The sequence below is a fragment of the Oreochromis aureus genome, linkage group 23 (assembly GCF_013358895.1).
Source record: "Oreochromis aureus strain Israel breed Guangdong linkage group 23, ZZ_aureus, whole genome shotgun sequence".
Classification (NCBI taxonomy): Eukaryota; Metazoa; Chordata; class Actinopteri; order Cichliformes; family Cichlidae; genus Oreochromis; species Oreochromis aureus.
In genome coordinates this window covers 18966151-19038239 of record NC_052963.1, presented here as the reverse complement: position 1 = coordinate 19038239, position 72089 = coordinate 18966151, and positions in this window count along the sequence as shown.

Genomic DNA, 72089 nt, shown 5'->3' with positions numbered 1-72089 from the left:
TCTTTGTTGTCTCCTGTGGACAAAACACTGGTTCTTTTTTTATGCATGAATGAGTCATAGTTGAGTATTAAGTGGATTAACAAATAAAAACATTCCTCTGAAAATTGTCAGGTACAAGGACTGGATGAAAATGAGTGAAAAAGCAGCAAATGTTCAAAGAAGAACTTTGAAAGACACCCAGAAGGCCTGGAAAACAATTGTTCAAGGCCACTAAAAAAAAATGTGGGGTAGTGCAAAACTTTTGCACAACACTGCACATCTTAGGTCCATAAAGGTCTTTATCTAACTACCAATGGAGTGAAATGTCAATTTTTTTTTAAAGATTTATGCAGTTATAACACAGTAATATTGACAGGCAATAGCATGGATATGTACTTAGCCAACAGTATGGATAAGTTAAATGGGAATGTTAAACTGTTAGCTAAATGTAGTGAATAAATAACTGAAATAGGTAGATAACATGTAAAAACTGCTAGCAAATAGTATAAAATAAGGAAACTCTGCTGAAAGTATAAATAAGCATTGAAATGGTTAGCAAACAGTTTGGATCAACACATTAAACTGTTAACAATGGATAATAAATTAGTTAAAAACTGTTACCTGAAAAGTAAACATTGTTGATAAGGCCTGGCTCTTCCTAAGGGGTCACATGAAGAACTGGGACTGTTGTGGAGGGCTGCACCAATAAGCTTATTACCAAATAAAATCAATACTGGGCAAAAGTTCAGTTTATTGGTGTGGCCCTCCACAACAGTCCCAGTTTCTCATCTGGCCCCTTGGGAAAATTAATTGCCTACCCCTATCGCATATAAACAAGCACAGTTCACAGCTAAACATAAACATTTAAGCTTGGCCAATAAACATAACGAACAGCTGTTAACGAAGCAGTTGATAACAGCTGTGGATGAATGGTTGAAATATTAAATCGAGCTGTGGATAAGTGACTGGGAAAGCTCTCTAATCATAGGAGATGATCAGCTTACCATGGTGAGCTGAAAGTCTAGCTTCAAGTTAAGAGGACTTCAGAAAGGGTGTGGAGCATTGCTAATGCATTGAATGAACACATTAAAAGTTGTTTTGTCAGATGTGTCAGACATGAAGAGATGAATGCTCAAGAAGGAGTAAGTATGTTTCTACCTATAGCACCTGTCTGTAGGCGAGAAGTGTTTTTATAAAGTCTGGTAATCAATACAAGTGTCTCAGCAGTGACTTGACAGCATCCCTAGATTTCTTCATTGTTTCATTACACATAGGCTATATTTGCTGTGTAGCTCAACAGGTGATGCACTGCTCACAGCACTCGGAGGCACTCTGGATAAAGGTGTCGACAGGAGGACATATGCTTTGGTGAAAACACGAAAAAAGCGACTCGGGCGACCACTTCCAGGTAGGCACGTCTTATCGCTGGAAAAGGCCCGACAGGTTAAGTGATGTGTGATTTGTTGTGAGTGGAGTAGTTTCTCAGAGGGCAAATGCTTTGTTGTTTTGCTGCTCCTATTTCTGTCAGATCCAGGTAGAGGGATCAGGGAGAGGGTGAAGACCCAGAGAGACAAACAAATCTGGGTTAACCTCTGTAGATGCTGTCCCTCGAGGCTGGATCTGAACTGTAGAGCTTGTAAATGGAGTCTGTGCATGCTGCCCTTTACTAGAAATGATAGCACATGAGTACTTGTATCCATCACAGGATTATGATGCTGCTGACACAAACAATACATAAATGGAGATGCAAGCTCACATTCAAAGAGAGCACCTCTCTGCCCATTAAAGACAGGAAACAATCAAGTTGGCTTTCGCTAAACCTTCATCCTAAAAGAGCTTCCTTTATTAGCTGTAGCTTGCATACACACTGATGTGGGCACCTGTGCAGCTTTGTGGACTCGTGAGCATCTATTTATTGTGAACATGTGCTCACATTTTATTGCTAATTCGCTTTGACGCTGCCAAAATCAGAGTTTAACATTTATGAGGTAGAAGACACAAACAGTAACCACAATGTCAAGTGGTTGTTGCCATGTGTCATCTTGCTTGAAGGTTGTGGATTTTACATGTGGGGGGGAGGTTTGTATGCAAAAGGTCAATGATATCTGCTGCTGTGAATTCTTAAAATCCACCAGATCAACAGTAGTAATCTATGGTTGGCGTAATGTGCACTCCCTTTTATATAATTATTACTTGTGCAGGTGAGGAAAAAGAAAACTGTGATACCAAAATGTACGAGACTTTATACGACATAGCATCTTCTACTTTCTGAAAATGTGCACAGTCTGCTGTGGATAAAACTGAGCACTGGGTCGGCTTTTATCAAAATCACTAATGATTCTCATTGCCGCTGACTCTGACCACATCAGCATCCTAATCCTCCAGGACCTTTCTGCAAACTTTAACAACGTTTCTCACACAATCCTTCTTTCACATCTGTCCAACTATCTTGGCCTCTCTGGTACAGCACCAAACACACCGTAGGAGGCTCCCCTGCCACCTCTGCCCCAGTTGAGTAGTGTCCCAAGTGTGCAGTCAACCATAGTGTGCTGTGGTTGACCACAGGTTTTGTGGTTGGACCCCTTTTCATCAGATCATTGCCATGGTCTCTTCTTCCATTTCTATACTGATGACTCACAATTCTATCTCAGTACCAAACTTACTTTTGCATTTTTAATAGACAATGAGCTTGGTTGGATTTAAAAAAGATCATAATTTGAGTTAAAAGCATAGACAATATAAAAGATGGACATCGCTACTGTGACATCAGTCATTGGTTTGCGACTAAATGTCTTCTTTTTTGAAGCCTCCATGAGCGTTTTCGACATCGCCATCTTGGTATTTGAAACCAGATGTGATGAGGCAAGGGGAAGATCTGACCGTGAAACTTCATGCTCATTGGCTTGTCAGTCATAAGCTAATGGGCATATCTTTGACAATCCTGCCCATAGAATAACATCGTTTACTAAATGATATTAATTAACACTCCCACTGGGTTTAAATCTGGGACTCTCGGCCATTTGACCTTAGAACTGAAGAAGCTTCTCGGATGAGAGGTGAAACGTCTTCAAGCAACTTAAAGAAGTCCAGACGCTTTTCTTTGCAAACTCCTTTGACTACGATGACCTGGATGACTGAGAACCTTCACAGACATAAATGATATTAATGTTTTATTCAGTGTAAATGAATACCTTCCATAAACCAGTCAAGGGGTGGTCTGTTTTCCCATAAACTTCTGTTTGACCGAAAGTCTTTTTGCAAAGTCTGGATTTGCATCAGACTGAGATGCTTTGGTGTGACCTTAAACAGGTGTTTATTCTGGAAACCCAAAATATGGCTGAATTTAAAAAAAAAAAAATCCTTGATTTCAGTTCTTGCTGTCAGGGGTGGCACAATCAATTTAGGGAGCAATTATTTTTCACACAGGTAGGTTTGGATAAAGCTTTTACCTTAATAAATAAAATCATCATTTAAAAACTGCATTTTGTATTTAATTGAGTTACCTTTGTCTAATATTAAAACTTAGTGTGACAAGACATCTTGAATGGGGCAAATATTTTTCCATAGAACTGTATTTTCTCATGTTGTTGCAAAACAAAACGTGCCGCAGTTCAGCTAGCCTGGGACATTAATTAATATGCGACATAAATGCCAAAAGCTAATTAAAAATAGATAAACATATAGATCCTACAGATTGTTTTGAGGCTTTAAGTTGCAACCTAAGAAAAAGATTATTCAGCAGGTCTTAATTTTCATGTTTTTGCTAAGACAATTAAGAGTTTTAATTAGAATAATAAAGAACAATGAAGACTTTTTAATGAATAAAAAAACAACTTGTTTTTGGGGGGGAAGATTTTTCTTGTCCTACCTGGAATTTGGATGAAAATGAGGAAGAGGAAGAGGATGCTGTTAACAAAGACATCAGTAGCTAAAAACAGCCTAGGCTCATGAAGTCTTGGCATCTCAAAAAACAGAAGAAAAAAATACCCCCTTCTATATTACACCAGTTTTCTTTTTCTTTTCTTTAAAGCCAGTGCTTTTAAGTTCTGTGGTCAGCATCTCTGCGCTCCTTCACAGCCAGGATGAAAAGTTAGAGGGGAAGAAAGATGAAGAGCGAGCGGGAGAGGAAGAGAAGAGAGAAATCTTCCAACTGGCAGCAGTATGGACTAGGGGAAGCTCAAGCATGACTAAAAAGTACATTCACCGCTAGTCAGTGAATTTTGCTCCCTATTTGTCACTGCCACCTTGGAGAGCAGTAAGCATTAATAATACATGGGAGTTGGGGGAATCTATTAGAGGCTACCCTTGCGGAGAGGAATCAGACGTAGGCTGAGCACTGGAGCTGTTAGGAAGGGAGAGTTTGAAGACAGAGAGAGAGAAGAACAGAAAGCCTGAGTGCTCCGACCATGCCCCTCTTATTTATTAGAGAGATTTTTAGGGAGGGGGTGGTGGAGGTGTCAGGTGTGGCTCATGTGATGCATCATCGGAAAGGAGAGAGAGAGTAGGAAAGGAAAAGAAGACGAGAGAGTGTCGTGGCGAGAGGAACCTCAGGACATGGCTGTAATTGAGTTCATTGATCAAACAGAGAAGGAGGAGGGAAGTAGAAAAAATAAATATATATATACGGGACATACTGTTACCTAACGGTGCATTCAAGCAGCTCAACAAACTCAAGGAAGTGTGCTTGTGTTGTTTGACCTGAGATAAGTTGGCTGATTTGAATCAAACGACAGCTTCTGGGGCTGAAAAGTAAACATGGCTTTGCCCAACGACTGCATTTCCCTTTAGTCACTACCTGAGGCTGGCTCCAAAACCGAGTCAATCTCCAAATACTCCCGTGTTTAAATGTCAAAATGTACAGCAGAATTAAACAATTTTATAAGACCTGTTGAATAATTAGGGCAACCAATGTAGCCAGCTGAGTGCTAAGCTTCATCTCAGCTAATTCATAACACAGAGCTGTATCTCTTGCCCCTGTTTGTGGTGTTTGTGCCTTTTTGAGCTTCAGGAATAGTTCTCCAGGCTTCTTGAAGGACATTCAAAGCTCTTCTTTGGATGTTTCTGCCTTTTGTTCTGTTCTCTGTCAGCATGATCCCACACTGCTTCAATAATGTTGAGATCGAGGATCTGGGGAGGCCGATCCATGACTGATAGTGTTCCATTGTCTGTTTTTCTATCCACGTATGATTTTACTGCATTGGCAGTGTGTTTGGGATCATTGTCATGCTGACAAATGAAGGTCTTGGCAATCAGATGTGTCTTCCAGATGGTATGTGATGGTACATTTCTGCTTTCATAATTCCAGCAATTTTTACAAGATCTCCACACCACTGGCTGAAATGGAGCCGCAAACCATGACAGAGCCTCCGTCGTTTCTTACAGATGCTCGTAGAAACTCACTGTTGTACATCTCTCCTGACCTCTTCCATACATTTCTGATGATTATTTGCACAAAAATTTCAAATGTGGATCATAGGTCATATGTAAAAAACAAGAAGTTATGACCATTAGCCGTGTCAGAATGTAGATTCTGCATGCAGATTGACAGAAGGATCCAAACCTCTGCACTGCACCAGATGCAGTTTCAAATTAGCAAAAGGGCGATGGTGTAAACGCTCAACTCCAGTCTTTAAACAGGTTCACAAACCAGTGGTTGATGTCATAGTGACCAACTCCTCTTTTTGTTCTGTCTACGGTCTGAGACAACATGATCAGTTTACTATTAGGCAATCCTCTCTCTTTGTTTTTGGAAGTTTACTAGTAGCACCCATTCTTACCATATCATAGCCACAAGCTTGTTGGGTCACTGTTGTAGGTAGGCTTGGTATTCATGCAGCTTTCTCGAGTCTTGAGTGTGATAATCAGACGTACTTCAGCTCCACTGTGCTGGACTTCAGCTGGTCAAAGCAGTTCTTGATCTGTTACTTGAACCAGAACCTGATGCAGGTGTAGAGCTGGAGAAGAACTGCTCAGTTCATGGTGGTGGAGTTATTGTTTGTCTATCAAATCAGGAACTTGTCAAGTAGTGCTGATTACTGCTATAGTATATATATATATATATATATATATATATATATATATATATATATATATATATATATATAGCTAGCTAAGTATATGTGTGCCACTTTTCACGCACACACAACCCTCACTTCTGCCACAAATGCATAATCCTGTGGAAATCACTGTATTGCATTTTAATATCAAATTATTGATATAAAGCTAAATTTGAATCAGCTAGTACTGTCTATGAAGCAATTTTTATCATTTAAGAACACATTAGCTCCCAGATTATGTTGTTCTTTGTCACTCTGACTGAATTCTGACTGGATTCAGACATTTTTCTCTAAACAAAGAGACCCCAGTCCCTCTCTTTGTTGCCACACACTCTTACCCCCTCTCCTACATTTTGGCCAGGTCTAAGCACTTTGTGGAGGTGGGAGGGTGCAAAAAGAGAAAAAAAAAGAAGAAGAAGAAAAAAGTGGACCATTTGTTGCTTCAGATGTGCTGCTAATCCTTTGATCGAACCTCTTATGCTCTTCAAACTTGCGACCGGGGCCAAGCTACTAATGAAATTCTGAGGCCGGCAGATAGGCCTCGAGCCGGAGCGTGACAGAGTCCATCTGGTGTGCTAAAGTCCCCCTCTGCTCTCAAACACACACTGCTCAATGCAACTCTATGGGAACACTTTGAAGTGTTTTTGCAGTATTTAAGCTGCTACACTGGGGCCAAATCCACTCTGCCCCTACCTGAAATTAGAAGCCACATTAACTGCACTCTGTATATTTTAATAGTAATCAGCCATTTATGAATACATTTTGGTACATTAGAATTTAAATAAGAACATTATGATGAAACTGTCAGCTTGTCCAACAGTCTCTACGCTACATTTTTCACTGTGAGCCACCTGTTCGGTTTTGGAGGGAAACCTGCTGGACTGCTTTATGGCACGAAACAGGAGGAGGGCGCTGTTCTTCCAGAGCGAGCGGACACAAAGATTTTAGAGCTTCTGGTGACAGCAGATGGTGGAAGGAGTGAAAGACTTCCAACATGGCTGTCCTATTCAGGAAAAAGGGAGCAAAAGCAACAAAACTAGTGGGAAATGTGTTAAAGTGATACTTCAGACGAAGCACATGAATCAAACCGTCACTTCCTGTCAGCTTTGAAGGTGGAAGCTTTGTGGTTCATTCGCTGGTGCAGAAGGCAGACTCACAGAAGTTTTATCACAGGCGAATGTTAATCAGTTGCTTTACCTTGTTTTCTATTTTACTGCACTGCATATAGCTGAAATGAATAGCCAGCCCTTCTGATGACAGAACCTCCAAATGTAACAGTGTTACTAGTTTACTTTACATTATGTGATACCAAATCAAATATCTTTGCATTTTGAGTCACGTCTTTGACAAAACAGGTAATTTGAAGATACTATCCTGAGCACAGGGAAGTTATACTGGACACGTCTATACTTCCATTTTTCCACTTGGTTTTTTCGGGGTCCCCCTGGTTACCCTTTCGCTGTTTCTTCATTTCAGTCTCGTCCTTTTTCTTTCAATTCAATTTTTATAATATAGCAGCAATTTAAAACAATAACCTCAAGGTGTTTTATATTGTAAGGTAGCACCGTACAATATAAGTGAAAAAACCCCAACAATCAGACAACCCCGTATGAATGACCGCTTGGCGACAGTGGCAAGGAAAAACTCTCTTTTAACACTAAAAGGAAGGGAATGCCATCTTCTTTTACCACAATATGCTATAAAATGATATTTTGAAGGTTATTTTCATTGTGTGGTTTACTGCATTTAACTTCTTGTCTTTGCCCCCCCCCGATTGCTATTGTCCACCTGATTACATCCATGGTGTTCCTAAGAGCTCAGATAATCAGATTTCTTGAGTTATCCCTTCAAAGTAAATGTGTTTTATTTAATTGCTCAACTTTGCAGCTGTTTCCATTATGGGTCTTTTGTCTAGTCATCCTCCCCTCACCCCAACCGGTCACGGCACATGGCCGCCCCTCCCTGAGCGTGGTTCTTCCAGCAGTTTCTTCCTGTTAAAAGGGAGTTTTTCCTTCCCACTGTTGCCAAGTGCTTACTCAAAGGGGAGCATTTAAATTAAAGCTTTTTTACATACTTTCTTAATTATTAAATAAATTATTTGTTAGTCTTTTTATTCTTATTGTTAATACCATTAACTGTATCAAAATTCATCAATCATTCATCAAAATTTTAAAAATCATCGACGTATATATATGTTTTTGTACAAACCTTACACAAATACAAATCCCCCTGAGCGCCACGTTAAACTCTATTATATTTCTATGCTGTAATTTATATACACTTTACAATATATTATATATTATAATACTATAATTAATAATTCCCAGTCTTATGGGATAAATAAAGTATATCTTAGCTCTACTGTCTATGCTTAAGTGGTTAAAGTAATTAATTCAAATCATTAGCATCACCCCACCCCGAGTTTTTTTTTCTCAAAATAAGGATACAAAAACATATTTTTTGACATCTTAGAAACAGAATGATGTTTATACTACAAAACCATTTTCTCACTTGAGAAAAGAAGCCAAACCGGGCCAGCATTTGATGCCAGCTTTCAGTGTTTGTTCCTGTCAACACATTTTGGTCGGTACCCAAAAAAAAGAGAGAGGCTCAATATCAAGCTACCTGTGATGTTTTGGCAGCTTCTTAGACAAACCTGAAGAACCTGCATGTAGAGGTGTTGTTTGCTCCAAGTAATCCTCTTTATCTCACGCCAAAATTAAGAATAACTCCTAGAGAAAGCAACCCTGATGACCACTAGCATGTTTGAAAGAGCAAATCACAGTAAAAGCTGCCGTCCTTTCACCCGGTTTTTGAACCGTTTCTGTGAAATATCCAAACCTATCAAGCCTTAGATAGAACCAGTTTTTTTGGGGGGTTTTTTCATACATTTCCACACTTGACAGACCTGTGTAGGAACCCTGATCTGTCTTGTAGCTTGTGTTTGAAAACATGCCTGGTTGCACTGACCCAATCCATACTACACAAACACACACACATCCACAAACACACATGCCTCAGCGCCTGAGAGGATGAAGCATGCACACACAGACACACCAGAGCCTTACATGCAAGGATGCACGTTGATGCTAACACATAGGGAAAGTAATGCAGAGGAACAACACGCACACACACACTTAACCATACACTTTCTTATGCCTGTAGGAAAAAAGACGAGAAACAGCGAACCACCTGCTGTGAACTACACATTCATTCTGTTTGTATTTTCTTCAGTGTGCTGAACTCGCTCTATTGATGTGCTGTTTGTCTACTTTTTCACTTCTCAAACTTACTTCAAAAGTGAGGCTCTGTCTGCTCCATCTTAACAAAGCTGGTTTCATCATGAGGGCCAAAAAGAAATCGAGTTTCATTGCATGTTGTCGAAGTGTCGGTGTTGTTATTTTTACATATGTTTCAGTTAAATTTGGTCATACAGGCACAAGAATTTCCACAAGAATAACTGGATTTTTTAGTTTTCAGTGCTAATAGTAACCAAGAAGAACTTCTGAGCATTAAAATAGGGCAGAAAGGTCATTTAAGTGGCTTTGAACTTGGTATGGTTTGCCTGAGTATCTCAGAAACTCCTACACAGGCATCTCTATGATTTACAGAGAATGATTCAAAAGAGACAAGATATTCAGAGAGTGGCAGTTCTCTCTGTGAAATTACCTTGTTGATGCCAGGCGCAAGATTAATTCAAATAATCGGCTGTTGCAACCAAGGTATGCAGAAGAGCATTTCTGGACACATTGAAGCGGATAGGCTACAGCTGCAGAACACCACAGAAAATCAGTAAAATGTTATCTAACCAGTCTTGATTTCTGCTCCAACATTCAGATAGTACAGTCTGAATTTGGTGTAAATGACATGAAAGCATGGATCTATTCTTCCTCGTATCTACAGTTCTAGCTGTTGGTGGTGTAATTGTGAGGGGCATATTTTCTTGGCACACTTGCCATTTAAACACCACAGCCTATCTGAGTATTGTTGCAGATCATGTACGTCCCTTTATGACCACAGTGCACCATCTTGTGTGGCAGCTTCCAGCAGGAAAACACACCATGTAACAAAGCTGAGATCATCTCATACTGGTTTCTTTCGGTTCTCAGTCCAATAGAGCACCTTTGAGATATGGCGGATTGGGAGATCCTCATCATGGATGCGCAGCCAACAAATCTGCAGCAACTGTGTGATGCTGTCATGTCAACAAGGACCAAAATCTCTGAGGAGTGTTTCCAGCACCTTGTTGAATCTGTACCATGAAGAATTAATGTAGTTCTGAAGGCAGCAGAAGCAAGCTGTACCTCATAAAGTGTCCAGTGAGTGTAGCTACATCAAAACAAATCTTTTTAAAATTTTTAATCAGACAAATAAGAAGCTTAATGTGACAACTGGCCTGCGTGCCTTGTAAGTTTATTCATTACATGAAAATAAAGGTATGATATCTTCGTTATAAACTTCTAAAGTGACTGCTTTAGAAGTTTAAAAATATATATATTGTTAAACAGTACAACTCTAGCGTGGAATAAAGTGGATCAATCCAGCACCAAAAACCAAAACAACAATTTTCCTGCAGATAGCGCTGACAAAAAGACCGTATCATATGGACACAATCACATCAAATGGACTGAAGATGATGCAGTGTTCAGTGATATGGAGCCCCGAGGCTCACAGTAAATCTGACCTCTCACTGCTGGAAATTACAACAATAGATTCACAGCTTGCTGGTTTCACATCTCATCTTTAGTGTGAGTCTGTGTGTGTCCTGAACGTCAGCATCAAGCATCGACACGAGAAGTTCCTGCAGAAGAAAGTCTCGGAACTTTGCCCAAATACTTGTTTGTTTGTTACGCTTTGTATAAATTAACCTACATGTCAGTGATCACCACGACCTAAAATCGCCTCTGTAAAATAAATAATCACATTTAAATACTAATTTTACAAACGCTTGCTGATTTCGTCTCATAAGGTAAAATAAATCAATAAATCCATAAAAATATATTATTGAAATTACTATTAGTATATAATAATGATCAAAAAATACTCATTATTATGACTATATACTGTTATAACAAATGTTCTGTATTCATTTACTGTTTATGGGGGGGCAAGCAAACAAAAATAAAATAGATAATGTACTACCACATTTTCTGTTTTTTTTTTAATAATAATTTTTTAAATAATAATTTTAATAATTAATAATTTATAAAGAACAACTTTGTTATTTTTTTCTTCTTGAGATTATTTAATGATTGCAAAATTAAACTGAAAATTATTCAGATTTCAATTCAGGATTATTCGTGCTTCTCTCTCTTTTATAAAGTCTCTGTTAGGTCAGAATTTAAAATGTATGTTACATAATCTGAAAATTTGTTTGTTTGTTTTTTATTCCCTTGTGTATTTTCCTGAAAATGAGGATAATAGAGAAGTATCAAAGGAGGTGGGTAGTGTGTCCCAGGAGGCGGCAAGAAGGAGTTCACCCAGGGCAGGAATTTAACGAAAAGAGACGACTGTCTGGAGTTAAGGTTTAAGGAAATAACTTTAAGGTGGGCTGTGTTTTTTTTGTGCTTTGTTTTGTTTTATTTGTGTGTCTGTGTAAGGCAGGAAGGGGATGTCTGTCTTTAACCACCTGGAAGTATTTATAGAAACAGGAAGTGAAGGAGGTTCATAATTCAGTTTCTGAGCCAGGTCACGGGTGAAGATTAGAAGGCAGATAGAGGTTCAGATTATGGTTAAGATTACAATGAAAAACAAGCTGAGAATTAAAAAAAAAAATAACCCGTATGTAGGTTAAATTAAAAACATGGAGCTATAACCACTTTATTTACCGAAACAAATTATCAAAAAATGTAAGTAAAGTGGAAAGAATGAAGTAAATATATGTGAAACTACGGGCGACGCAAAAACACAGACAATCGGAAGAAATCTGAGGGTATGGAGGACCAAAACTGCAAAACTACCAAAATAAAAATAACTAAATTGCCCAAAAATATAAGCTGTGAATTAATATTTTTACTTATGTTAATTTAGATGTATTTATTTATATTTTAGAATAATTTCAAGTCAAACGGATTATTAAAAGTGCTATCTATCTATCCATCTATCAGTTTTTATACTGAGTAGAATAGAAACTTTAAAAAAAAGAATATCTTACAGCTGCCAAATGTAGAAAATGACTACATTAAACATAGTGATGCAGGAGGGATCCTGATGTTTAATTGTCTGGTAAAACATCACACTGATCACTAAATATTATTTTTTAGAAACATGCAAATCAGGTTCAAAAACTCACATATGTGACTGTGTATTGTAGTGTTCCCAGTTCATGTTTTTTGTTAAATGTACAAATAATGCTTCTGTTGTTGTATTTATTTTGCAGACAGACTGCACAAAGTGCTTCACAGGCTTTCCTGGAAGACAGTCACATGTTGGGGGGGATAAACCTGCCATTTTACTCACAGAATACCATATTTTAGCAACAAGCAGAGTGTTGTGAGGGGATTACTGAAAGAGCAGAGCAAATTAAAACTGTGAAAGTAAATGTGATGGAGGCATGCTGCTGTAGATTTCTTGCAATGGCACAAAAAACACCCCGAAACTAAAATATATCAACCTTTATTAACCTGAGATGAGTTCTAGAGACTAATATCTCACAGGAAGACCAAATGAAATCAAAACTGTTTTGTCTGCGCAGCATTATTAAGATAAGAGAGAAAATATGTTATGCTTTTATTTGTAATCTAGGTGAACCAACGCCTGAGGCAACAGCAATTCTTAAGGGGTAAATAGAAGCTTAAAGCATAATCCACACACTGATGCTTGTTTAAGTGATTATTACTGGCTGGATTTACCCACCTTCTGATTCACCACTGCATCGCTGATTACCACCGATTTATATCTGCTGAGAAAAAGGTGGGAGAAATCTTTATTTTTGTGACAAACAAAAGACGAAGCGAGCTGAAACTGGAGTGGGGTTTCTTAAAAAGGTAATTGTCTGGAAATGTAAAAAGTGTGGCTTTTTATCCCCTTAATCCTGTTAGATTTGGGTGGAGATATGAATGAGGCGCTCTAATCTGTTCTAAGGTGTGGAAGAAGGGATAATGGAGATTGAAGAAGATAGGGGTGTTAAGGAAGTGTGCTGCAGCTTTCGATGAGCAAGAGAAATGCGAGACACGGCCTATAATGTGCTCGAGTGTCCTTAAAAATAAAATTTGCTTTCAGAGCTTTCAGAAAATTGGCGTTCTACAATAGGTGATGCAAAAGGAAAAGGGATTAATGTAGTGAGACATAAAGACAAAGACTACACAAGAAGGGATAACGATGAAATCAAAGCAGAAACCAAAACTCGTTAACTTTGCAAAAACCTGAGACGGTCATGGTGTTAAATTTAGGAGAAATCTTCGATATACTCTGACACTGAGGTAACCACAAGAACAACATACATTTCACATTCTCAGAGAGTGTAAATGAAATTTTGGATTGACCTTACAGACTGGTGTACATTACACCCAGAGAGGGAAAACAAATCATTCTTTGCAGTTAGACTTATCAATAAGGAAATAGTTTTGATTTTAACCCAAAATATATCATCAGTATAATCAGAAGCGTCTCGGCTCATGTGGAAGAAATTATCTTCCAGAGTTGAATCATTTGATATCTGTTGATTCCACATAACCCTGAAATTTTGGGCTTCCAGTGAAATTTGGAGTTCATTTTAAAATGTTGCTGCGTATAGACACATGAGCCACTAGTGTCAGGCTGGACCCTGCTTTACCATCAGAGCTGCTTTAATCCTTCATTGCATAGATCCAACAAGGTGATGGAAACATTGCTCAGAGATTTTGGTCCATGATAACATGACAGCATCAAACTGTTGTTGCAGATTTGTTGTTTGCACATTATCATCATATGATGTGAATCTCCTGTTCCACCACATCCCAAAGGTGCTCTACTGGATTGAGATCTGGTGACTGTGGAGGCCAACTGAGTACAGTGAAGTCATTGTCATGTTCAAGAAACCGGTTTGAGATGATTTGAGCTTTGTGACGGCGTGCTATCTTGCTGGAAGCAACCTTTAGAAGATGGCTACACTGTGGTCATAAAGGGATGGACATGGTCAGCAACAATACTCAGGTAGGCTGTTTAAATGATGCTCAGTTGGTACTGAGGGGCCCAAAGTGTGCCAAGAGAATCTCCCCACACCAATAAACCGCCACCAGCATCCTGAACTGTTAAGTTCAAGGCAGATACAAGGCAGGATGGATCTCTGCTTTCATGTTCATACTAAATTCTGAACCTATCTGAATGTTGCAGCAGAAATCAAGACTCATCAGACAAGAAAACCTTTTTGCAACCTTCTATTGTCCAATTTTGGCGAGTGCATATGAAATGTAGCCTCAGTTTCCTGTTCTTAGGTAACAGTAGTGATACCCGGTGTGGTCTTCTGTAGCCCATCTGCTTCAAGGTTCACAGGGTTGTGCATACAGAGATACTCTTCTCCATATGTTGGTTGGAACGAGTGGTGTTTTTTGTGTTGCTTTCTTGTCAGCAATGTTTGGAAAAATATCCAACATAGAACAACAATAGAGTCCAACATCAATGCCTTTTCAAAGTTACTTAAATTACCCTTCTTCATGCTTCCGATGCTCAGTTTGAACTTCAGCTGCCTTTTTAAATGCATTCAGTTCCTGCCATATGATTGGCTGATTAGACATTTGTGCTAATGAGCAGTTGAACAGGTGTACCTAACAAAGTGGCTGGTGATTGTACATCAGAACTTGTAAGCCAATAAGGTCAGCTGACTCTGTGGTCTATTTTAAATAAATGCTGGAACAGGGTTGATTTTTGTGAACATCAGCACCCTTTTATTTCTAACTCTTGACTCTAAGTATGAATCTATGGGTATGATCCAACATTGCAAAGTGAAGTTATGTGGTTAACAACAAATGTTTCTCTTAGAGTTTTAACTTTGATGTAGAGAAAATGTTTAACAATCCCCTGTTGTGAAAAAAACAGCAATAAATATTAAATGACAATTAACTAAACAAAACTATGCCCATGAGACAGCATATAAGACAATGGGAGTAAAAACTGGTGAGGAAAAAAAGCTTCCTTTATGTTGCTGTCATTGTCTTTTATTTCTTTAAAACTTCAAGAAACAAAGACAAATGCTTCAGCTCACTATAAAACCTAATTTCTCTTCATTCAGCCATCCTAATGCCAGTTCATGAAGAAGTCGTTGCCTTTTGTTATGTCAGGGCAGCGGACGTTTTTGACACTGCTACTATAGCTCGTCGCCTCGAAGGACGACTCCTCGCATCGCTGTTTACCACTTTGACAGATTACATTATTCTTCCAGCACGACACTGTCACATCCTCCGACAGTTTCTCAAAGCCCAAACGAAATCTGGAAGATGCCCCAATGTTTCCCATCTTGCCAACCAAGGATATCACTTCTTCTGTAACACCACGACGTGCTGGCCACTCAAAAGTTGACACGTTTGACATCACGGCACAGACCCAGAAACATTTTGTCCTTTTTCTTTTTCCAGTTAAAAATTGTCTACCACAGTAATAATGATACCACTGACACTATACTCTCAGTGACACCATAAAGGTAGTCAAAATAGTAGTAGTGCTAAACACTAGAAGAACCAATAGTTAAATGGGCTGCTACAGTTTATTATTTGAAATAAGTCTCAAGCCATGAATATTAAAATATGTCATAAAGAGAGCAATTTGAAATACCATAAAATCAGGTACATGTACTTGGTGTCAGCTCTAGCCATTTGGGGCCATAGCTAAGTTTACCATTTGGTTAACAGATGTTGTGCCACATGTGTGAGTTTCTTGTTTGGTGATGCTCAAAGGAACGTCTCCCACCAAAAGCAACAGTAGATGTCGGTAAAGAATTAGTGGTCATACAGTTCAAAGAAATCATTAAAAGCCCCCAGTGACCGTTAGCATCCTGTAAAGGGATGCTAACAATGGCTAACTGTAAGAGGCTGCTAGCATCTACTAGCATCCTCTTACAGTCAGTCTGTCTCCTGTCTGTACCAGCTGTAAATCACACTTCATGGGATCTAATTATCAAATTTTAAGAGTTAATCCAAAATATTTGGCATACCATGAACTAGTGGCACCATAGGTGTCTGTCTAGACAACCTTTGCAAAAAAAGTCTTGTAGTTAAGCTTGGACAGCAGCTCTAGTCAAAGTAAAGTAATATTAATGATATATAATAAATATTTAAAGTAAAGAAAGTAATTGATAGGTTCTGTTTTCAAATTTTTACTTTTCTGACACTCAAGTTACAGGTTAAGTGCATCAGTGTGGTCTCCAACTATCACTCCACTGTATATTATTCTACACTGTTACTGTATATGGATATCCATCACGGTGCCAGCGAATGAAGCACGGGCTCCCCAGACAAGAGTTTATCGTTGTAAGTGTAAACACACCAGCGTGGGGAGGAAGGTGTAACGGAGAGGATGTTGTGGATGTAAGATGCAGGTCGCAGATAAAAGCCGTAATCACAACAAATGACCCCTTATTATTACAGATGTTGAGGATAACATGTTAAACGTGGGAGAGAGCCCGAGGGGGAAAGGGGCTCCACGGTGGTTTATTTTCCTCAGCAACAGGAAAAAGAAAAAGGAAAATACCAGCTTATATGCAACAGTGCACCCACGCCATTCCCAGGTTATCCCAGTCTGACCACAGTTAAGGTGTTCTTTGAAGTTCTGTTGCTAATATCCATCTGCTGCTCCTGTTTCTGTTTTAACTGAGAGACTAAACACTGACGCTTTCAAGCTGCACTAATCAGTGATTCTACATCACTGATGTGACTCGTGCTGCTGAGAAAAAAAAGAAAGAAAAGAATGAAAGCCCTCTTCACATCTATTTTATTTATTATTTCCATCTTTGTTCAACGCTCTCAAAATATACCATAAATTCGAGTGGAATGTAAATTCAGTATGTGGCATGCACAAGCGCTTCTCATGATGCTTCCTGTGTACTTCAAGGCATATCAGCTGAAGGGTCAACACTGGAGGTGGGGTTCACACAAGAGGACACCGCTAGTCCAGGTTTTAGATGGCTCTGGTTTCTACTGAGCAGAGGCTTTGTAGCGTGGGATATGAGGCCAGACTCTAAAGCCGAAGGAAAATAAACCCAAACAGGGAGGAAATGTTGGCTTATCTGAGCTCAGGAACATGTACAATCCTCTCCCACCCTCCTACACGCCTATCCAACTCCCAGAGGCAATTTCAGCAGTGCGTTATTATGCATTCTTTTTAAGCCGTAAAAATATCTAATATGCCCTTCCTGTATTTAAGTGAAGCTTACCTTATTACATTATTGTATCACATGTTTGCTGCCCTACAAAAGCCAGAGTGTGAGCTGTGTGGGCAGTGAGACTGAGCTGATCTCCTGCTCTAACAGGAAAGAAGCGGTGGTCCAGGAAAGGATTATTTATCATTTAGTCCTATTTATGAGCATAAATTGTTTCTGCGGTGAAGTCTAAACTGTACTTTTGACCTTTGATCTAACTTTGGTTTGTCTTTTCCCTCCTTATATGGAACGGGCAGACCGCAAGTGCCTCAGAATGCAGCTGGGGCAAAATGGGCAATTGCCCCGAGGCACCCCAAAGTCCGCGGGCACTGAAAGCTCTGAGGTTATTGTATGTCATTTGGTTTGTGCAAATTTAATTGAGGGTTTGTTTGTGAATTAGCATGCCTAATGCACAAGATCAGCTGACATGACACAAGCCCCAAAGCATTTCAAGTTAGTGCTATACAGTGTAATACCTACTTTTTACGCCGAGCAGCCACAAAACATAAACAAAAGAAACAAAAAAACATTAAATAAAAATGAAAGTTGCCCTGGTAACCTTGGGGTTTTGCATCTATGTGAATGTTAGTTTGGCACCTACCACCCACTTAACCTCATTAACCAGATAATAGCATGTGAATATGCAGAATATGTAGGCAAGGATCAGTATTATTGGCTTCCTTTGAGTAGTTCAGTTTATATAGTTGCAACAGTCCTTTGGGACAGCAGTTAAGCTTATTTTTAGTTCTTTGAAATGTATCATTTAAACAGTGACAGAGACATGGAATTGTCTTATTAAGTTTGTATGGCAGATACCGATTTGTCTGTGGTCACTAATCCCTAAGGCGGTTGTGAAACTCTGATGAGTCTGGGTTGACGACTGGTCTCCAGGCCTGTGTACCTGAGGCCTAAACAATGTTGTAGAACCTGACCAATATATTCCTTCTGGACCGACATCCATTAGATCACAAACAGCACTGAGAATGAGTTTTAGAAACATGCCAAATTTTGACCGGGTGATCAAAATCCCCAGCTCCAAATTTATATGGTGCACGCAAGAAACCTGATCTATGGAGGCCATATTTCAGAGCCAACAGCACCCAGAGATCTTTTGATTATGTCCCAATTTTTCAGTGCTTTTTTGACAGCTAGAGGTGGACCTCCGAAATATTGACCAATCAACATTAATGATGATCCCAACCCTCATTCTAATCCCAGGCAATTAGAGTATGTACTTTTAATTGCAGTCCAGGGTGACCGACTTGAGACAGGTGAGATAGGCTTCAGCCCAGCCACAACTCTGATGGATTGATGGATGGATCTATGGATGGGCATTTAGGCAATCAGGCAATCAAAGAAAATAATCATTCACATATTTATCATTAAAATCTGATTTGCCATTCTCCAAACTGTAGAGTTGGTGTACAGTTACCACGTATGATGGCTTAGCCCTCAAGGGTTAATATGATCAATGTATATGTTCCTAGATTAGTTCAATGATTACCAGAAACTGAAGAGTCTACAGATAAAGTAAGGCCAACACATTGTTCAGAGGACTTCTAGCAGGTTAATCCCTGACGTTTTTAAATGACATACTCTGTATATTACTGCAATAATATGCAGTGTAAGCCTTTTGTTGAGCTGCAGCAATACAAATACAGGTTTGAGACTACTGCTGGTTCCTTTTGGATTGCCGCCATTTAGTCTTTGAGGAATTCTAGGCTGGGAAAGACAAGTCTTAAAACAAACCTGTCATTTGCTTTCAAATATAATTCATTTTAATGTGCCTGTGGTGACCTTCTTTACCTTTAAAAACATATGACTTCACACCTTAGTTTTGCCCAGTACAAAGGCAGTTTTCTACTCAAGGCCATTGAGGACCTCCAAGTCAAGCTTTGGCTTTGGGCTCTTGCCTAAGGGCATCTGAAACACATTGTGGGGGGTATTACTCATTCATATGTGTTTTCCTACCTGGCAAAATCCAAGTTTTATTAAAACAGGCAGTTTTCAGATGTGAATGTGCAAACCTGTTTTCTTCACACTCAGCAAAAACTTTAATTAAAGGTTTAAAAGTTGATTTAGAGGAAGTTTTACTTCAATCTGCTGCCATAATACACTTACAGAAAGGTATTCTTTTGTCCAACACTTCCAGTACCTAATACCAGATTTCCACCCCATTCTAACACCAGTTCCTTTCTTAATCTTGGGGACTCGCCTCTGGCCACAGCTATCAGGGTTTTTCTCACAGATGTGAGCATGCCACATCCATCTTTGCCAGGAAGTCAATTCCTCTGCGGCCTCAGTTTGTCAGCCAGAGCAAACAGGGTTTTGATAAATGGAATCCAAGGTGCGCAGTCACCTGGAGTTGGCATTCAAAGTCTTTTCTCTGTGTGAGGGTGTGTGTTTTTACAGCTGTAAGGTGCCTTCGGTGAAGTCCTTTCCACTCCTATGTTAAATTTCATGCCTCATCCCTTCACCCGCTGGCAACAGCAGCAGCTTGAAAACACACCTTGAGAAACTCAGCTCACACAGTTATGGACTGTCTAATGTGGTCAGGACTGAAACCAAAGACATACATTCACTAAATTACAGCCAGAAATCTACAAAAACTAACAAATGTATCATGTCCCGTACGTCTTTGACTAGGTGGGCCAATCATCTCAAATCATCTCTCTGTTTGGTTTGGGTCTACAGCCAGTGTGTAGTGGTCTATCTTCAGTTTTGTGTAGACCCCTAATTGCACAATATTACAAACACTGCACACCGCCTTTGTAAACTCTTACATGGCCTTTTGAGATAAAACAGACCAAGATGTAACAACCTGTTGCACTCAGTAAACCAAAGAAACACAAAAAACAGGGAAACTTGCTGGGGAAACTGTTTTTTTACTCCTTAGTTTCAGTAACAAAAAAAAAATCTAAGCTAATATATTTAAGCCTCAGTTTAGAAGATAATTTTGATTTCTGAATTAACGGCTATAACTATCATCCTCTGCTACTTACCTACAAATCAATTATTCACGGTGTTTACCAGTATAAAGAAATTCACTTCAAGTCTTTCTAAGACCTTTAAATACCACTTTTAAACCATCTAAGTAAAAATATACACTTTCCCAGTAAATTCATTGTTGTCAGTTTCTCAAAGCCTATGCTCTTTTTTGAGTTTGCAGTACGCTCAACATAGCACACAATATGCATTGCAATCATTTCCAGCCACAAAAGTTTCAGGTTTCAAGCAATTTGCCAATAACCTTGTATCTTTCCTTTTCAATAAAACAACAAGCAGGATTTCTAGCAAGACCTTCTTCATCATTTTCAACTAGTTGGTCTGAAGGTTTTTTGTAATTGGAGTGCACAGTGTGAGGGGGCACAAATAGGGGCATCAAGTACCGGAAACCATTTTATTGATGCAACAAAAATAAACAATAATTCAAACTGAGGTAGTATCTTATGCAGTTCTTTATGGAGAAAAGCACTGAGCCACACCTCTTAATCTTTGAATTCAGGTGTTTCCAGCCCCATTGCCACAAGTGTATAAAATCAAGCAACTAGCCATTCAGTCTGCCTTTACCAAAATGTTTAAAATAATAAGCTTGCTGAATCTGAGCATAGCACTGTAACATGGATACCACCAATGCAACAAGTCAGCTTTTGGTATTTTTTTTCGCCTCTTAAATGTTTCATGTTCAGCTAGTTGTAAGTAGTATAGTAACCATAGCAACTCAGCTGTGGAGTGAAAGACCATGTAAAATTACACACTTGTGATAATCGGGTGCTGAAAAGTGCATAAAAGTCTCCAACTGCAGGGTTGCAAACAGCATTAACATCAGTGTAACACCTGCGGGCTGGGAGCTTCATGGGATGGGCTTCCATGGCTGAGCAGCTCCTGCAGCTGTAATGTGTAAGTCACCCAGTACCTTTGTCCATATAGTTTTTTAAAGGCTTTTTCGGGGCTTTTAGTGACCCTATTTACTGCAAGATTGTTAGATATGATAAGATGTAATCCTGGAATCCATTGACTAGTCTGATTACTTAGCCTCTGGGGGGAATGACCAATTTTCCGGGGGTTTCACTGGAGCCAGAATATCCAAGAGTGGATTATATGTCCAGTTCTGTGTCATTGCTTATGACTGCAGCTTAAAAAATAAATAAAAAGCTAATAAAAAGTCATATCATCATTACACGGTGGCTTATGCAGCCAAAGCCTGCTCCACTGTGATTGGGTCATACTGATCATACTTAAAAAGACAACAAAGAGAAGCTAAAAAGCTTATTGTATCACACATCTTGTTGTTTGGCAACAGTTTGTGTATATTCATTTTCAGAAAGAAAAGAAACTTATTTGACAGAATTGTGAAAAATCATTGACACATTAAAAACAAACAAACAAATCTAACGAAGGCCAGGAGGGCACATATAAATCATTAAATGCTGACTTCGAATTAAAAATCTGTGCTCAAATGAAGGCTGAAGTTGTGAGAACCTAGGGCATAAATTGCACAATGAGGTCATGCTACAGGTGCTGAAAGCTGCACTCGTCGGCCAAACATTACACCTGCCTCCACAGTGTCAGTGATGCAGTTACACACACACACAAAAAGCCACCTTGCATATTCAAGAGCTGTTACGGTCAGACACTCTGACAACACAACTCGGGTATGTGTATGATTGCAAAACCCTGAGCGAGAGCAGCTCTGTGATTAAAAAAGAGCACTTGACTATTGAGAAGCACAATGGGGGCCTGACCTTCCCGAGTCTACAAGTGTGCCGCCGGCCCCCAGGGGCTCCTCGCAGCGACTACGGATCTCATTTCAAGACATGGTGATTAAGAGCAGGCAGAGGCCTCAACAGTCTCTGCACATCCTCGAGAATTCAATGACCTGCAAGATACTGAGGAGAATCTGATTATAATAACACGCTATTTGTATCCCCATACCCAATTTGCATGCATGTAATTTCTTATTTCTTGGGACACCTTTCTTTGAGTTTATCTCTTTTTTTCTCATTTCGAAAAAGATGCCAAAGTTAGGAACAGAAGGGTGCTGCTTATTATAACATCTGTGCTGCTTCTGTAGGTCTTACCATCTTTTCAATTGATTATTACACAAATGTGATTCACAATTTGATTGCTAAGGAAAATCTTGGAAGCCACTGGCTAGACTGAGCTCTGTGAGGGCATCTTAGAATAGCCCAAGTATCAGGATGGCAAATAATAGATATCTGGTTTAAACCCCTGATGGCAAAGTCATATTGCTAATAACTCTACCCTACCATGAGTCTATAATTTGGAGAAACATGATTATTTTATGATAGATTCTGATTGCCACAGGTTAAGGTTAGGGTCACCCCTGGTGCTAGCCTTGGCCTCAGAGGATCCTATTCCTTAACTTGAAAAGCTATATAAGTAAGATACTTTCAACTTTCCACTTATTCACAGGAGGTCACCGCAATGGGTAGCTCCACATGTTTGATTTGGCAGATTCGTATGCTCTTCCAAATGCAACACCAAAGAGTTTTGTCATTCGTCCCAAGATCAAATAAGAGATCTTTTAGGAAAATATGTAATCCACAACATTATGAAAATTAAAAATCTCTCATTACCTTCAAGTAGGGGTTTACCACCTTGGAGAACCTTGGATGGTGGTAAAGAAAACCCTGGTGACAAAATGGCAACCAGAAAGCTTCTTATAAAGAAAAGTCTTTACCCTTGTCTCTATTCTAGAGATAAGTAATGAATAACAAGTTCAACGAGGTTGTAAACAAGCCAAGATGATCCAAACCACTTCATTTGGAGGTAACATCTCTATCTCTGAAGCTCAGGGATTGGATAATAATTTTACTCTTCTCTGTTTTCACTTCTAAATAAATTTGGCTCGCCCAGGGGTTAAATTACAACCTGTCTGATTGTGTGTTTCCTGCCCAGACTTCTGTTTAACAGCGTTGCCAGATCTTGGCAATTACCATGGTGAATACAATATTATCACCCACAGGAATGATGTCCAAAAGTGGGACAAAAAACACAGAATTTTCCCTTTAATGATGCAGAACTTCAGTCGCACCTCTTTATTTCTTTGTGTTCACTGAGAGATAGAGAAGAAGAGATCAATCATACCTTTTGCAACTTTGCCTTGAATAACTTTTACCCCCCTCCCATCGACTCCCATCTGTAGTCAAAGTGAGGTCTGCTGTGAGTTATGTCAGATGGAGCGATTACCAGAGAGGGGGCCAGGAGGATAATGAGTAACAGATGTAGGTCGCTCGCTCTTGTTCTCATACATCCACTCTTTCTCTCCGTCATTTCATCTCTCACTTTTTGCTTTCCCTTTCTCTCCTTCGCTCTCTTTCATCTCCCTCAATGTTTTACCTTTTCTCATCCATTCTGCCTTCCCCTGACTTTTTTAATCTTTATTCCTCACTCTCTCCCTCTCTGTCTCCCTCTGGCCACCCACAGCTGTCCGGTACAAGGTGCTGGCGAACACTCCCTGGAGCGGAGGTGCACTTGTTCTTTCCCGCTGCTAAATAGCATGCATCAATCACGCAGGTGTCTTTCTACCAGCGGCGGGAGGCATCTTAACGCATTGCATATGCAGCCAGAGTCGATCTATCAGCAGACGGGCAATGTTAATGTGGGACAGGAGCCAGGTTTTATGCATCTGCAGTCCACTCTGTCATTCTAATATCAGTGCAAAGATACGCGCTCGCCACTCGGGGTGCGCTCACACCGAGGACGCCTCAAGTATTTAATGCTTTGGTTCAAGTTTGTTTGGCCAGGTGAGAACAAGAACATCGCAGCACCCAGACGCCTGAAAATGTGGATCTTTCTCCTCTTCCAAGCAAACTGCAGTGAGGTTTGTTAGTAGTGAAAACAATCTGAAACAACAGGAAACAACCCCAAAACACAGGGGATTAAGGGTGTTAGGACACACACATACTGGATTGTTTCTCCATGTGTTCCAAAACCAGACAATATAAAACATACTTGTTAGGAAACCAAAACCTCTTTTTAATAAACAAGCAACAAGAGACTCTACAGTGGGCAACTCCTCCTGTGAAGGAAACAAATACAGAAAAGATTTATCTTTTATACGTGAAAAAAGTACTGGCTATTCAAATTACAGTATTGATGCATTCAGAAAACAAACATTTGAGGTTAGTTATGAACTAAAACCTTGGGTTGGATGATGCTATAAATATATATCCAGAATATACTAAGAAAGGAATAAGAAATAGACTCAAATAGACTCCCATGCTAAGACTTTAGTCACACGGGCCTAGGGAACTGTCAGCTCCCCTTTTGCAACCTCTGATTTGGGGGAAAAATGTAGATTCCTCAACCAATTGGTGAGCAATTGCTGGCTCTTGTTGGTATAATTTGATCATAAAGAAGGTAGTTGCATGAAAAATCTTCTTGTGATTGCTTTGGTCACCTGTAATTTGCATAAAATAAGCTGATTTGTCTACAAACACTTGCTAACTACCCGGCCGGTACTAGTGTACCTTAAAAAACATGCAACACAGACGGAAAATGGAAAACACTCGCCTTCAAAATAGAAGCTACGCATTACTGCTGAAACCAACAAAAGGTGCAACTTTTACTTTGAAGGCAAGCGTTCTGTGGTTTGAATCACGTTTTCAAGCTCCACTAAAGTTTAGTGAGTCTTCCATGCAAGCTACATGTAACTGATGCTGTAGACGTCTGCTAACTTGAAATTTGCTAATTAAAGACCTTTAACTGGGCGTCTCCACTGTGTTTGAGTGATTGGTGCTGTTGGTCATAAAACTAAAATACATAATATAGCGTTATGCATGGGACAGGTCACCAGAGAAATTTGATGGGCCAAATTCTCTTGTTTTATGAGCCTGTTTTATTAGCACGATACATAGCACTAATTAGCAGATGTGTATATCTGTTTGCTGTATCTGTGCAGTTTATATATACTTATCCAAGTATGATCACTTCTGGCTCCCAAAACCCAACATGGTGACAGAACAAATACAAAAATTGAGGCATTGTGTGGGTTTAATTAAAAAAAAAAAACTGTATAAACCCTTTAGGAATGACAGTCTTAACAGTTAAATGTCATTGTGAATATATGTAATGCTGTAAAGTTGCTAAAATGGTCTTAATATCTAAATACTTTTGAAATACATTTCAAAGTAGTTCATGTAGAAAGTAGGAAAGAAAACCTCAGCATCTTAACTTAAAGTCAGTGGACCAAATATTTTGTGTGTTTAGGGAGTAGCTTTGATATTTAGCCAACAGACAATGACACAATCAACCACTACACTTTGAAGGTTTGAAACAAACAGCACTCAAAATCATCTAATTGATGTGGGCAAATGTACAAAAATACATAAAGCCATTCCAGAGACATTTAAAGCGGGAAGCTCACCTTCCCAAACAGTAACTAGTCATTTCCAGGGTCCACCAGCCCCTCCTGCTTTTTCTCAAGCCAGCTAGATTTTGAGGAGCCTGTCCAAATGATGGTTAGTGTTCTGCCAAAGCAGCTGGAAAGGCTGGCAACCCTGCATCTTCCAGCCAAAATGTGTAAGCATTTGGGTAATTTTCCAGCTACACTCAGGTCATCCAACAACACCAAATGTGACACTAACCTTACTTGATCCATGAAAAGCAAAATAACTGATGGACACACCTACTAAGGGAGAAAATTACACCATTTTACTTTTATGTCTGTATCCCATCCTTTTTGAATTATTTTCTTTGACCCAACATGCTACAACACAGTACTCACAAGCAAAGTATTTTGATGCAGAACAACTTTAGAAGCTAACAGCTAACTGCTGTTAGCTGTTAGTACCTAAAGACTTTGAACAGTGTTCTCCTGAGTATTTCTTTCTCCTTCAAAGAAAATGCAGTAACTAAGTTTCTGTTCTTGCAGACAACAAAACATTGTCAGTACTCAAACCACAGCATCATTTGGTATACTCATCTGCTGATGATCTCCTTTAGTGTTTCGAAACACAAAAGTCTCAAAACACATTTATTTCTTTAGAATTTGCAAAATAACTCCATCAGACCTGTTGCCACTGATTTTCAGGCCAGTTCTTGTGTAATTTGACATACTTCAGGCTTTTCTTCCACCTTTCCAATGAGACCACTTCTGATAAGGCTTCAGTGGATCAACTGAAGCACCAGATGCATCTCTGAGGTCCTGTGTCAGGTCTTTGCTGGATTTGTTCCTGTTTTTTAACATCATGACTTTCAGATACTGTTCACCTGCTAAAGATAATTTACTAGATCTACCACTTCTTCTTTTGTCCTCCACTTGTCCAGTTTCCTCAAAGTTTTTTAAGGACATATTGCACACCATGCTGAGATATGCCAAATTTTTAGCTAATAGTTCTTTGGGAATCACCTTGTTGGTGCAAAAATACTATTTTATTTCAGTCAAACTGTGTTATCTTTGACATTTTTATAGATTCAACAATGGGAACACTATGTCTTTTTTGGACAGGCTGCTGGTAGCGTTCTTCTGAAAATGGTCAAGTACAAAAACTGGATTGAAAATGAGTGAAAAAACAGCCAATGTCCAAAGAAAAACTTCATAAATACTGGAGAACTAATTCTCAAGACCATTTTAAAACATTTCAATAAGGAGTGATCATTTGGAAGATCGAAAAATGATTTATTGATAAGGAAATCAATGTATTTGGTAATTAAACTCCAATGACCCATCATGGCAACACAGAATCTCAGTGGTGATAGGCCGGTGGCACTGGCGGTGGTGAAGATGAGGGTGGAGGCTTGGACGGAGTTCACTTGGGTGAGGTGGAGGTGTGGACGGGGTGGGTTTGCATGAATGAAAGTGTGAAAGGGAGATTAACAGACAGCACTGAGGCTGATTGTCTCAAAGAAGGCCAGCAAGAAGATGATTGGACTAGTGTAATGATGTCAGTATTGAGTTTGACGGTGTAGGAGGTGAAGAAGAGACCAACAGCCAAACACCCGGGAAAGCCAGCAGATGAATAAGTACAGATCTTTCTTATTGAACTTATGTATAAAGTTCATTACAAGAAAGTTTGGCTCCTTGGAAGGAAAATATAAAGAAATGAGATTTGGCTCAAGACTTTTTGCCAATTACCAGATTTTATTAACACTTACAAAAATCTTAATACTATAACAAGTCCTCCTCAACATCACATAAATGATTGGTTGTAAATATATTTCTTCATTTATAAGACAGATTCTGTGTATCTCTTCACATCTTGTAGCCCAACTATATCCGACACATCTTCTCAAATATGTAAGCAGTCTGCCATCTCCTAAGAAGAATCAAGTTTTTATTGTGTTTATCCTCTCTGTCTGGTTATGCATCGTCACCAAAAGCAATCCCTGAAATATCGCAAATATTTTCAGGTATTCTTTGTCACAAAACCCTAACACCCAAACTTAAATCACTTTGCTGTGATTTAAAAGCTGAAAAACTTTTAAAATTGAACAGTGTGTAGCTTCTCCATGGCCGTTCCCATAATTCAAAAGGAAACTCATTTCTTAACCTATGAAGGTTTCTGAATGGTCACAATACACCTGTCAAGCAAGCAATGCCAAATATTAATCACTCAATAAACATAACAACAGGCCAAAAGTCAGTGTATTCACATCATTATGTGTAACATTTCTAACTCTGGTTATGCTGATTGATGGGCAGATCTATCAATCTGAGTTTAATTCTACAAATTCTGAACCCGTATGAGCAGCGCCTCTCATTTGCTTGATGCCTATGCGCTGCTACACCCATTTTGCATTTGCTGCACTACAGGCCCGTGTATCGGTGTAATCGCATATTCCACCCTGACATCTCCCTCAGCTGCCAATCACCAATTAGAGCAAGCATTCAGACAACAGACAAACCGATTGTTTTGCAAGCGAGAAGCAAGTCAGTGAATCATTAGCAGGCAGTGGAGGAAGTGGCTGTATCATTGTGAAAGAGGCTGATTTTTGCTGCTGCAGGTTTAATATGTACATAAGAAATTACTTTTAAATTTTCATTGCACAAGCCTTTTGAATCTCGCAGATGAAACAGCATAGTGTTTTTTTCCCCAGCCTTGAGCCACATCCTCATTGCCCTAGATACTTTTGCCCCTTACAAAAAAAAGGAAAAAAATCTTGTATTCATGTGGAATAAGGGGCTCTGGCTTTGATGGTTTTAACGCTGGTTTGTGGTATGAGTAAATCGAGACGGCTTGTGACACTGCTCTTAAAGAATATGCTGTAGATTATATTTATTATTTCATAGATACCGGGCACTTGTTCTAATGTTAATGACATTTTTTTTTTCATTTGGTTAATCTAGGACTGTTGGGCTTTTGTACACAAATTCTGCCTTTCTACACCAACACAGTAAATTTTGAGGTGATGACTAACAGTATTGCTTTAACTGTTTAGGAATTACAGACATTTTTTACACAGTTCCTCATTTGATGCAGTTTCATAGCATGGTAGCAATATCACAATACTAGAATTTCAAACATGATACCAATACAAACAGCCCCCAAATACCTAACATCTAAATAATTTAGTTATTGTAAATAAAGACCATTATGGAAGTTACAAATGAATAAAGTGTGGTATTAGTGATGCTTAAATAGAGAAGATATTTTTTAAAAGGAGTTTGCTAACACAAAAATGTTATTAAATATTTTTTAAAAATAGAAAAGTTTTTCATCTGGTCCACCTCAGCAGCACCTCAGGTGGTTCGATCCCCATCTGCTCCAGGCTGCATGCTAAATATCCTTGGGTACTAACCCCAAGTTGCTCTCCAATGCAACCATCGGAGTATGAATGTGTGTGAATGTTAGATAAAAAGCACTTACATAGAAAGTGCATATGAAAAAGCGCTTGTGTGAATGAGGCAAGTTCAGTAAAGCGCTAGTTAATAAGTGTGGCAGATAGGAGGCTTAAAAAACTAAATTTTCCATTAAATAAACCAGAAATCAGTGACAGGATGCACAGAAGAATAAAAACATTACTGACCATCAGATTCTGAAGCATCTCTGTGTTCATGACACTGTTACTATGTCACATGCACGTGTTTTCTGCATGCCCTGCGAGGCTTGCAGGTATTTATTAGGGTAAATCGAGTGCTCAGATAGCATAGAAAAACGCTAGGTAAGAACCAGTCCAGTTATCACTTGTTTTGTTTTTTGTTTGTTTTTTCTGGACAAATCTTACGGCCAGTTGAGGTCTGTTCAGTCATTATTCTATGTAAATTAAAACAGATAAAGGATCATAATGGGGCCATTGAGCTCTATATTTCAGGTCTAAAGATGATGAAAGTGAAGGAACCTATCATTAGGATGAAAAACCAAAATAAGCCAATACAAAAAAGCTTCAGGAATGACCAAATCACTGACCAGCTCATCAACAGCAAAAGTCCTAAAAGACCACAGAAGACAACTAAAGTGGATGATCACAGAATTATTTCCATGGTCAGGAAAAACATCTTCTAGCACACCATCTAACCAAGTCAAGAACTCTTGAGGTTTTTGAGGTGGGCACATCATTGCCAGAGTCTACTACTGTGAATGTGAATACAGAGGGCTTACAACTAAGTGCAAACCACTGGTTATAGTCAAAAACAAGAAGACTAGATTAGACCAGACAGGAAACAGTTCTGGAAAAAAATCTTTACACCCATGGGACCAAAGTTAACCTGTGACCGAATGATGAGAATAGAATAGGATAGAGAAGAAGAGTATATAAAGTATATAAAACAATCATTGCATTTAAAATTGTGTGTTTGTCTAGTTACTCCTGACCTTCTTAAAGCTGAATGTCTGATCTTCAGCCACTTCTTGATTGTTTGATTTAAATCCCCCGACGTGATGCACAGAGGGAAAGTACAAAAAAAATCAAATCACTGTCTAAAAACTGAGAAAAACTGACCCGACTCTAGTTTTCCCCAAACAGGCTGCTGCCTGCCTGACTATTCAGAGGGTAAATTATGCGAACAACAAGCTGTATGGTCAGGATGTGTTGTTGTTCTTTTCATAGTGGAGGTGATTTCAAGCAGCCACTAATCAATCTATGTGAATTCCAGCAAGTAAAAAGGTTTTCAGCTTTGTTAATATGGGTTTTAGGCATTCATTTTCCTTTCCTTCAAGTCAAGTGCTCTCAAGAAAATAAATGGTATAATGCTATTTGTGTATGACATATTTCAAGTGGTAGGGGAAAAGGGGGGCCATTACTTCCATATCTGGCTTTAAAACGCTCACTAAATCATAATACCTGCTAAACATGCATGAGTGCAAGCAGTACCTCTTTTTATAAGCCACATGGAGGAGAAAACTGAACCTTTCTTACAGCGGTGTGAGAAAGTGCTGAATATGTTATGTAAATCACAAAAAGGTGTTTCCACTGCAGCTTTGAATAGATACAACCGTTTTGAGGAAGGTGCGATGTCCTGCTGTACGCGCTGAGGTTGCCCAATATAAGGCTTGTGGTTGGCAGTCTCCCCAGTGGTTGTGACATAAGAGGATACCTGGGGGCCTTGGAGGGAGTTTGGGCTCCTTTTCCTATGCAAGTGAACCACAAACCACACAACCGATTAGACCCTCTGTTGCACTATGTATTCTGCGTTTTAGAGGCCTGGTCTTATATCAGTATTCTAATCCCAAAAGTGTAGGAGTAGGTGAAGTTGGAATATGAGAAAGTTCATTGGTTGGAAATCTACTTTTTTGGGGGGGGTTGTTTAAACATACACAAAGATAATTTTGTGGTCTTTCTTTTTCTCTATTTTTTTTTGTTCTAAAATATCAAATTTTATTTAGAAAATTTATGTCCAGGTTGCATCTGGGGTACAACCGCATGATGCCCATACTAACTACTGAGCACCATTTTAGTTCGTTCAATTAAATTTCCGGGAAACTGGACGAGCCTGCTGCATCATTTTTTCACTTTGATTTTCAGGGTGTCTTTGAATTCAGCCCCTGTAGGTTGCCAATTTTCATTTCCATCAAAAGATGTGGCAGTCCATGTCAGTATAGATATCCAGCATGATTTTTTCCCCACTGAGATCTGATGAGTTCCTTTAATTCTTTTGAGCAGTGTACTTGAGCAGTGTAAGTGTGCGTACATATATATATATATATATAGATATATACACACACATATATATATACACACACTAACAATGATAGTGAGACCTGCTGTGATGCATGGTTTGGAGATGGTGGCAGTAACATAAAGACAGGAAGTGGAGATCAAGATCTTAAACCTTTTATTGGGAGTCACCAGAATGTACAGGGTTTGAAATGAGTATATCAGAGAGACAACTCTGGCTGAGATGGTTTGGACATTGAAGGAAAAGAGGAAGACAGAGAGAAGAATCATGGATATAGTGAAAGAGGACATGCAGAGGGTTGGTGTGACCGAAAGAAGAAAAACATTATTTCATATGTGTCATCTTGCTTAAATCCTTCATCATTTTGTATATGAGCACTTTATTACTCTACATTAAGCCCACATTTTTCCAGCACTCTCACCAAAGTCAGTAAGGTCAAAAAAAGAAAAAGAAAACAACAACATTAAGTCTGTGCTGTAGTTTGATGAAATGCACCTCCTACATTTAGAAGTCTCTATACTTTCCAGCTTTACTGCCAAATCATCTCCTTCTCTGAGTTCATTTCCAAGTAATTTCTACCACTTGATAAAAAAAAGAGGAAGGAGGCAAGGTAACAACTTAATTTGCTAATAGGAATAATTATAGTGTAGCCAGAGGCTAGCTCCATTAGCAGAAACAAGAAGAATCCAGCTCATGTTTATCTTGCGCTAATTGTTGCAAGCAAACAGCAAATATTTTATTAACTTCAGGAAGGCACTTTACCCACGGAAGGAGCGAGCTGAATTCAGAATTGTCTCCTGAGTATGAGAGCGTTCACAGAGACACAGAAATTGACTCCACTGAGAGAGCACTTTGTACTTTTGCTGCATTAACCTCAAGAGGTGGTGAGCTGTGACCAAACAAATTCATAGACTTATTCATCTTTACGTTATTTTTAATGTTTGGGGTTTTTTTGGCCAGGTCTGGCCATATTTTGGTGTAACATATAATCCATAAAGTGACATATAAATTACAGTGAAGGCTAAGTTTGAGGTGGCATTCATTTCTTCCTTTAATATCTAGAGTTTTAGCTATAGATGCACTACCAACAATGGCAAAGTTGACTTCTCCAGACAGATGAAGGGAGTTTAGTAAGGCTCGGATTATCAACTATTAAATATACCTGGACCTGGTTCCATCAAATAGTGGCAGTTGTAGTAAAAATGGGTTTTAACCAGCTGCTTTGCTGAAGTCTTTGTCACACAGGCCTACAGACCTGTTGGTGACCCCACTGACAGGTGAAAAATGTACATTTGATCCTTCAGCTTTGAATTATTTTGCAAGTTACTTCTGTATTCTAAGGTCAGTTTTATTTTATTTGTTATTTATTTTATTGGGTTTGCCTCCATGTATAAATGAATGCCTTTCTACTTCAATGTCCATTTTAAGAGACTCCATATATCAGATCATATATATGGACGTGGTCAGAAGTTTTTGGGCATGAATGTCATGGTAATTTTCAACAGAAACACAGCTGGGTCTTTATTTGAGGTAAAGTTGAAGAATTTGTAAGTATTCCTCCTTCTTCATTATGCAATGTACACGTACTGGCAGGAGGACAGCGTCAGAGCATGATGCGATCATGATCACCACCATGCGTGAGAGTCAGTACAGTGTTCCTAGGTTAAAAGCCTCACCTTCATACCTTCAAACATATCTTTTCTCATAGTGACCAAAAAGCTCAATATTTCATCTAACCATAAAACCTTTCTCTAGAAGACATTTGACTTATCCATGTGGGCAGCGGCAAAGTGGTGGCACCTATGAATAACTTGCAGTTACTACTAGTTACTAGGCCTCGTCAAGTTAAGACATTGAAGAACCTTCAGCAGCACTTGTTAAAAGATTTAAGAGAGTCTGTGCATACATTTTAGTCTGTGTGGATTAGCGAAAATTCAAAATAAATTCAAACTTGCACACCAAATTCCTGTTTTTAAAACTTATTAGATGTGTGCAGTACAGTCATTCCAATCTGGAAAAACAACAGTTTAAAGAAATCATGCCCATGATAAGTAGATGTAATCTTTTGACCCCAACTGTGTACATTTCCGTTTACTAGACACAAGTTGGTTAGTGAGTCGTCTCTGGATCCGGCTTGGCATGATCCAGTTTTTTTTTTTTCTAGTTAGCTTTTCCTCTTTGCATTTCATCATCCCCCTTGCCTTAGAGAAGAAGGAATCAGTGTCACTCTAAATACGGCATTCCTGTAATGACTCGGTCTAATCAGGATGATGCAGACGAACTCTGGCGCTCAGATCTTAGCAAACGTGGAAAAGGTCAGTTGTGGTTGTAGCGAAGGGAGGGAACACGGACAGATGTGAGCAGCTCTGACGGTTCACTAAACCGTTCCTCGCATCAGCTTAACTGTTCCTATCTATTCTGAGTCGAGTTTTGAGAGGTACGTTAGTGAGTAAGCGCCGCAAGTGTGCAAAATTCCTGCACGCATGTCAAGCACAGAATGCAGATTGGCAAAGATTGTGAGGATGGATGAGCATGAATTAACACAGGACTCTCCAGTGAAATACGAACACCTTCAGTCGGGCAAGTCACACCGAGCATGTAACCTAAATTATTAGGCTATTAGGCTCATACCTTTACTTCACGCAAAGGAAGTGGACCTTCTCTACGGTTCAGTGAAATCTTTGCTCTCGCTCCAGATGTTGTGCTTTTGTATGTTGAGGCTATTATCTCCCCGAGCTGATGTGATCGTCTCTGCGCGTCTTAAAGGCGCACATTATAACCAGTGGAGCAAAAGTCGGTGAATAGACTAACACGGAGTAATGGGCGCGGACACTTGTCAAGTCGCCTTTTGCTCACATGGAGAGGCCGCCATTTGCCAAATGACCCGCAATTTATTTATTTATTTTTACATAACAGACCCCCCCACACACACACACACACACAGAGCTTCCATTCACACTTTGGCTCTTTAAAAGTGGCTTCCCAGTTCAACATGAAGTACCCAGACAGTCATTTTTCCAAAGAATCAGACCTTGACAGCGTGTCGGTGGAAGGTGTGACACAGCCAGGTAGATGTGACACTTCTCTCCCAGAGGTGCTGACACCGGTGTGAGTGAGAGGTCAACACCTCTAGGATGAGCTTGTCAAATTAAGGGAGTTTGCACTAGTTTGCCGCTAACAGGCACTAATTAGCGGCACTAACACACAAGCTCGAGGGTGTCACCTCTGTAACAAACCAGAGATTACTTGGTCGGGTTGTGGGCACCCTCGGGGGAAGAGAGTCCATTGACTGGCGCTAAAAGTCAATTGAAACGTCTGCGATGTAAATCAGAGCTTTGTTTTTACCTGCTTAGAACAAGAGGAGCAATAAAAAAGTGCTTTTATGTGCAGCCTGGAAGGTGTTTGCTCCTTTTGCTGCCGTGATATCCCGCGTTTTGTTCGCCCGACTGTGTGTTCATCTCCTTCCTCCTCAAACAAGTGTGTTGTCACAGTTCAGCTGACTCTATTTTCCATATTTTATAAATAGCCAGGAGAAAAGTATTAATTATCCTTGTACAATTTAATGCACCGAGTACTTTAACCTTTCAGGTTTCCGTTAAACACCGACATAACAAGGCATATCCGTAGCGGCAAACGTGATTTATGACAGGAATACCTAATTCTTGTTTTTAAATAGGTTGGACGGCAATCTGCATACATTTAAATGCGCCCGCAAACACGTTCTCTCCCCCCCTCCCCCCCTCGCCTCCCCCTTGCTCTTGTCTCGGGGCCCTTGTTTAATATTCAGGGATGATTTTTTGTCCACATACATTTTGGTCTGTGTCACCTTAGATTAAATTATTACCGTTTTGCAGCCTTTGCGGTGCAGGCCCGGGGCCCTTATTTACTGGAATCAATGAAACAGTAATGAAAATCCATTTTTCATAGTATCAGCCCCCGCTGTCTTTTATTTAGTTAGCTGTGTCTAAGCAAGCAATTCATTTTGTGTAAATGCCACCCTGAGAAAAAGGCATTAGCGTGGAAAGGGTTAAACCCACCCTCCTCTCCCAAAAAAAAAAGAAAAAAAAATTAAGACGCTCTTCTCACCACTGACGCTGAATAACTTTATCCCCAAAACAGCCATGTGGGATTTTCATTGTTTGTTTATTTTGGGGGGTGGTGGGGTGGGTGAGGTTCGGCCATGCTAGGATGCTGTTTCATCCAGAGTACTGATGACTCAGATGTCAAACAGAGGATTTACATGTGCACGGTTACATGGACAATTAAATAAAGCGTAGCCAGCCGAGTGTAGAGAGGATTTGGTTGTGGGCATGTTAGGTACACGTGCAGCGTACCTCTGAGCCCGCATATGCAAAGTGCGTGGTGGGCGGCGCTTCGCCTTCTGGGTCGCAGCTTATAAATGGCGAGGTAATATTACACAGTCCCAATCTTGCATATTGAAATAGCTCCATCTCCGGAGCACAGGGTCGGCTTCGGCTGACGCTCATATTCAAATAGGTTTGTTTATTGACTTTGGTCGGGGTCGCGGATGTGGCAGCAGGGTAATGAAACAACAGAACAGGAGTTAAGAGAATGCACAAGTACAAGGACAAATGATTCAAGTCGCATGTGTGTGTGTGTGTGTGTGTGTGTGTCACTCCCACTTCCAGCCTAGTGAACAGTTAGGAGCTTCTCACACAGTCTGTGGCAGTTTTCTTATAGTAAGTTCATGTTGTTAGTTTTTTCCAGGCTAAATTAAGTCAACCCGGAATTCTTCCTCCAAAAGCTCTTATCTTAAGACTCTATATTGAGGATGGACATGCTCTTTTTTCTTTTTGGACTCTGTATTTTAAAGCCTTAATATTAGTGTTTTGGCTGTCGCCACATTGGTGTTTCATTGAATTTAACTCACCACTAATCACTCACATGAATGCAACAGAGTTATAAAACATGTTGGTACAAAAGTTGGTGGCATCATAATGAAAAACATGGCAGATAAAAATTCCACTGACACAGGAAGGTTTTAAATACTGGTCCAAGTTCAACTATTTAAATTGACACAGTTGGCCTCCACAGAGAGTAGGTATTAAGGATATATCAGATAATTATGTACTGGAAAAATTGATCAGGGTGTTTTTAAAGCACTCTAAATAATAAACAAACAAAACAAAGCGCCTATTTTTTTCCCACCTTGCGACTTTCCGACTCTGGGGACCCAAACTTCAGAGGAGCACCAACTCCTCCAATCATGGCCACTTCTGGCTCCAAGACAGAAAGATAGATGCACTTCATGGACCATTGGGTGATGTCATAGTGGCTTTGTCCATCTTTCATATACAGTCTATTGTATTTTCCCGTTTCCTTTCTTCCTTCTTGAGATCCTCACAAATAATGAACCACAGAAACCGCAGCAATGTCTTTATGCATGCAATAAACACTTTGTTTAATTATTTAGTCATTTATTTAATAACTTATTTAACAATTTGTGCTGTGTTTTGTTTTTTGTGTGGGTGCCTTTAGTGCACCTGCAATAAAATTCAGTTCAGCTGTCACCCAAGACGTGTTTTAATCTATTTCTTTTCTTTAATTTGCCAACTTGCTGCATTAAAATGACAGTAAATCTATGAAATATTATGTGTTTTACGAACTACTTGTAAATGACGCTAAATGGCTTCTCCAAACAGCACCCGCCTGCATATCCGTCGCTCCCTGCGCGCACACAACAAAAGATCAAGGGCCCCGCCATGTCAGACGTGACACTAGAGGTTCACACACGCCCTCCTGCTCTCAGATTAGATGACTTCATAAGTAAATGAGTGTGTGTGGAGGTGAAAGGAGGGAGGCCCCCGCCCTTTCCATCGCCTGATGAAATAAAATTTAATAACTGAATAAAAATGTAAATAAAGATTTGCTTAAAATGAGTTGTCCGTGAAATAATTCCTTCTCCCCACCCCGCCCCTCTTGTCCTCCATCCTTGAGCTAATACGGTGATGTGAGGGGTGTTGGTGGTGATTGGGGGGGGGGGGTTATATGAAGCCCGTCCTGATGTGGCGTGTGACCTTTTGAAAGGCGCTCGCCGAGGGTTGATTAAAGACGTATTAAATTTGTTTAAATAAACCTCCTTGTAATGGCACATCATTTGTAAGAAGCTATTAGGGAAACGCCGGAGAAAAAATTGTGACGCCGTTATTTGCATGAAAATGTGCCCCGACTGCTCAAATTGAGGAACGCTCCTGAATGAACCTCGATGAGAGAGGGGTGACACTTCCATAATTTTCCACCCCACCCCAACTTACCCACTCGCTCGCCCGCCCTCCTTTGATGTGGTGACAAAAAGGTGATCAAACTTCCTGTGTTGAAACGCAGGACGGGGGCGGAGCCCTTGTCGTGGTTAAACCCCTGAAAACAAAACAAAAAAAACCCTGTGACAGAGACGCCGCCCATCGAGCCCACCTTCACGCATGCCTCCCCTCAAGTTACGCTGTTTGAAAGAAGTCATTAGGTGGTGATAATAAAAGAAGGCTCAAGAAAACTTGCAGATGGAAGAAGTGAGTGACACGTGTTTAGAAATCTGCACCTGTGAGATTATGTCTAAAAATACATATATCCATTTTCTTCCGCTTATCCAATTCAAGGTCGTGTGGGTCACATTCACACCTACATCCAATTTGATAACACCCATTAATCTAACCCCACTAACTGCATGACACTGGCCTGTGGGAGGAACCCGGAGTACCCACACAAACAAGGAGAGAACAGGCAAACTCCACACAGGAAGGCCCAGCAAGATGGTGGATTGAAACCCAGGACCTTCTTGGTAACCACTGTGCCACCGTGCTGCCCTATGTCTAATATATTTATGTAAAATGTAAAATGTCTTAATTAAAGAGACCATATGGTGAAAATGCTTTCTCATATGGTTACAAGACTTTTATAAACTAACTCTAAAGTACAAGAAAGTAAGAAAATAGGTAACCATATGGCGTTATTGCTGCACTTTGTATCTGAGGTTGTCTGAAAAACTCACAACTAGTAAATGTATGTTGAAACGACCGTGCTAAGAGCTCAGCTTTATTTAAAAGTATAATAATTACTCGAAGAGAAAGTTAGAACCCATCACGTGTCTCATTCGGATCGTTCAGATCTGTATCTGCAGCCATGTAGTCCACTGAATGAGCTGCGTTTCTACAATTGGTTGCTTCTCGCTCACACTCGCTGTTAATGACGGTATAAAGGTCTGGCAGTCCTCGCCGGTCGACCTGCCCGTTGTGTTCGTGTTTTGTGTTTTGTTTTCTCAACTCTGCTCCCGATTCCCTGTTTTCCTGTTTGTGTGTTTCTGTATGTGACGTATGTGTTTCCGGAAGTCTGGTTTCCGAGCGTCATCTGACTGGGAAGTGTTCCCGCGCTGGAGGCAGCCACACCTGTCGCACATCAGCCATCGTCAAGCTGCAGCTGATTACCTTCGTCAGCGGACTCTCTATTTGATCGTGGGGCTGAGCTTCAGTCGACGCTGGATCGTTGAGTTTACTCGTCAGTACAGCTGTGGATTGCTTGAGAAAAACTTTGTGTGTGTTTGGATTGTTTCTTCACTAGGAGTTGGGATCGGAGTTTGTAACTGGAGCGGAGCCAATGTACAGACTGGGAGTTGCTGTTTCACGAGATGAGAAGTAGGCAAACACGGAAACAGGTACCAAGTTTGACCAGTCGTGGTAACAAGTACCACGACTGGTCAAACGTTCTGATCTCCAACTATATCTTTCTATATATCTCATGGCCTGGGATCCAGTATGAAGTGGGGGCTCATTGCTTAAAATAGCACTTGATTTATTTTTGCCACTATATCAGCAGTTAAAAAATCTTCTAAAGAAAATGAAAAACGGTTAAGAAGAAACGGGAGAAACACCCTTCATCCATGTTATGAGCGTCTATGCTGCATAGTTTGTCCACCAGAGGGCGATCTCAACACTTGTATGGAACGCCGCAAATAAAACGACCGAGCAGAGTTAGACGGAGCAGGAAATCCACGACCTGTTGTGACATCAAAACAAGACCGTTTTTACATACTGTAGGTGCACCAATACATCTGTCAGAGAGGCAGAAACTCACCCTGATCTGATCTGACAGCATTATACTGTATTATATGTACTGTACCAGCTTACGTCACTAAAGCTAAAGAACAGGACAACTCCCAGCGTCCAGGAGTATTTAAACTGGGAATAAAATGTAATTTTACTTGACCGACCGCCCTCCGCCCCCCCAACAATGTTTTGGAAATGTTGATTTCTGTTTAAATGCATGATTACATGCTCTTTTGGGGGCCCCAAAAATTCCTGGGACGCTAATGTTTATTGAAATCTTTCTAAGGCCTGAAAGTCAAGCTAGAAGTAAAGCGTTATTGTTATGCCGTTGAGAAAACATACTTGTGGTCCCGTCTAATCATGAAAAATATTACTTTAAGATCATCATTCAGTGCCTCTCATATACAAAGAACAAAGTTGCAAAAAAGCTTTTTCACCGAGAAAGCAGTTCAAGTTTAAGCATGGCTGAAAACTCTTGTCAGCTCAGCATCGCTTTGGGTAAACAAACAGCTGCTTTTTGGGGGAGTTAAACTAATGAAAAATAAGAAAATGTTGATTTTAAACCCAATCTGAATACAAATATCAGCAGATCCCAAACTTGTCATTGCTTCTTTCAAAGTACCTACATAAAACTTGCCTTGTTTATTTAGAGTCTCTTTCTTTTTGACTGCTTCCCATTCAGCCCAGGAGGGAGCTAACTCCAGCCAAAAACTGGGGCAGGGAGAAATGAAGTGCTGTCAGCCCCCTCGGAGAGAAGTTCAAGGCCTCGGCCAACTTAAAGTTGCTGTGGAGGGATGGAGGGGTGCTCAGCAGAGCATGAGGCTGAAGCTAAAGTTGCTGACAGGCAAACAGCTTGGGGAGGAAAGTTGAGATAATTAAAAAGAAATTCTTTTTGGGGGTTAGAATGGCTCGTTGATCAACTTTAGAAATGAAAACAGACATTGAAATTGCTCCCTTCAGACTGCTGGCTCTGATGCTTCATGCTACAGTTTTCAAAGAAATACTGCTGAGTGATAGCTGGCTCCGTGCTACAGCATTGGCCTCTGGACTGATAGACCTTCTAGTTAGTTTTTATATGTGTCTAACGCACTACTTTGGAGAAAGTAACACTAATTGAATCTGAATTCCTATTCAGAAGTTTAAAGATCAACAAGTCCTCCAGCCAAACAGCGATATCAGTCATTTGTTCTTATAATTTCCAACCGCATAGAGGGGTTTCTCCCAGCTTTAGAGGCCAAAAAGAGCCTGCATTCATACGGCTTGGAGCTTGGAGTTTGAGTCTGGTATGGCAGCTTTCAAAGTTTCATTTTCTCTAGCTCTTTGCTTTGATTAGGCACCAAAACATCTTGGTAAGGAAAAGCTAATGGTTTGGCCTAAAAAAAGACATCAAACACATGTATGTTTGTTTTTACAGTGTACAAGAAGTACGACCTTAAAAGGAATCCATATTTCAAGGAATTTAAGGTATAAGTCTTATCTTATCTTATCTTATCTTATCTTAAGTCACCGAATCTGAAGCATGTGAAAAAGCTGTTTCAGTGTAAGTGCTATAAAGAAATAAAGAACCACTACTATTACTGATGGAGATCTTCCAGCAGGGCCTTGCTGTGGTCCCAGAGACTTGTCTGGTCACTAAAGGTGATTGAGTCTTTGCAGTTTGGGGCTGAAGAGACTTTAAGACTTTAACTTGTGTTTATTGTAATGTTTCCTTTTCCCAGGAATACATTGCATGCCTTAAACTGCTTGTCTTTGATTTTCACTTGCATAGCCTTAAATGATACCAGGGTGTTTAGCCTGCACGGTCTTTTGATTTGATTTGTTCTCCTTCCCTGCTCTGTCCAGCTGGACAGGGCTTCTGTTAAAAAAAAAAAAAAATTGGTGTTATTTCAAGCAATGCGGCGCAGAGATCCGCTTCTGAAATGAACTGCAGCACATCTGGTAGACTCGCGAGCATTGTCTTGAGTGGGTGTGATCAGCTCAAGCAGCTGTAACGGAACCTGAACAAGAAGCATCCACACCCACAGCCATCCTGCCAAAATAGCTCACACAGGACCTCTGGATGTTGGATCCTGCTGGTTTTCAGGTGAAGGCCTCTTTTGGATCAGGTTTGTTGCGATGCATCAAATCATCTGCAGTTTTTGCAGAATTGTCCTACTGGAAGAGGCTGCTGCCATCGAGCAAAGTGTAACAAAGTATAGGAGGGTGGTGTCAAGGAAAAATCCACATAAGTGCGAGAAAGACACAATAATTCCCAGAGTATAGTGGAAAATGAAGAGTACAGAGAGTCCCTTCCTACTGGGTCTCTAGGCAGCACAGTGTTGTGGTGGTTTGCACTGTTCCCTCACAGGAAGACTGTTCTGGGTTTGAATCCACTCTGGTGCATTTCTATGTGGAGTTTCCATGTTTTCGCCAGGTGTTTATGGCTTCTCTCTGGGTATTCTGACTTTTTCCAGATTGGCGACCTGCCCAGGGTTGTACCCTATCTCTCAAGCTGTGACAGATGGGATAGGCTCCAACCCCCATGACTCTGAACAGGAAAATGGATGGATCTGTTGGTTTTGGAAGCTTTTCTTATTTAAATAGGTCCATCATGTTGTCTAGTTGAAGCATTTAACATATTTTATATCTTAAAATAACTGGTTAGACCTGGTTTCATTTACATACATGAAAAATATTGCAGACACTTCTCAGGAAAAAACACAACATCCATAATTTTCTCTGTATTTTCTGAAATATTAGAAAATTTCAGGATATATGCTGTTTTCATGCATCTTTGACCTGCAGACTTTATCCCTCTGTCTTTGTTTTATCTTTCGCCATCTTTTCATTCTCACAGAGGTAACAAGGGGGATGATAAATCCTTTCACCCTCCACCTGTGTGTCCTTCCGAAGCCCGGACGGTGTAATTTGAGGTGTCTGCTTGGTGTGAAACAGCTGAGGGGAGCAATCAGGTTTGTGGCTGATTACCTTTGTGGTGGTGAATTCACAGCACAAATGTGTGTGTGTGTGTGTGTGTGTGTGTGTGTGTGTGTGTGTGTATGTGTGATGTAACAGCACCTGACATGTTGGTTGTGGCGTGTGGGCTTGGCGGTTGGTTATTCAGTGACAGCGACAGGAAGGCCGGAGAGGCTCAGGCAACCACACACACCCATCCTCACACACACAAACACACACATACACTTCTCCTGTTATATGTAAATCTTCCATCTGCTTAACCTTTAACCTTAAACCCATCTCCTTAATCAACCGTGAGCATTAAAAGATGGTAAATCCAGTAACATCTAGACAATTATGTTAACACCGTCAGTACCAGGCAGACAGATACGAGTGACCAGCGACCTCCACATTTCACAGTTTTTCTTTCCTTCAGGTAACTGCTGCACGCAGCTGCACACAGGAAGCACCTTTACATGAAGAAATCCCTCAGTTTGACATCGACACAACGGCCATCAAGCAGTCACTGCACTCACTCAGGATGCTGTTGCATAATATGAACATAAAGCAGCGTGTAGCTCTGAAATATTACACAATGCAGCTGAATACAACCTCTGCACTGGATTATTATGAATACTGTGACCTTAAAACTGCAGAGCAAGAGAGTGGAGGCAAAATAATCACAAACAAAGGATTAAATGATCCTATAACAGCTGTTTGCATGTACACCTCTTGCACTGAACTGCAGGATGATTTTTACTATGACAATACTTACACTTACCTACAAATACTTATGGGAAGCTAGACCAGAATAATAGTGTGATAGCTGAAGTCTTTACAGGAAAGAAGAAGTAATTATCCTTTAAGTAATTTTAAGCAGTGGGTAACTTGCGGGTATTTGGGGCCTACGTCCTGTAATGTTTGCTGGTGTTTGTTTTTTTTCTAAGTAGCAAATGAAGAACAGTCCTTCACACTTTTTATATCGTGTGAAGGACTGTTCTTTATGTAGTATAAGAGGACAGTTCTATAGTAGAATAACTATGATGCACACCTAATATAATGCATAATAAACATGTAAAACAGGCAAGGTTAGCCAACAACATAATACAGCCCATAGCCCTGATAGTACTGCATATTTATAGTGTAAGACAAGAAATTTTGGGTTTTTTCCACAAAAATACATGAAAAACACTTAAAACTACTTATATATGTTTTAAATTTACTCACAGTACAACTTGAGTCGACTTTCCTTTAAATTACAGAAGTTATGCACCACTTAAAGCTAGAGATGGCACGATACCACTTTTTTATGTCCGATACCGATACCGATATCATAAATTTGGATATCTGCCGATACCGATATGAATCCGATATAGTGTGTTTTTTTAATCAATAAAACTGTTTTTTTTAATATCTTGCTGCATTTTGTATAAGTTCATACTCCAGTTTAACTAAACAAACACAATAAAGCTATTCTGTTATACCTGTATGCAAAAAATACTGCGCCCAAAATATTTCATAGTTCAGCAACACTGATCAATCTAATAAACTTAAACCTACTCCATCCTCCCTATTCTGGTATTTTAAAGAGTACTTAGCAGAAATATTAAGCAACCTAACTAATAGGGTTGCAAACTCCCAGCAAAAGAAAATAGGGAACCACCCCCACCCTCCACCTCATGATGCTTAATTGATGTAATCAACTTTAATTTGATGCAGTGTGAAAAAAAAAAAAAAATGCACAGAAATAAATTATTTTTCAAGAATAATTAAATAGATTCAACATCTTTCTTCAACAGAATTGCAGAATTCACAGATGGTATCTTCCCAAAGGAAAAAGTACTATAGCTTACTAGGGTATATTAGACTTAACAGTTACTATATACAGTAATGGACTTCTATACATTTTACATCAGATTAAAACTTTGGGTGTAAGATTCAGATAATTATTTATTAAAAGCTAGACATTTTAAATGAGAATAAGAAAGAAAAGTATGTCCTTTTCCCTCTTTATGCCCTATCAGCCCCCCTGGCTAAAACTTTGCTAGATCCGCCCCTGCACAGTTACCAGCCGTCAGCTACGTAGAAAAGGATCCTGGTCTAGAAAGTAATATTAAATAAATTCTAACAACAGCTTATCAAGCTTAAACGTGCTGCTGTTGTTCAGCCGCTGGTTTCCTCTTTCTGGTGCAAAGTGGGCCAAAAACAAAGAAGAGAGACGGACTCGCGACAGAAAAGCCGATCAGCTGATCATTGATCAGTTTCATGATTGAAGTAGCAGCAGGAGAGGGAGGGCGAGGCAGTCGCTCCATATATCGGTTGTTAAGCTTAACATGGGAATGCTTTACAAACATTCAGAGATGAACTTACACACTTGCTTTACTTCTCTCTGGGATAACTTCCTTGGAGATGAAATGCTGGTTTGGTAGCGAGGCTACAAATACACACAGCCGCTCTATCACGTGATGCACACTGCTCCGACATGCTACGGTTATGAGCCAAGTTACGCCATGTCGCAAGTTTTGTGAGGTGCTTTTTTGATATTTAAAGGATCGGATTACATTTTTTATTTCTCGCCGATATCCAATCCAGTAATTTAGGTCAGTATCAGACCAATACCAATACGTAATATCAGATCGGTCCATCTCTACTTAAAGCCATCAATTCTAGGGGAATTACACCATTAGTCACGGGCTGTATTATAAAGTGTGATCATTACAACAAAGATATCATAAACCCAAGAGGTGTTAACAGCTATTGAACGTTTTGCCTTGTGTGCTTTGATAGAAGACATTCTTTAAAGCTTTTTACAAGTCAAACTGGGTTTTTTTTTCATCTTGAACAAAATTTTAGGATTTGAGAATCAAAAAGAAACTTTAGGGCAGAGTAAAAATACATTAAACAATCCACAGAACCACTGATCAGTAACGACTAGAGCTCAGACAGGAAACTGATGCACATAATTATCCAGAAACACCAATTAATACAGGCTCGATGTTCCTACAGCATTTAAAAATCAGGTTCAATCCTTCTTTTGGAAGTTTTAAGACTTTAAATGACAAATTATCACAAAGTAATATAAAAATTCTGTGGGGTTTTTTTTTCAGACTGATATGAATGACTATAACTACTAGCTGGCTATACACATGCTAAACAGAAATATAAAAAATCCAAATGTTCATTGCCACACATGACAGCAAAACTGAGTATTTGTGCACAAGAACGCTGCAAAGACCACAGACCACAGAAGAGTTTGTACTGACTCATACAAAAAGTTCCAAACAAATATTTAAACCATCCATCCGTCCATCCAGTGTTGTGTCTCATAGAGCGAGAGGCAGGGTACATCCCTGACAGGTAGCCAGTGTATTGCACAGCCCACACAGAAAGACAGACAACCATTCATGCTCACATTCAAACTTACAGCTAATTTACAGTCAGCAGTTAACCTGTTGTGCATGTCTTTGGACTACAGCAGGAAGCAGAAAGCTGGAGTACCTGGAGGGACTCCGTGCACAGGGAGAAGATGCAAACTCCACAGGGAAAGGCTCCAACTGGCAGGTGCATATGAACCCAGGTCCTGGGGCAACAGAGCTAACCACTGGCATCCTCTTAGAGTCTTTACTAAAATCATAAACGTATTAAAGCCACCTAAAAAATTTTAGCATCAAAATATGTTAAAATGATCAAAAATTAAAGTACTGATTATGCACAATATATGTTACATTATTGGCATTGTTGATAATATTACTCATGACCCGAAGCATGAACTACTAACAAATACACACACCAAAAACACACGTGTACCAATGTGCATGACATCTGAGAATTTTACACTCACTGAATTGTTTGTATTATAACTGATCATAAAGACTTCAATTTGTAACAACGCAGAACAATACATTAGTAGATTTATGCTTTAAAATTGCAAGAAAGGAAATGAAACAAAAAAAATGTAAATAAAGTGCAAGTATATTGAAAATCTGCTTGTGTAAATGCACTCATACAATGACGGTGGGCATTGTAAGATTCATTCAAGTCCAGTGGCACTGGTGGCACCCCATGCCCCCCCCTCTGGGCACACCACTGCTATCCAGAGATATTTGACTTGAAAGCGGCTATGAGGAATCGGTTGTGTGAGTGTCGCAGACACTCTGATTATTCAGTTTAAAACTCTTTAGCAGCCCTGACTTAAAGTGCTCTTTAGCTCAGCAGGTTTAATCTACCTTGTGCAGACAACTAACAGTAAGAAAACAAAATGAGTCCCCTGGCATCTCATCCACTTACAGTAATGAACTGAGAGGCCTTGACAGCCAGTCGTGCACACATTTCTACACTCAGAAACATCCAACTCTTGCTAACTCAACAATGCTCAAGGTTTTCTCAGGACAGGAAATGGATTCAGGGAGAGACGTGGCTGAGTAATGCAAAGAGGTTGCGTCACGGACTGAGCACAACGCAACAGGAAGGGAGTCCTGTGAGCCTCCTGACAGAGAGCACGTCTCCTGAAATTGAACACAGACTCTGAATGAGGGGAAAGAGCTACATGGCAGGTAGTAAAACTACAAACAAGAGTTGTGGGATTACAGTTGAGACTGGTTAGTAAACTACACGAAAAGAGAAAATGGATAAAGTGCAAGTGACTAATATCTTAAGTAGCCAGGAACGCAGCTGAACTTGCAAAGTCATAGGTGTGACGCTGCTGGAGCAACCTGGGAAACCCCCACCAGGTTGCTCCAGCAGAGAAAAAATCAAATAACCACATGCAGGCTAATCTGGTAAAATAAATTCTAATTGTTTATTGTATTTTTATTTGTGTTCTTCCGGTTTTGTTTTTACATTATGTTGTCTGGTGAATAGGACAGATTAAAGGCACGAATTTAGTTTTATTCAGTCTTCTCGCACATTCTGCATTTGGATCCTCTTCTATGATACAAAATATTCAGCATTTATTTTTTTAACATATTTTTTTAAAGCTAATGAGTAACTAATTCACATAGACACTGTTTCATCTTATACTCCACTGTCTGCTGAAGATAAATGTTCTTTTCTTTCTGTTTGTTGAGAATTACCAGCCATATTTTAGTATTTTGGATCTGCTTTGACATCTTGATGCATGCTCAATCATCCAGGTAAAGAAATCCCAAAGAGTTCATTGTGTTTATCTGGATGTAGCATTTTCAGTGGGAGAAATGTGACTTCATCAGGTTTCCCCAACCTTATAAAGAGTACATTTGAACAATGACTGAAACTAGCACTACTGACGAACAAGGTTATCTGCTTTGACCTTTTAAATGCTACTTCATTACTCTGTTTATACATCTTAACATTTCCTGTATCTGTTTCAAAGTAAAAGCCCTGTAGCCCTCCAGACATCAGGCAAGAATATGTAGAGCAATGTATATGTAAACAAAATGTATCTGTAAACAAAAACAATTTAGTCGTTCATCTTTTGACAACAGGCTACTAAATCATCAATCACCACAGAAGGTAGAAAGTGAAACACGGTGAGAGCCATTATCCACAAATGGAGAAAACTTTTAACAGTGGTGAACCTTCTCAGGAGTGGTTGGCTGATCAAAATAACTCCAAGAACTTCGACGACTCATCCAGGAGGTCACAAAAGAACCAAAACAACATCTAAAAAACTGCAGGCTTCACTTGTCATAGTCAAGGTCAAAGTTCATGATCCAACAGTAAGAAAGAGACTGGGCAAAAATGGCATTTATGGCAGAGTTAAAGGAGAAAACCTCTATTGACCAAAAAGATCACAAAGGCTCGTTTCACATTTGCCAAAAACATCTTGATGATCCCCAAGAAGATATTCTGTGGACTCACAAGACAAAAGCGGAACTTTGTGGAAGGTTTAAGTCCCGTTACATCTGACATAAAACTAACAGCATTTCATAAAAGAATATCACACCAACAGTCAAACATGGTGGTGGTAGTGTGATGGTCTGGGGCTGCTTTGCTGCTTCAGGATGACTTGCTATAACTGATGGAATCAAGAATTCTGCTCTTTAGCAGAAAATCCTGAAGGAGAATGTCCAACCATCAGTTCATGCCCTGAAACTCAGGAGCACTTGGGTTATGCAGCAGGACAATGATCACAAACACACCAGCGAGTCCACCTTTGAATGGCTCAAAAATGAATAAATAAATAAAATCAAGGTTAGGTTAATTAAGGCCTAGCTAAAGTCTGGACTTCAGTGTAATTGAGACGCTTTGGTGTGACCGTAAACGGGCCATTTTGCTGGAAAAGCCTCCAGTGTGTCTGAATTAAAGCAATTCTGCAAAGAAGAGTGGGCCGTATTTCCTCCACAGTGATGTGAATGACTCTTTGGCACTTATCACAAACAATTGACTGCAGTTCTTCATCCAGTTAATATTGTTTAGGGGGAAATAAGGTTTTTCACACAGGGGCAGGTAGGTTTGGATAACTTTTTTTTTTTTAATCTTGATAACTAAGTTATCATTTAGAACTTTCTATTTACTCAGGTCTAATATTAAAATTAGTTTGAAGAACTGAAACATGCAAGTGTGACAAATATCCATACAAACAAACAAATCAGGAATTTGTATTTTAGTCAGAGATCTTTAAAATCCTTCTGCCCATCCGTCTCCTTCCACTTATCCAGTTCAGGTTGGAGTTGGGAGTTTGTCCCAGTCCTATGACAGCTGGGGTGGACTCCATATAACCTCATGTAAATTCTGGGACATAAAAGGTTATCTAAAGTAGTAAATGTTGTGAATTCTTTATGGGGTAAAAAAAAAAAAAAAAGACAACTTAAGATGATTGATAACACAAAAATAAGAGAAAAACTGGGAGTTTTCGCTTGAACGCTCTCTAGACGTGATCGCCTGCATTACTCGAGATGCAGCATGATGAGCTTCAGGTAATGAGATTTCTTCCCCCCCTCCTGTATAAAAATGCATATATAACATTCTGGAAACAAACTCTTCAAATGCAGACATCAAAACAAATGGTGAATTAAGGCACGGCACTCACTGCCTTGTTCTGAGAGCATGGCCTTGAGCTACCGATTTTTAAACTGTGCCACCGTTAATTTATGCGAAGATCTGAACTAATTCTTTGGCAACTGTGAAGCGAGAATATTAACGCGATGTATTTCCTTGTCGATGATAATGCTGCGCTCTTAATTTGAGATGTGCGGTGTAGTCGAACATGAAATGGAAATTTGCCCCAAACTATGTATTTGTCACCGAACGTCGGATGTGGAATGAGGTTATATGCATCCTTTGCTACCCACACTCCTAAGATACAAGAAGAGGTGTATTTCTCTCACACACTTTAGGGCGTGCGAATGGAGAAAGCTTCAACTTACAGCCCCGAAAAGAATATATTATACACACACATATTTTTTTAACCCATGCATTTGCATAGTTTGTGTATGCAAAGAGGAGCTTGTCTTGAAAAATAAGATAATCAAACAGGCAGGTTTCCCTAAAGCATCTAAAGACTCCTCTGAGGTCACAGCGCATTTCTGCAAACATTAAATCAGCACTTGATCGACATTTATTTTACACGCACTACAAAATGAAGCTGCGCGGGAGACAAAAATTGTTTAGAAAACTGTTGAAATTAATTGAAAATACAGTGAGAACAATACCAGCAAAGATTCTGACTAAAGTCTAACACATGTACACTTCAGTCTTTGTTTCTTTATTCAAATAAAGCTTCGCCTCGCAGAGCTGGTGGTACTTTGCATCAAACTCCATAGACTTTCTGTTCATTTTTAACATTTTTCTACCCTTTACCAATTACGAAATCATTTCAGCACCCTTCAGTGCAAAGTGAAAGTGAGTTAAACGTCCAAGTTCAACTTTTTAAAATGATGAACTTTATGAAAAACAAAATCAACTTTGATTAATTCCATTTAAATAACATCTGAGTCCTACATAAGAGCTTTATCTGGTTGCTTTTTTAAATGAGAGCAGCAGAAATGCATACTAAACCCCACCCTGAGCTCCATTAACATATAAAAACTTCCTGCTTGAAACAAAGGCGGCTTTACTCAGGCACCATTTCTGCGCTTGAGTGTCGATGACATGCATTCCAATACACATGCAATAGTCCAATGACTTTCTCTAAAATCTTAATCACTTTATTTTATTTTTTAAATGTATTTTTTGTTTAATAAAAAAGCGACTATATGTCACAAAGTTTATTAATAGGCACATTTCAGCTAATAAGAAAAACAGTAATGACAGTGCATGTAAAGACCAGGTGAGGTCTGTAGATGCCTCTGTTATGTAAATACAATCCTTGATGTTGATTGGCATCTATACATATATGTATATATAATATTATTATTATACACAAATATTTGTATATTTGGTTCTACACATTACAGAGTACGGTCCACTTACCATACTCCACAGATTTTCTGTAGGATTTTAACATTTCTTACCTGCATTTCTTCATTAACAGGACATTAAAGTGCCTTAAGGCGCTTTATTTTGTACGGTAAAGACCCTCCAATAATACAGAGAAAACCCCAAATATCAGATGACCCCCCTGTGACCAAACACTTGGTGACAGTGGGGAGGAAAAACTCCTTGCTAACAGGAAGAAACCTCTGTGGAACGCTGCAAACCGTGGATCAATCACCACTGACTGTCTTTAAAATGTAAACAGAAAAAAAAACCAAACAGAAAAAGTTGAGCTGAAAAGAAAAACTAAAATTCCCACACAGTTTATAAGGATATTTTTGCATGTGTAGCTCCATTGATTTCCTGTAATTGTTTTACCTTTTAAAAACTATTAGCTTTGATGGAGAGCACTTTGTATAAATGAAATTGAAATCCACTCAAACTTTATCTCAAACTTCAGTGACTTATTTTCTGCAATTAGAAAAGCTGCGTTTGAGTGTAGAAGCGAATAATCTTCAGTAGAGTTTCTGTAGAATTTTCTCTGTTTTTATGGAAATTTGCAAATCCACTGACTTCTTTCAATCCAAGTTGAACCGTAAAAGTTCGGAGAGAGGTTGTCTCCCACCAGCTGACCTTTGCAGTTCCAAAGTGGTTGCCTTAACTACTAAAAAAATTCAATGTAGTGGCCTGTTGCAGGGAGGGTGCTATCTTATTTTTGCTCTACTGTAACTGATCCATGTATCAGATCTTCTATTTGATGACATGAATGAAATACATTCTTTAAATGTTTAAATATATAACCCTGATTATATCTTAACTGGCAGGTCAGAAAACACCGGTTGCATCATTTTTAAGTCACGCAGGTATCTTTGGAGGGCATTAAAAATGTTGCGTTGAGTTTCCGTTCTCTGTCAGCAGACTACAATAAAAAGTTTCCACCTTCTTTGACAAGCTTTTCCTGCAGTTCTCATCACTGGTTTGGTTTTCTACCATGACTTGTTTAGCTTACAAAAAGACAAAGGGAAGTATATGTTAAAAAAAACATAATTGCATGCAGCAAGCATTGTAAAAAGGGGAAATACACTGCTCTAAATGTAAATGAGACATAAACAGAAGTAAATGGTGTGTAACTACATGACAGCAGTATTTTCCCGGAGCTGCAAAACCACCCACTCTAAGCTGGAGTAAGCAAACGCTCTGAATATTTAGAAAGACTTCAAAATATTTCACCTAGGTGAACCTGTGACAGAAGAAAAAAATGTCATTTTAAGAGCCTGCGAGAGGATGTGAGTACATAACATTACGGCCACCCCGTAACCCTAATGGATACAAGCTGTCATCAGGCTAATTCCCAGGCCGCGTCATAGCAGTGCCACCCAGAGAGCGACGGGCCAAAGGTAGCGTCACATTTCCTGCTTTCACAGGATGAAGGCTGGTGTCCTGGTGGGTATACGGTCGGTTTACATCACGCTAAATGAGGGGGAAGTGATGCGTTTATGCTGTGTAAACCTCCGCTGAGCGTACAGGATGCTGCAGCTGCTTAAAGTTTACCTGCTGAATGTAAACTATGAACACCGCCACACACACACACGCACACATATATTTATATCCTTTCTTCACCCTCTTGTCATCTTTGTATTGTGACGTACTGCACCTGTTAAATCATATAAACTCTCCATGCTGACACATTTATAAACAGGCGTCTAATTACTGCGCAGTTCATTCTCGGTGTGTTTGTCCTTTCATACGGCTCAAACTCTGTGAAATCCATCCACCTCCCTCTCACATATATTAACTTCCAGCAGGTCTTAAAAAACCTAAAATTGCTCCGAGAGAAATGTGCCCGCTGCAGGAGGATTTAACAAATTGGGAGAAAGCGCAGATTATACATGGTTAAATGATTAAATCGCAGAGGTAGCGAGCAGAAGACGGGAGGGAGAAGGAAGAGGGGGAAAAAACAGGTCAACGTGCACCCACAGAGTGCTCAGGGGAAGGCAGGAGATAAGAGTTTATCACATGCGTATAAGCAGATACCGTTAATCCTCCTTCTGTGAGTGTTCTACATGAAATAAATCTGTGACTGACAAACTGGAAAGATAGCATTGTTTTAAAGGTGGAGGGATGCAGGGGGATGGAGGCGGCAGATAAGCGTGTAGATAATCAATTCACGCCAGGTTGAGCAGTTTCCTCTGGAAGTTGCGGCAAACCAGCGAGGCTGGCAGAAGCAGGTAGACGGGCTGTGCTTAGCTGGTAAATGTTTAGTCCTTAATAATTAATCCCACAGACTTGCCAAAAGCAAGATTGATTATTCTATTAGAGGTGGGGATCAACAATGACCTGAGCGTAGCTCTATTTCACACACTGTTTGAGTGGCGAAAATTACCACCAGTGTAATGCACACTGCTCCTTTTCTTATCCTCTTAGCCTCTGATATTATCTTAAAATATCACGGTATTATATATGTAGTGTGAAAGATTGGGGCACGGAGCAATGAAGGAGCCGAGAGAGAAATAAAGAAGGAAGCATTTTCTACTGCGTCGCGAGCTCTTAATTACAACAAATTACTGACTAAGGGGGGAGAAAGGGACTTCTTTAATATATGAGAATTTTATTGCAGTTATCTGACAGACTTAGAAAAAGAATTCCTACCCAGAGTTATTCATATTCCTTCTTGGTAATCAGTTTTTTTTTTTTTTTTCTTTTAACCTGTCCCGTTTGGTTCTTTTGCCATCAGAATTATTGTCTAAAGGCGAAGAAAGATGCCCAACGGATTTACTTTACCAAATTGACCATCCCAGCCTTGCCGTAATGGTCCATTTGATTCACCTTTATTGTTTATTTTATTTTCACTTGCTGAATACGGGACAGACTTGACTGGGGAAAGAAAGGGAGAAAGAAAGAGGAAAGAAAAACAGCTGAGAAGAGGGACGGGGAAAAGGGCAAAAAACAAAAACCAACAGAATAAGCAGACAAAAAATACATATATCGATCACCTGGATCACCTGTTGAGAAAGAAAAAAGAAAGCAAGCAGAAGAAAACGAGAGTAATAAACATCATCACAATGATCTATGGGAATATGACAGTAAATACTAAATATTAAACATTATTGTGCAGCACGTGAGATCGACAGCGCACAGTGTGCTTTGAGGTAGGAGCCAAAAAGGGTGTAGTTTGTGTGTGTGATCACTCGTGTGTACACCTGTGAGCATGAACGCGCTTGTTTTTAAAAGGTTCCTTCATGTAATGATCTGCTAGAGGGTGTGGGGGGCCACAGCCCCGTCCTCCAGGGCATGACACAGGTATGGAGGAGATCACAACTCCAGACATCCAGAGGCCCTCAGAACACAAGAGACAGAGGAAGACCAACAGAGGGGCAGCCGCGCCACTATCCCAGAAAGAGCTGAGGAGAGTCCCAGATGAGGGGTCACTCAGCAGCCGCGGAGCAGAAGCCAGGGGGGGTTGCAGTGACGTGCCCGTGAGCTCCGCCGGCAGCCAGCTGTGCCTGAGTGACCGAGCCCCGGGCCGAGAGGCCGAGGGCACCCCACCTCCGAAGTGGCCCGAGCGAGCCCCAGGCTCCAGGTCCCAATAAGCAGCCGCCAAGGAGTGAGCCGGTGTGTACCTGGGCGCCCATCCCCGGACACAAAGAACCACCAATGCACCGATGTCTGAGGGCGTCCGCCACCGGCATTGGAAGTGGTGGGGGGAGATGGGCCTCCAAACCTTGGAGGGCCTGAGATGTCCCCAGAGAGGTGGCGTCTGATACCCAACCTGACATATAGACACAGACATACAGGCACACACAGATACAAACATCTATTCCCACCCTCATGCTCTCATAAGCAATTACTCCACACTCAACCAACGTGGAGACAGACATAAAGAGACGCTGTACACACAATCACACTCCCCAAGCGTACTCTAAGAACCGGGTCTAGGTACCCCTGCCCCTGGAGAGGGAAACAGCACCCAGACCCAGGTGGTGTTACCCTTTTGTAATCAGTTTGTGATTCCAGCCTCCACATGCTTAATGGAGTTGATCAGGAGGGTCTCTACATATCTCCACAAGGATTTTGCCCCACTGCTCTTTGGCAAACTTCTGAAAAGGTTTGAGATGTTTTCTTGGTCTTTAGTTCTTTCCACAAACTCTTGATGGCTTGTCCATTACAGAAAATTCACTTCATTGTCCGCAAACCATTTTTTGATGATTTTTTTTTTGGATCATCATCCTAAGGGAAGGTCAGTTTCTGCCCAAGACCAAATTTTTTGAAGGACATCTTTTAGGTTTTCACGATTTTCACCAGCTTTTATAAGATTTCCAGGTCTGTGTGCTCAAGAACAACCGCAAATCACAACTAAAGTCACCTCAAGGTGCGTTCTATTGGAAGGTAAAGACCCTACAATAGCAGAGAGAAAGCCCAACAATCAAGCCACCCCCTATGTGCAAACACTTTGTGTCTGTGGGAATTCATTATTTTAATGAACCTGCATTTGTTCCATCAAAGCTACAATTCATTAAATATGGGCAAAAATGAGCTTTTATGCAGAAGAGAATTTGAAAAATACAGATTTTCTATCAATACTTATCAATCACATCAATCATCACTCTATGTAGCCAACAATGGCCCATCTGAGCAGCACCCCCAGTGACCTTAAAAAGAAACTAATCAACTCCAGTCTCACAGCTAAGAATATTAATAAAATGAAGCGTTGTGTTACTATAAAAATTCAGTACTACTATTTTACTGGATTTCAGCAGACAGCACTCCACTTAGTATGTATGCAAACACACACACAAAAAATCTTGAAACAGCATTTAAGAAGATTGTTTGGCATCAGTTTTTCTAACATAAAGTTCTTTATTTTTGAAACACAGGTCTATTCTCCTCATTTATGTCTAACAAAATTCATGTAGTTTAGGATAATGCAACATTATGTGTGTCGTATTTAATCCAGTTGTTCTGCCCACCCATGTCTTGTAAGCAGCATTTGGTGATGGTGGGGAAGAATAACTCAGAACCAGGCTCAGCTAAAGGCAGTTGGGGGCCGAAGGGTAAGAAAGGGCAGAAACAGCACATTTTCTGTTGTACATCATGAGCTTATAGCAGCATTACTACTGGAGTGTTCAAGGTCACTTGATCCAGTCCTAGCTATATGTTTTATCAAAAAGGAAAGTTTTAAGCCTGATCTTTAAAGTAGAGAGGTTGTCTGTCTCCTGAAACTAAAAGCCTCTGCCTCCCATTCTACTTTAGAAACTTGAGGAACCACAAGTATTTTTGGAAAAGATTAAAACAATCAGAGATGTGCAGGGATAATTTAACCTTTGACAGCGTACAATAATTTGGCTAAATGAGCACAGAGTTTGTCATCTAGGCCAAGCTCTACCCACAACCCTGGTGAACACAGACGTCTCAACTGAGACCCTTTTGCACATCTTTTCATGCACTATTTATACCACTTTAGCAACTACTACTAGTAGGTACTGCTTTGTACTGCACACAATTACTACATATCTGCAAGCCACTTAGCAACCCACCTCTACTATCAGCTCCTTTTAATCCTGTGCCTGACTTAATGTGACATCTGTTATCATGCCTGCTTTTTTGTGTCTTCCTTCTTCTGTTCTGTCTTTGGGCTCTCTATATATAAGCAAATAAGGCAGCCGATGAGAGCCGTATAGTACAATTAGCTGGAAAGATGATCCAAGTGCAGGGCATGGCAGCAGACTGAACAACATAAAGCAACCATTTTATTGGCTGTTAAAGAGGGAAAGGGGAAGTAAAGAGGAACTTAACCTCCCAAGTAAGACAGGAAGTGACAAAGAAAACACAGGCAGCAGAGAAACTAGAAACACAACAAAACTATATCAGGAACCTTTTAGAAAAATATAAATATATCACAAAGTCCTGGGACCATTGCCCAGCTCAAAATGAGCCTATAAGTGTTACACATGTAAGGATAATTGGTCTGCCTACAGTTAAGGCAACGAGTGTTTGTTACCTTGCTTAATGTTATTTCTGGCCTTTTGGTAACTAAAATGAATTTTAAGCTTGAATAAACCAAAACTTTATAAAAAAAAGTGTTAAAAATCCCTGTGTGTAACTGTGGAAATATTGTTTTTTTCATCTTTTTTTCCTCTTCTGATTATGACAAATGACAGATTTTCAATAGGTGCGATACTCACACACAGCCTGATTGATTCAAACCTGTTATGACTCAGATCCCGGGTCAGATCTCTGGTTGCTGAAGAACCAAGTTGACCTGCAAAGACCGTTGAAACCCACGTTGGTCCCTGCGGTCGTGCCGAGTGCGCAGGCTCATATCATGAAACACTTCATAACTGTTCTGCAGCCTTGTTAAGTTCTTTCCCTCCAATCCCGCCTGCCTAAGAAAGACGACAACACCAGCTTTAAAGTTATTTATTGAAGGCTCGATTGTCTATCTAGTGCCAGGATTTTTTTTCCCCTTCTTCCTCCTCTTTCTGGTTTCTGGAGGGAAGGAATTGTCCTTTGACTCCCTAAACCATCTTCAACCCCTCCAGCTTCTCTCTCAAGCTCATATCCATCCACAAAACACACACACACACATGCACAAACACACACACAGGCAAAGCCACATATCAACAGGGTATCTAACCACTGGGAGGCAAGAGATCCACAGAGGTGTACATTAACATAAATACCAAATCTGTTGGAGGAGAGAGACAGAGAAGGGGGGATGGTTTTAAGGGGGGGAAACAATATATTCATTGTGTGCAGATGGAGGATGAGAGAGAAAGAGAAGTGTAGAGTGTAGCTCCATCTACAGGCCGAGAGATCACACACATTGGAAATGAAACACTTTCAGTCTTTTAAAAAAAAAAGGGCAGCACGTATAAATTTGCACACATCTCTGCAGATGACAGACAACCCTCTGTTTTTTAAACCTTCTAAATTCTCTCAGGCATCATGTTAGTGCAAATTACAGTTTACAGGAAAACAAGGCACACAACAGAGCGCCGTCCTGCTTCCCTCCTGAGGTTCGTTAAGATCAGGTAATACAATTAAAATCTAATTAAAACCACATTACATCGCTTTTCAGCGTCGTCACTTGTGTCAAGCAGAGGCGGGATCTCTATTAGCACGCTCGCAGATGCGAACCGGTACAGGTGACACAGAAACACTCGCTGATGTATTCAAACAAACAAATAGAGGATTATAATGTGTCTAAATGTGTTAAGCAAGGCTGAGGTCATGTTTACATGAATTGCTGATGCGGAGCAGCATTTTTATGTCTTTTCTGCACACGCGCAGATGTCGTCATTCAGCAGGTGTTCTCCAGTTTGCTCTAAATGTCAGTCTTAAAACCACAAAAATAATTAAAGACTAGAGATTTTTTTTTTTTTTAGTCATGGCTTGTTGAGCTTATGTCATTCAATTTAGTGCTGAGGTGAAAATCCTGCATGAATGCATTGGTTTCTTTTTTATCTTTTCTTCAGGTAACTTATACTGGACTGCAGTGCATTATTACAATGGCAACTTTATAGTACAGCTCATGACTAACAGTGTAATTCCCCTAGAATTGAATATATTGTACCTGAATTATATGTACATACAAATACTTAGTGGTACATACACTTGAATAAGGGGGTAATAATGATTTTTTTTACATGTAAGAAGTAATTATACTGTAAAAAAAAAATTAAGTAGTATGTCATTTCTGGGTATTTAGAGCCCATGCCCTCCAATGTTTGCGTCTTTTTCCTAAGTAGGAAAGTGGGAACAGTCCTTATCACATTGTTTTATATCATAAAACAGAACAATTGAATAGCTTGACGCTAATGAGGCACAGACATATAATGCATAATGAAAACGTAAAAAGGTAAAGTTAAGCCACTTCATAATACAGCCCACACCTCTTAGTGTAAAATTGAGACATTTTATTTGCTTTAAAGTATAAAGTATTAAAGTATACTTATTATGTTTTTCAATATGGTTGCTATGGTGGAATCTGGTAATGTGGTCATGTCTGTTAAGGATGGGCTCAAATCTGAAGACGACTGGCCAAACTGTTTCAGACAGAGGATGAACTTAGGGGCTCCATAAGTGGACACTAGCAGATAAAGAAGGATTATTTTGAACTGTGAGCCATGGAAAGCTATTCCATAGAGTCAGAGGTGGAAATAAGCAGACTTTAAACGAGGTTATGTAATACCTTGCAGCATTTTCACTGAGGTTTAACATCCTCGGATGATTCAACTACATGATGACTGTGTTAGCTGGGTGCATACGAATAAAGAAGAAAGTGCAACTCTAAGCAAGGGGAGGTGCAAGTATCTTATCAAAAGCGGAGAGGGTAGACCGACATGCGACTCTTTTCAGTTTAGTGAGTCCATCAGTAACATCCTGCTAATAAATGGACACCTATAAGTTTATTTTTTGATTCTTAATGTTGACCAGACCAACACCAAAAACGAACGATCTACATGTAAATAAAGATTAATTTAAACTTTAAATCATGCAAAGCTACTCTAATCCAGTCCAATAATAAGAATATTGAGCTGGAAATGTGCAGAAAAGTCCCCTTTAAGCACTTCACTGAACCCCCGAACTCTGTAACATTACAAATGGCTAAAAAAAAACAAAAAAAAACAGAAAGCAGCTCAGCTAACTTTCCCAGGACATTAAGAGCCTCCAGCTCTTGTTCTCCTCCACCTTAAATCCATTTAACTGCTTACAAAGTCCCATGTGAAGCCAGTTGGTCCTGCTCTGTCATCACCTCAGCGACAGCGCTCTCATACACTTCTAGAAATTAGCGGCATTATGCAGAATCGGGTAACAAGCCTTCAGTTCCCATTGCCTTGATTTAGCCCAAGAGGAAATTTACAGTGATAGCTTAACCGAAAGGCTGACAAGCTGGAGGGAACAGGGAGGCTCAACAGGGCATGAAGCCTGAGCCACTTCCTCTTCTGTCTCTTCTGTTTGTTTGCTTTCATTCTTTTTCACATCTTTCTGTCTGGACTCCACAAACCTGGAGTGGACTCTTCCAAATGAGCTGCATTTGGGTGAAAAGCATTTTCTTTTTTATTTCATAAGAAAGAACACATGAGACACACATTACATCTACAGCAAAGCTGAAAGGAAGCAATTTGTTTAAGGGCACTCCAGCAGGGCAGCTCTCACTGCTCATCTATAAACGTGGAAGCGCGTTTTACCGATTTTCTCTCTCACTAAACGTAGTGGACAGAAAAGCAAGCCTCTCAGGTGTGATGGCATCAGCCGCATCCTCGCTTCGGACGCGACGGCGGAAACCGAACCTGACGTCGCAGAACTGAAAAGTAATTAGAGGCCGCGACGCCGCGCTCCTTCGGCTGACACCAAATCAATGCAGTTTTTCCGCGTTATCAATTAAAGACGTGTAATTACAAGCGTGGAGAATTGCCTCTCACAAACAGTCAAAGCTGCAGACGGCCCTTCACCGCCGGCTGGCTCCAGAGCCTCTCCTTGCCCGTCTGCACCTTGACCCCAAATGTCACGAGTGACATCCTGGAGCCGCAACGAAGGGTTGTTTATGGATTTTATGGCACTCGCTCCAAACACCTGAGCGATAAACTCAGTGTAGCATGCAGCATCGAAATGCTGTACACTTGGTAGCGAGCCAAAGTGCAAAATGTATTACTCGAGAGCCCAGCTCCCAATTGGAGCCAGCTGGGTTTGAACCATTAGCCGGTACAAGCAAAGACAACCTGGTTGCCGAGCGCGCTGACACTCCTGGGTAAATGAAACAGAGGGCTCTACACTGTTACTCCCCCCACTCACCCACCCTCCCACTCCTCCCTCCCTCCCTACATCCACCCCTACACCCCGCGGCCTCCCATCAGCACCTGGGAAAATGGATTTGAAACGAGGGCAGCTCCCCAGCCCTCTCCCCCAAATGAGCAGATGGAGGCTTCCGCAACGATTATCACCACATTACCTGGGAGTCTGTTGACGAACAAGAACAATACAGGCGCTGCTAATAAACCCCAATCAAACATGACACCCCCGCTAATGTCGCTCACTGCTCTATCCCTACAAGGCAGAGCTAGTCGCACTGATTCGTTTTCATCAAAGTGCCCAGCTACAGCTGCATTCTCCTCTGGCTGGGGAGAAACAGTAGAGGTGATTTCTTTCATTGCCTCCTCTCATGTTGGAGTCATCACTAAGCTTCCCCTTAATTTGCAGCCATTATGGTTTTCCTCACTTTCTATCATATGTGTATGTATGCTGCTACAGTGGTGGATGCTCACACTAAACATGGGAAGAGTTTAACATAATGACATCAGTATATGTAAATGTAATCCCCGTGAGACAAAAGTGGAGGCATTTAAACATTTTTTATGTCATAGCAAGGTAATGTGCTCATTTCAGGATGCCCCACCCACATGCTGTTCAAATATATGTCTGCAGAAAAATTTGAAGGTAACTTTTTCAGGCCTGCCCACCTTCAAAATCTGAATATCAGTAACAAAAAGGGATCCGAGTTGAATTTTAGGAAGAAAAAGTCACTACAAGGCAACCAACAACAACCTCGGTTCTTGCTAGGTTAAAGTATTCCTTGACCAGTTGCTGGAGGTTGCTGTTGCAAGGTGAAATTGGTTTCAAAGAGGGTGCTGCACCACACACCACCTTATAAGTGGTCAGAAACTTGTAAATAAGTCATGAAAGAATAAAGTTACATTGAAACCAAGCACACCATTGTTTTTCTTGTGACATTACCAATAAGTTTGATGTGTCACATGGCCCTCTTCCTATTGAAAAAACATAAGTTGTATCCAAGATGGCCGACTTCTAAATGGCTACCATGGTCACCACCCATCTTGAGGAGTTTGCCCCCTCACATATACTAATGTGCCACAAACAGGACTTTAATATCACCAACCATTCCCATTTTATTACAGTGTATCCATATAAATGGCCCACCCTGTATATTGTCGAGGTCCACTGTACTTTGCTTCAAAGATGACAATTTTTTCTGCAAAGACTCACACCAAGCTGTAGTGAAACTTGAATAAGTGCAATGCATACCAGAAATCAGAGAACTTTTGCATTCATGGTAAAAGTTGTGCCTTACTCCGGCAAGTCAAAATGTGCAACTTTTACCTTGACACCAAATGTTCTCTATTTCTGGTTTCACAATCTTCACAGTTTCACTGTTGCTTGGCAAATCACCAAATGGCCACTTTTCCCTATTGACTGGTTTTTACCAACGGGATCTCTGACCGACCTGCATGAAAGAGTCACCAGGTCCAGGGCAAAATCCAACCCACTCCTCTACCTTGAGCACAGACCCTTTAAGCCCCACCTGCAGTTGTTTGACCCACACTGTGACAACTGCTATCCTAAACAGAGGGTGTCCTTCAAGCAGCAGGAGCTAAAATGGCTTGAGGAGTCACACCAAGGCCCAAAATAAGTTAAATGTTCATTAGTATGTTGTTCTTGCCTACTTATCTTTCATTTGTGTTTGTATTTGGTGAAATCTAGGGGTAAAAATGTCTTTAAACAATACCAGCTACCACAAAATGCACATAAAAGTAGAATAATAAAACATTTAAAATAAACACCATTATCAGTTTAAACTGTGAATCATGCAGAGATATTCTAGCAGAGAGCATTTGGACTGCCATGAGCCTGAAACAGCTCGATAAACCATGTGTGTACGTGCACAGCTGCTTGTTGATATGACCCTTTTTATGTCATGTGAACTTTTCTAAATGTGGTAAAACGAATGTTGCCTCTGAATATAAAGAAGTTGTGTGTACATGCAGAGGTTGGTAGAGGTTTCTGGCATGTGGCAGATGCACATTTCTCTCCCCAGACTTCACACTTCTTTTCATATCTCCTCTTTTGTTTTAGTGTTAGTGCTCAGTTTTCTCCCTCGGGGAGTCTGGCCCTCTCTCCCTGTCTCTCTCATGCCTCCTTTTTTACCCAAAAAAGCCCAACTGTAACAACAGTGGTCTCTAAACAACCCAGGGATTCCAGACGACTGACCTCAGCACTGCTTGTCCACCGCTGAGATACAAATATTTACCCCTATCGCGTTCATCTCAGCAGCGAGGGCCCCTGATTGGGCCTCGCTTGGCTTGAATGCCCCTGGAAAACAAATCAAACTCGGTCTCTTTTTGTCTTTTTTCCTTCTCTTAAACCAACATGAAGACACGCATGTCAACACACTGAGCCGAGCGAACTGCAGTCAACATAAATCAGACAGGCTTCTTGCAGAACTTTTAAGAGTTTGATCTAAAATTTGGAGTTTTAACAGATTTATTGGGCGCCAAACTGGGCAGAACACACATCTGAGTGGATGATAATGCACAAAAGGATCCAGCATGTGTGCCGCCAGTGGCCTTTTTTTGTAATAAACTACCAAATTCCTCACTGAGACACTGAAGTGAAGTGGTTGCACACAGTCACCACAAGACTAAGGCTGCGTCCACACCAATTTGAACCTCATGTGTAAAGCACAACCCTCTCATTCATGCTGATGAAGCCAGGCTGGAAACGAGGCTCGGATGCCACCACAGGGGGCTCTGTCAAAACAGTGCAACAAAAGTTCCTGTTGGGGGATTTAAACCTAAACCTCGGGGTCACGGCGAGCAAAGGTCAAACTGTTGCGACCATGATATCTTCTAGACTCGACTGTCTCGTTGCATTATTAAGAGTCGTGCAGTGTTTTGGCTTCTGTTTCTCTCTTTCTACAACTGGACTTCCTGGATTGTATTTCCTCATCAGGTCCTCCTGCTCGGTGTTACCTCAGCGCTGAGGGTCTCTCTGAGTCTTCTGTGATACGATGATTAATTGCTACACTTACATAAGAAGTTGGTTGGTTTTCCAGTTGAAGGAGATCAAATCTGGCACAATCACGGTGCAATGAAGTTAAAAGTTCAGACATCCCTAAGCGCCTCAGATCTAAATCACGCTAAAAACTGCAGTTCCTCTAACAGCCACTCGAGGCTTCCTTCAGAGGCTTCCCCATAGTCTCCCATTTTAAAATCCCCAGTTTTACAGGAGAAATAGACCTGCTTACATTCTGCTACAAATAACAGTTTTGATCCCTATAGATAATCTTCCCCTTCATAAAACTGTACAGGGGTTGAATTTTTAGTTTTAGTCATCTGAATTTGAGTCATCTGAATTTTCGCTCTAGCTCAAAAACTTTAAGGAGTACAGTAATGTGTAGTGTACATGATAACAAATAGTTCAGACAGCAGTACCTTGTGACTGCCTTGTGCTACCACAATACACCAAATATCCCTGTAAAGCTTGTCTTCTCTTCTTGTTTGAATTTTGTCTCTGGTCATTTTAAAATGGCCCTGCCAGTGGGCCCACTGTAAATAAAGAGGTTAAATTTCATTAAGTCTTCAAGTTATGCATTTTCAGAGGCAGATGGATGCTTCCTCTTTTGATGATGCTTTTTTGTGTTTGTTCCCTTTAGAGAATTTTTTTAAGGCCAGTTGCACTAAAAAAAAAAAGACAGGAACCAAAGATGGCAGAACCGAAGATGTAAAGATTTTCACTGGGAGACGAGATGGTTTGGACATGTGCAGACGAGGGATAGTGGATATAGTGGACAAAGGAGGTTGAACACGGAGCTGCCAGGAAAGAGAAAAAGAGGAAAACCGTGGAGACTCTTGTTTTGATGTAGTGAAAGAGAACATGCAGACGGTTGGTGCAACAAAGGAGGATGTTAGGGAGAGGGGTGGGATGGAGGCAGATGATCTGCTGTGGCGACCCCTAAAGGGAGCAGCTAAAAGAGGAAGAATTATATGTGCAGGTAACCAGACTTACAGGCCATCTGATGCTGAATTATATCGATTATATTTTTCTTCACCTATGAAAAAGCAATGTTACTGTGGTCTCGTTGTGTATATGAGCTGTATAATATCAAAAGTTCATTTCTGGCTTTTATATTTAGCAGTGATGATAAATTTTTATCGGTCTCAGCTGAGGTGGTGTGTGTATGTGTGTGTGTGTGTTATGACCTCTCTGCAAACACCAGACACTTTACCTGTGTCACAGATTTTTTTTTCTTTGAAATTAAGAAGATTTTTGAGTCTGTGCTGCTTCTATCACTGAATAACCCCCTTAAAAAAAAAAGACTGTATTTTTCACATCTCTGTGTTTTTCACATCTGGGTGAATTGGACAAATCATCGGCGCTGCGTAAAAACCACCGCTAAGGGTCTGAAGAAGCCCGAGTACACAATATACTCCTTTTCAAAGCACCCGCTGCAGTAGTTTGTGTTTGACACTGATCAAGCATAATCATCAGGCGGTCAGGGTCTGTGTGTGTTTATGTGTGTGAAGAGCACACACTGATACACACAAAGACCATCTCCCTCTCTATCTTCCCAGTACAAGTAGAGCTAACCACTCCAGGGAGCTGGAGACTCAATTAATGACATACATACAGCACTTGCAAGATGTCAGGAAAGAAGCACACAACGGCACATATGCACATTAAAGGCTGTTTTATATAGCATATCTGTGTGTGTGTGTAGCTCTTGAACTCCAGGGCATATAGGGTAATATGCAGGCTAAGGCCCGTATGTTCTTGTGGATTATCAGGCTCTGAGTTTTAACACATCCAATGAATAGCACCCTCTTATGTACTGAAAATTGTCATTTAAAATTCAAAGCAAGAAATGGTGGAATTTGTTATGTTTATGTCATTTATGAATTTGACTTAAGTGTGAGTTTTAAAGCAGGAATGTCTGGAGATGAAAAATACTGTTGAAAACTGCAGTTCATTGAGTGGCCACTTGAGGCTCGAACTAAAAGCGAGTCAGTGCCCATGGAGTCCCATGTTAAAATGTCCAACTTTAAAGCAGAAATAAACATGTTTACAGCTTGGTACAAAAAACCCCCAAATGTCTCTATGGATAAATTCATCTTTGCGACAACTATAGAGGGAAAAAAATTATATAACTCATCTTAAACCCATTAAATTTGTATCATGGCTTCAAATTATCTATTAGCAGCAAAGGAATGTAGTGGTTTTCATATTTGCAGACAGCTGCGTCCACACTGGAAGTGAGTGGCTCATCGTGCATCACTGTGATGTTGCTGGCAAACGGTCCAGGTTCTGGTTGCCAAGGTAACCCTCTAGCTCTAATTACCAGGTCATATGTCAATCAGAGGTATCCTGCTTTCTCATTGGGATTTGGATCTCTGGTAAACTGGTGCCTCAGGAAGGACGTCCGGTGTAAAGATCTGCCAAAGCAATAATACAAGAAATAGGGGTGCAGCTAAAAGTAGCTTGTTCTTATTCTTTGAGGAAATTGTGGATGATCGCTGTCTCCTGTTTGAACTCCGCCAACTTGAGTAACAGAACTGTATCTATCAACCATGCTTGTGGTGTTATTGACTTTTGCAGTACTAATAACTAGTAATATGGCTTTCTGTGCTGTTAGTAAGAAGTTTGTGCTCCAATTTTATTTATATAGCATCAATTCTGAATAAAAGTCACCTTAATTGCTTTGCATTGTAAGGTAAATATTAGAGAGAAAACCCCCATTGAGCTAGCACTTGGTGACAGTCAGAAAGAAAAACTCCCTTTTAACAGGAAGACACATCCATTAGAGCCAGGCTCAAGGAGCAGCAGCCATCTGCCGTGACCAGTTGGTGTTGCAAAACATTACAAAAGTTAGTTGATAACTTAGCTGACACTCACAAAACAGTGGGAGCGTGTCATGGTGTCTACAGCTGCCCTGGTCTGAGGCTGTAACTATGCAGAAAACATGAATGCCAGCCTGTGTCAGTGTCACTCCAGTCAACGTTTCACTGTTTCTGTCTGACGACCACCACCTTCTTATGTTTCCTGCCACATGAGGACTTTTGGTATAATGGCTGTTTTTCTCCTAGGTGAAAAAAACATAGATAAACATATTCGACTAAAAGCCCTTACCATGGTCAAGAGACAAGAAGCCATTAGCAGCATCTCCAATATAGGAACAGTAATGTATACAGCTTACCTTTCCTCACAAAAACTCCGGGTCTTAGAACAGAGCATACTGTATTGGCAGCTCTAAAAATCTTGTGGTCTAACAGTAGAAATGGCAGAAGATTGGGGCTCTAAGAGAATGACAGCAAGTTCATACCAGTCCAATAATAATTCTGACTCATTCGTAATGTTTTTATTAGCTGTGAAATGCAATCACACTTCTTCTGTGAATACGTTCTATTTTGCTAGCCAACTAAGACATTAGGGAGATTAATAAACCTGTAATCCCTGGAAGTTTGGTGAGATAAGGTGTCCCTCTTTTTTCCAAACTGCCAAAGTTAACTCTCCATTTCACACCTCTGTGGTCTTCCACCCACCGAGGCCTCACCTCCACACTCGCACACTCTGTCTGCCATGGCTTAGGCACGGTCGGCTGCAGCTGACGGGTCGTCACTTGGAGGAAGACGGTGGCTGCTCACAGATCCCGGGGTCAAAGGTCATTCCTGTTCTCCTGGCAAAAGGTGAGAGGAGCAGAGCACGGGTCAGTGGTGCTGAAATCTCATTTAAGAGACTGACCCCGGAGGGCCAGCCTGAGCCGGTCTGACGCTCAGAGGCGCCGTCACTAGGGATGATGTATAGGTTTGGCCCGACAGAGGAGCCTCAGCGTGATGCATACGTGCACACACCTAGTCTTACAGGCGCTGATGCACAGAGCTTCAGAGCATGTCAGTTTGGCATCTCATCTCTTATTGGATAAGATAAAAACCTGTGCTGAAACTGGGAGGTTGCAGCAGCAATTAATAACAAAGAAGAAAGAAAACAGGGATACAGATAGGAATAAAATGCTACACACAAGATAATGTGAACATGAAGCAGGATAAACAGGAATGGGTGGGTCACAGAAAAGCAGAGCAGCAGAAAGACTCACTTTCAGCAGACTGATATGAAAGGGAAATACACTGAATTGCTGTGCTGCATGCAGTTACAACTTACAGGTAAAGTGAATAATACTGATGGATATTATTACAGTGCAATAATTTGCTGGAAAAATGTGGATCCTTAAACTGAATGTGGGTCAATTTATGCCGACACGTACCAGTCACCTAAACAGCGCTACCGACACCCGCTCCCTCAGGAGAACAAAGAACCCCTAAAAGAGAAAAAACTGAGCAGGAAGAAGAAAAAGGAGCCAAATCCTTAAAAATTCCTCAAAATTCCTCAAATCCCCATCCCAATGCTTTGCCTTACATACTGTATTTCCATGTGTCTTTGCACTGGAAAAATGAGGGGTGGCTCAAGACTTTTGCACAGTACTGTATATATGTCCTGTTCCTTTTACCTCAGAAGTCTGACCCGTGAGTGACATCACACTGGATCTGACCGTCTTCCAGGAGTATTAATCGCCACACAGCAGGCTTACAGACAGAGCCTGGTCAGTTATCTGTGTACGAGCTGAGTGAGCTGAAAACACACAGTATAGATTACAAATCCTGTTTATGCAACTGCTGACATGTTGGATGGCTGGTCCAACTTTCCAAGTAGGACTTGAAATCCTGACTGGAAACTCGGGTTTTCCAACTTCCCAGCTGATATGGAAAAGTCTGGTGCGCTCCTGCAACCTTTCTGCTCTCCTGTACCATTTCTTTTTTTGATTCTGGTTTTGTTGGGATTCCTTTCTTCCTGTTTGGGTCCTTTAGTCTTCCACTGCCACACAACTTTATCCATGCCCACTTTACTGAGACTTACATATCTGCTTGACCTTCGTAAATCTGCCCACACCACTTATTTCCATGACTTAATTAAAACAAACTGAAACACTAATATTAATAAATTTAACTAAAGTTAAACATTTATAATTGTTGTTTGTCACTTCTTTTTATAATAAGATTTCCCAACACTGAGCACATACATAACTTATAATCAAAAGGTTTTTCTTTTCTTTTTTTCTTGTCCTTTGCATTTGCAGTTTAAATGTGTTTTAGATCTGAGGACTTGACGCTCAATAGCAGCGTAGAACTTGATGTAAGGTGGCAGATTATGGAGCCAATTGAGATAAGTCGCAGTGATAAATTTCAGGTGGCAGGCTAGATACGCTCATTGTGTTCCTTTTCCTTTTTTTTCCTCCCCCCTTTTATCTGCGAGCTCTTGGTCGAGTGCCAAGTGGAATCAACGCGTCGAGCAGCCGAGGAAGCGGAGGAGAGAGTCAGTTTGTGAACAGTCTGAGTTTGAGCTCCTCCAAAGTTGAGATTTAGTTTTAGAGTTGGGGTTCAAATTTGTTTTATTTAGGCTTCGTGCATTTTCTACTCTTTCACAACCTCCGCCTTTCTCCCCCTCTCCCTCCCTCAATTCCTGTCTTTCTGTCATTCTCATGCATCAGGGGCACCACATGGCCTCCTGCATGCCATTTGTGTTACTTTCTTGAGTTATTGCGAGAAGTGCGAGTGTCGAGGCGAACAGAAGGGAACAAAGACAGTGAGATGAACCCCTCATCGATCTTCGTATTGAGAACATCTGCCCCAAACCTGAGGGGGGTTAGCAGACTAAGTGGAAGTGGTGGGAAGTTGCAAGCAAACCAAGCAAACCAGAGTTCAGGTACAAGCTGATGTCTTGCGTACAACTAACAATGCAACGGTTAGTAGTTTACTCGCTGTCTCTTTATGAAGTGCACCCGTTCAACTTGTCATTAACACAAATATCTAATCAGCCAGTCACATGGCAGGAACTCAGTGCATTTAGGCAGGTAGACATGGACAACCTGACCTGCTGAATTCCAAACTGAGCATAAAGATAAGAAGGAAGGTGATTTAAGTCACGTGGCATTGTTTTTTAGTATTTTTAGAAACTGCTGATCTGCTGGGAAATTCCCACACAACCATCTCCAGGGTTTACAGAGGATGGTCAGAAAAAGAGAAAATATCCAGTGAGCAGCAACTCTCTGAGTGAAACTGTCTTGTTAGGGTTAGAGGAGAAAGGTCAGGATCCTGACAGGAAGGCCCTAAATAACCACTTATCACAATCAAGGTATGCAGAAGAGCCTCTCTGAATGCACAACACCTCAAACCTTGAGTGGGATGGGCTACAGAAGCAGAAGACCACACTGGGTGTCACTTCTGTCAGCTAAAAACAACAAACTGAGGCTACAATTCACACAGGCGCTCCAAAATTAGACAACAGAAGACTTCCATTAACCTACATTAACCTTTACAATAAAACAAATACCGTAAGAGTCAAATATATTAAAGAAGACATACAAGTTTGGAAGTCTGTGACAAACTCGCATTTGAACCACTCAAACAAAAAAGTCTTTTTTTTCTACAGCTCAGCTTGTTTCCTCACATAAACTCCTCATTTGTATCTTATTCCAGAGGCTACAGTGAAGTATGTTCAAACACAAATATTTAAAGTCACATCTGATGTCAGTAACTTAGAATAAAAGGCGTGCAAATTCACAGATCTGTCTTTTAGACAATTATACATAAAAACCACCGTGGAGGAGGCGGAGGAGGGGGGAGCGATCCAACTCTGCGCCCATGGGAGCAGATATCAGACCACAATCCAGCGTAGCCACAAAAAAGATTAGTTTTTCAGCATGAAAGGTTTAATGGTTGTAAATTCTGTGGACAAACTTCATGAACCCATCTTTGGAAGCTGTCACAGCTCTTCTGCAAAGCATAAGGAAACTACCATAAGCACAATTAGAAAAGGCATTTTGAAGGAAAGCGGGCTGTCTGGAGAAGCAAGTTTAACCACTTCATCAAAGAATAACTCCTGGAATGCATTGAAATCACAGATTGATGATATCTAGCAGTGTAACAGTATCCAGTGGAGGGGTTTTCTTTTAACTGCCAGCTGCTGAAGTTTTGCGGTGCAGCTGTTATTAAATAAATGTCCCACCCTAAGCTCCGTATCAGGATGGCGTGAAGATCAAACGCAGGGGGCCCATTTGAAACCTGCCTTAATTATAATAGGAGGAGAGCCCAAGTTCAAATATTTATCAAATCGTAATCCTGACGCTGTATCCGCTTCACACGAGACGAGCACTCTGATGGACCTGACAGCTTCCCTCTCACCCAGGCGCCGGACGGGAGCATGTGCAGTCTGAGCGCAGCCACATGTGGGGCTGATTATGAGGGGCCGAGTGTTTACGGTGGACCCAGATGTTGGGTGTTTAAAATGGCACGGGCCAAGCGGCGAGTTTTGACAGCTCGTGGTTCAGCTCGACCTACACTTTGGTTGTCGGGCCGCTGAGACAAAATGTCAAACACGCAGATAAGGGCCAAGTAAATGTGATTACAGCAATTCGGCTTCGCCGCTGCCTGGCCAATCTGTCCAGCGTCGGTCAACACCTCTCCTGTGTTTGGAGGGAAACATCCAAGGCTGAAGGGCTTCCTGAAAACCACCCACTGGTTAAAGTAAAATGGATGGATGAATAAATAGACGAGCAGTATATTAAAGGAGGGATCGTGCAAGTGTGATTAGCTTGACACATATTAGTAGATGAATGAAAGAGTGTTGGGAGGCAAGGAAAGAAGCATAGGATGAAAGGTAGAGTAACTGATGAATGAAAGAGTGCGTGCACCGATCGACAGATGAGAAAAGCAAAAGACAAGAAAGACAAAATATAAAGAAAGAGTTGGAAGTGTGTCATTAGCTTCTGGATAAATGAAGCAAGGAATGAATGTAAGATTTCGAGAAGCGCACAACTCCAGGGCTGGGAAATAAACCTAATGTTGAAGTGCTCAAAACTGCAGTTCCTCTGATGGCCACTAGAAGCTGCTTTCAAAAGTGACTCAGCCTCCATAGACGCGCAAGTTAAAACTTTACAGCAGAATTAAGCATGTCTAAAATCTGTCACATTAACAATAAACTCCTTTACAACAACCACCCATCCAACCATTACCTTCCACTGGTAGTCTAAGTGGGGGACATTATTATCCCCAGCCACACTTTCCAGTTCCTCCTGAGGAATCCCAAGGTGTCTCCTCCCAGAACACCTCCAGAGGTGACATCCCAACCAGACGCCAAAACCACCTCAACTGGCTACATTTCCCCCAGTTATGGATACCTTACTGTACTGATGGGTCTCCCATTACAAATTGATCCCAGGGGAGGGACCAGATAAAGACTCATTCATAAAACCCTAGCCGGAGGGATAAGAGCAGGATAACCTCACCTGGAAGCTGGAAATCAGGGCCCTCTTTTGAAGCCAGGGCCAGTAGAGAAGCTCGAAGGTGAGCGTCTGTTGGTAAGGCCTGTCTTCATTGGGCTTGGTCTACCACTCACTGAAAAAATAAAAAAGA